The 71,318-nt window shown below is 42.6% G+C and overlaps 6 protein-coding genes and 2 long non-coding RNA genes across 10 annotated transcripts; 4 read left to right on the forward strand and 4 right to left on the reverse strand.

The window, feature by feature from the left end:
- The first annotated feature begins 13,797 nt into the window (after nt 1–13,797).
- LOC144714531 (uncharacterized) lies at nt 13,798–18,521 on the forward strand. Its single transcript, XM_078589283.1, has 2 exons — nt 13,798–13,874; nt 17,911–18,521. Exon 2 carries the CDS (start codon nt 17,938–17,940, stop codon nt 18,301–18,303), a length of 366 nt encoding a protein of 121 aa, XP_078445409.1. The 5' UTR covers nt 13,798–13,874; nt 17,911–17,937; the 3' UTR covers nt 18,304–18,521.
- Nucleotides 18,522–19,413: 892 nt separating this feature from the next.
- On the reverse strand, nt 19,414–20,500 carry LOC144714533 (uncharacterized). The gene is made up of 2 exons (XR_013584376.1): nt 19,772–20,500; nt 19,414–19,610 (listed from the first exon to the last, which is right to left on the reverse strand). It is a non-coding gene; the product is annotated as an uncharacterized LOC144714533 (long non-coding RNA).
- Nucleotides 20,501–31,700: 11,200 nt separating this feature from the next.
- On the forward strand, nt 31,701–32,965 carry LOC144714372 (uncharacterized). The gene is made up of 2 exons (XR_013584339.1): nt 31,701–31,830; nt 32,751–32,965. It is a non-coding gene; the product is annotated as an uncharacterized LOC144714372 (long non-coding RNA).
- A 6,998-nt stretch (nt 32,966–39,963) lies between these two features.
- On the reverse strand, nt 39,964–41,573 carry LOC144714170 (uncharacterized). 3 transcript variants are annotated; one of them, XM_078588865.1, is made up of 3 exons: nt 41,411–41,573; nt 41,257–41,284; nt 39,964–40,294 (listed from the first exon to the last, which is right to left on the reverse strand). In XM_078588865.1, the coding sequence occupies exons 1-3, from the start codon at nt 41,491–41,493 to the stop codon at nt 39,986–39,988; spliced, it is 420 nt and encodes a 139-aa protein (XP_078444991.1). In that variant the 5' UTR covers nt 41,494–41,573; the 3' UTR covers nt 39,964–39,985. The 3 variants fall into 3 exon arrangements, with proteins under 3 accessions (XP_078444991.1, XP_078444993.1, XP_078444992.1); XM_078588867.1 differs by having other exon boundaries at nt 39,964–40,313; XM_078588866.1 differs by having other exon boundaries at nt 39,964–40,343.
- A 261-nt stretch (nt 41,574–41,834) lies between these two features.
- Nucleotides 41,835–43,313, reverse strand: RHL2 (Spo11/DNA topoisomerase VI, subunit A protein). Its single transcript, XM_078588864.1, has one exon. It carries the CDS (start codon nt 43,241–43,243, stop codon nt 41,951–41,953), a length of 1,293 nt encoding a protein of 430 aa, XP_078444990.1. The 5' UTR covers nt 43,244–43,313; the 3' UTR covers nt 41,835–41,950.
- A 117-nt stretch (nt 43,314–43,430) lies between these two features.
- On the forward strand, nt 43,431–46,299 carry LOC144714167 (Pentatricopeptide repeat (PPR) superfamily protein). The gene is made up of 2 exons (XM_078588863.1): nt 43,431–45,768; nt 46,160–46,299. Exon 1 carries the CDS (start codon nt 43,636–43,638, stop codon nt 45,745–45,747), a length of 2,112 nt encoding a protein of 703 aa, XP_078444989.1. The 5' UTR covers nt 43,431–43,635; the 3' UTR covers nt 45,748–45,768; nt 46,160–46,299.
- Nucleotides 46,300–50,782: 4,483 nt separating this feature from the next.
- LOC144714627 (Tetratricopeptide repeat (TPR)-like superfamily protein) lies at nt 50,783–53,015 on the reverse strand. The gene is made up of 3 exons (XM_078589413.1): nt 52,743–53,015; nt 52,515–52,599; nt 50,783–52,271 (listed from the first exon to the last, which is right to left on the reverse strand). The coding sequence occupies exons 1-3, from the start codon at nt 52,853–52,855 to the stop codon at nt 51,270–51,272; spliced, it is 1,200 nt and encodes a 399-aa protein (XP_078445539.1). The 5' UTR covers nt 52,856–53,015; the 3' UTR covers nt 50,783–51,269.
- Nucleotides 53,016–60,033: 7,018 nt separating this feature from the next.
- LOC144714220 (putative mitochondrial protein AtMg00860) lies at nt 60,034–60,528 on the forward strand. Its single transcript, XM_078588917.1, has one exon. The coding sequence runs from the start codon at nt 60,034–60,036 to the stop codon at nt 60,526–60,528; it is 495 nt and encodes a 164-aa protein (XP_078445043.1).
- Nucleotides 60,529–71,318: the final 10,790 nt, after the last annotated feature.

Below are 71,318 nucleotides of genomic sequence, written 5' to 3' on the forward strand. Positions count from 1 at the left end.
AACGTTCCACACTCATAGTGCTGGGCCTTTCTCGTTAGTCCGGATGGTTGGGAAGATTGCCTACGCTGCAAGTATTTCCCCTAACTGGGGAATATGCCCCACCATCAACATGTCCAACCTTGAGTCGTACCAAACCTTGCCACCTCTTTTCTCCAGCAAAATGTCCCCTTTTGGCCCTAGTAGTGCAAATTCCATTGTGAGTGAGTTTGACAGTCCACCTTCCCCAGTTTTCACCCCACTTAAGCATGAGAGCATAGATGAGGTACTGGAGGAGATAATTAACATTGTAGGGAAAGACAGCACGAGACAATTGTTCCCTATTCGATGGGAGGGTCACCCACCCTCATGAAGCACTCATGGATACTCAAGATGAGCTCCAACATCTCATTCGGCGTGAGCTATCCCCTCAACACAATACAGTTGGTCTCAAGCTCGACACTGTCGAGCTTTCCCCATGCTGAGAGGATGATGGGGGACCATCCAGCTTCGAAGACCCCATCAAACCAGTTCATCGAGCAATGGCTCACTCACGAGACCCAGCCTTCGGAGTACCCGGCCTTATCAATGTGCCACAACGCTTTGATGTTATCTTTCCATATATTTTCGGAGAGCGATTGAGAAAGAACAAGAACGAGAGACAATTTGGAGAGAGACGGGAAATAAGAGGGTGAATGAGGAGATCTGGAAAGAGAGACGATTAAGAGTGATAATGGTGAAAGAGAGCGAGATTGAGAAATAACTAGAAAATGGGAAAAGAGACGATCGAGAGAGAGAATGGGAAAAGAGAGGGCGAACAAGAGCGAGATCTAGAAAGAGTGAAGACTGAGATAGATAATCGGGAAAGAGAGAGTGATTGAGAAAGAACTAGAAAGAGAGATGATTTTGAGAGAGATGGGAAATAAGAGGGTGATTGAGAGGGAGATCTATAAAGAGAGACAATTGAGAGACCTAACCAGGAAAGAGAGAGTGATTGAGACAGAGAACGGTCTGTCAAAAGAGAAAGAATGGCCTGATAGAGAGAAGGAACGATGGAGACGGCAGCAGGAAGGCCTCCCCTCAGCGGCAGCGGCGGCAACTTCTGGCGGCGGCTGCTGAGGAAAAACCAATGGGGAAAATCTTCTCAAAGGAAATCTTTCTTCAAATCAAATTCACCGTCGAAAATGATGAAAGTTTTCGGATCTTATAGATCCATAGAGGGGAAGAAGAAAGTGGGAAATGTGGGGGTGTGGGGGGGTGGGGGAGAGGGTGGCAGCGGTTGCTACTCCAACGGCCACAAACGTGGTGTCGTTCATCGTGAAATCATGTCCATATCTTTCTCGCATTTTGATTTCTTTTCGTCTTCTTTGTTTAGTCATGTTTGCGTTTCTTTCTGTCTTGTCGGCATCTATCGTGGCGCATCCATGTTCGTATTATTATATGTTTGTGTCATCTCGTGTCATCAACATATCAGTTGTTTTTTTTGTGCTAAAGTGGGGGATGTTCTATGTATAAGATTCCCCCTTCCTTAGTAAGGGCACTTGTGCCCTTAAAAAGGGCACCCCTGCCCTTAGTAAGGGCCATCTTGCACCTATAAAAGGGGGCACGATGGCGCCCTAGATTTTCAGACCAGGAAATTATCACTTGGGAATCGTTTGTCCTTTCTTGGTCTCACGAAGAAGAGAAAGAGGGGAAGAGAGGGAGAAAGGGGAAGAACAGGGAAGAGAAGAGAGTTAGGAGAGAGGAGGGTATCTCTGTCTACTTTTTTTCCCATCAGCGGCTTCTCCAACTGCTGCTATGGATTCGCACGCTTCGTAGCACCTGCTCATCATAGGTGTTCATCTTCAATGGTATGTGGCACTGCAATCGTACCGGGAAGGGTCGAAGCGTCGATTCATGATACACTATAAGGAGCAGGGTGTGGTGTCAACATAAGGCCAAGCTTGGCAGCAATATCTTCGGCAACTAAATTGATCCAGCTCCCACTATCTATAATCAACTTGCACATGCGTCCACCAATCTTTACGTATATGTAAAAGATCAACGTGCATTTCACAAGTTTTCCGGGGTTGGGGGCTGACTGTGTACGTGGAGGCGGTAAGATGACTGCCGGAGTAGGAGTTTGTGATGACGTAACTAACGGTGTGCGATCCTAGGACACTCGTTGTGTAGGCACAGAAATCGACGGAGTCCTAGCTGGTGATGTTTCTGGTGCGATTGGGGTATGCATTGGTGCTTTAGGGACGTCATGAGGTAGTGGTCTCCTAAGTGCCAAAGTTCACTACCGGTGAAATGGACGCAGGAATCGTGGGGGTAATCTGGATGTACACTAATGCTTCTTCATAGGCTTCATCTTCGGAGCGCTCGCTTGGATAGACATCTACCTCTACGTCATCCTCGGGCGGTGGATCTATCGGATTCCCACTAACATCCATAAAAAATAGGGATGGACAGTCAGACCGTCGGTGACCAAATCCCTTATACTTAAAACACTATAGTTGGTCGCGGTTTGTTGTTGGAGCTCAAGCGGTTGAGACAATGGACGAAGTAGCTGGGACTACGGTAATTGTCATCGGTGGAGGAGCGGTGCTCCTAGTGGGAGGGGGAGCTCCTCTTGGTAATCCAGTGGTCAAGGATGGCCGAGTAGTCAGAGCTGTGGCGACGAACGGAGTACGGGTTGTCGGGGCTGTCACCGAAGGTGTATTCTCGATGGAGAACTCATTGCTCTCCACTATACTATATGCATGATCTATTGATAACTTGCAAATTAACACCATTACCTGATGAATTTTACATTATATTTATGTGTTTTAATGACTATATTTGCATGTTCTCATATAAAAATAAAGATAAATGACTTATACTTTGATTTTATTATTATTTCTAAACTTTTATCATTTTTTACATGGAATTTAACCTCATTTCAGTGAAGAAATATTTTTTACAGGGCTTTAAATACTTGGAATTTTCCCATATTTTTTTATAATTTTTTGACCAATATTTAGCCACAAAATGATTTTTTTATCATTTATTTAGCATTTATATATATATCAAGGGGCATCCACGTCATTTGCCCAAAATTTGGGCAAATACGTCGATGCATTTTTATATATATGTGAAAAAATAATAATAATAAATATACAGAAAAGTCGGCAAAAGCTAGATTTTATTTCTTAAAAAATAATAAAAATGTCGATTAGCCGCGTGCATTACATGCACACGACAATCGACATGCATGAAGTTTTGCACGTGGGTCAGTTAGGCGCTTGCATCTAATGCACGCACTAACCAACACATGTGTAACACCATATATATATATATGAGGTCGTTAAGCGCGTGCATTTAATGCATGCACTAACTGACATTTTTTTTGAAAAAAAAATAATAAAGTCTCGACGCTTTACGGCGTCGATTCGTCACGTGCATTAAATGCACGCGGAACTCAACGTCGTAAAATGTGACTAAAAGGGGGTAAGCTTACCTCTCTCTGTATTTGTTTTTTTAGGCGTTGACGAGACGACGTGGATCAATTTTTAGTCATTTAAAGGTTGTGATCAGCATCCAATGATTCTGCACCTTGGACGCGGACAACGAAGCCTTAGAATGTGATCCGAGGAAGTGGAAAATGAGAAAGAATATGGCAACCAATCAGAAAATGACATTTTCCTAACTTATTGGAGGAGAGATAAATTAAATCCAACAGCCTAGATTAATCTATAGTAAAATGACAATATCTTGAGATCTAGATGTCCGATTGGGCTGAAATTTTGAGGGTAGGTTCATCTTTTCTCCCTCTACAATCCAGACGGTTGGATCTTTAGATGGAGGTCTGGAAATGGGCGAAAATCACCTTTTGAAGCTCTCTCCAAGGATTTGGTCAAGAAGGACACAGGGGATGCTTTGGAAGTTGACAGTTCTTGATTCTGCACTCAAAGTTGTAAGTTTATTATTTATATTTCAATCTTCTTCTTGAACAATTCTAAAACGCCAAGGCATGGGCGAAATGTACATGCCCTATAAGTTGGTTTTGAATGAAATTAGCACTGCATTTTGATTCTGATTCAAGATCTGATTTTTGATCTTTAATTCTACATCAATTTAGAACATTTTTCCATCATTATATTTTTAATTTAGGGTTGGATTTCATCTTTTCCCCAAATTCTTCGCTTTCTCTCTCTAGGTTAATTTGTCTAGTTTCTCTCTCTAGATTTCAATTTTTATTATTTAGGAATTTAATTATAAAAGTTAAAAATAAAATTTGATTTGAAAATTCGTCCATCATGAAGTCCAATTTAAAAATCCCTTTCTTGATTATTTCATTCCCAATTTTAATTCATAAAAATTGTCTTAAAATTTTATAATAATTGGGAAATTAATAATCCGAATTAATCTGATCTTAAAATTGAAATATTTCTATCTTGAGCTTTCTGACTGAAATACTTAAAATCAAAATTAAGTCTTACTTAATTTTGATTAATGAAAAATACTATTAAGCATAATTAAGATTTATAAATTACAAAGTTAATTCATCTTTGATTTAATTCATTGAAATTGGATAAAAATTCTTATTTGTTGCGTCCCTATGGTTCGACCCCTTGCTTGCTCTATTTTCTATATTTAGTGATTAAGGGAAATTATAAATTTTATTGTATATTTACATGCATTTTTAGGCTTATCATCTACTAATGATGGATTCCGCTATAACACCTTGTCTCCTAGCTCTAGATGTAGTCCATGCGTGAAGAGTGCAATCTGAACATGGGGACTATCGACGAAGCGGCAGCGCATAGAGTATTCCTCAAAGCCCTCAATGTAATCACTAACCTTGCGCTTGCACTGCTTCAGATCCATCCACTTTAGCAGGAGACGTGTCATGTAGAGCTTAGGGATATACTTATCCTTAAACTTTCTTGACATGACTTCCCAAGTGATGGGTGGATCTCCTCGTCATCTCGTGGCATCCTTCTCATTCTTCTAGAATATCTTGGCCTGGCCTCCAATTTTGGCCTCGGCATGTGCAACGCAAAGATCGTCATCCATATCGTACCACTAGAAGTAACCTCTAAATTGGACTCCCAGTCCGTATTAGCCTTTGAATTCCGTGTGCCCTCATAGACGGGAACTTTGATTTGGACACTCTTTTGAATCATGACTCGATGGGCCTCCCGTCTACGATCTCTATCATAATCATTATAATGATAACGGGCTGGCGGATGACGACAAATATCCTATGGTCCATACGGATCTAAGGGTTCTAGGGTGGGAGCTAGGACAGGATGGGTCGGACGATATTCCTGTGGCGCAGGAGGTCCCGGTGGCACGTCGACTATCCTTGGGGTTGGTGGTGCCTACTGCGTATGTTGGCCAAGCTGGGTGGGGGCCGCATATGGGACGTAGGCTGCGGGAGCAGCCGACGGTGTGGCAAGTGGCGCCGAGGTAGCATAGGGCTCATGTGGCGCATAGGTTTGCAGCGGAACGTAGGTTGGCACCGGGGCATAGGTCGGTACCGGGCCATAAGTCGGATGTATCGTTGTCACGGGCGCACTAGGTGCCCCATAGTAACCCTGAGCACCATACAGAGGTGGCTGAGTCGGTGCTGGACCATATGGTGCTGGGTTTGCATGGGGCGCCGACGGATAATATGGCTCCTCTCCTGCCAGTGGGTGGCCATGCGTATATGATGGTACATAGTCGTCATGTGTCGGATACTGAGCTAGGGCTGGCTTGTAAGGTCGGCCCTGGTAATCATAACATGGTCCTTCTGGCCGACATTCGGCCATGGCCGATGCCTCCTGTCGTGGCGGGAATCGCTATTCCGGATAGTTATGTGGTTTTTCCTGATAGTAGTATGGTCTTTGTTGCGTCGCAGAGGACAATCTCTGTCGGTCAAAGGTTGATGTCATTGTTGCTGTCTGCATGGTGTTTGACATGGCTGATAGGGGTGTGTCGGTGGCTCGTACGGTTGAAGCAACACGTTGGGAGACGGCAGGAACTTTGAGCTATCTTTGGTTGGCGCTTTCTTGGGTTGCTGGATGACGTCGCCGGGTCATGACGGCGAGTTGTGAGTATTCGGCATCGGTGTTGGCGCTGTGAGCGTTGTTGTTTCCCCTAGGTCTTTGGACTGTGGCGGGGCCGTCGTCATTGGCAGCTCGCTAATGTGAGTAGGGTGCCTAGGTGAGGACTCCCTACGGGCGCGAATAGATAACTCAGCCTCCTTGACATCATGCGAAGCAGCCTAAGGAAGGGCTAAAATGAGATATTCCGTGAGGAGATCAGGGAATTCAGGATCAAATAGTGGATCCTCCTCGTATGATGCACCGCCCACGGCAGACCGTAATTGGTTGCATGTTTGAACCATCCTATGGCCAGTTATCTGGTTCTCTAGAGTTTCATATCTAAGATGATGCAATGACAAGTAATATGCAATGTATGAATGCGCGTGCAATGAATTTCAAGAAATGAATGCATGCAGGAACAAAATTTATATATATATATAGGAGCGACGGTGCTAAACACGAAGGTTAGCAAGATCGGCTCTGATGCCAATTTGATGTAACACGACGATTAAAATTGACACGTTGTGTTATGTCCATAAGATGGATTCTAAATGCAATGAAATGACATGAATTATCGTATATGGTTTGAGAGAAAAAAATTACGAGAAAATATGATGTTCGTCCAATGACTTGGGACATAGCTCAATTAGGCGACACATGACGGGTTTTCAAATCCCAAATGACCCGTGTGATCGGCTTGTTGGACCGACGTAGTGGGGAACGACCCTCGTTCAAGGATGTCGATGCCACAAATGTGAGCAAGCAAATCAGATATCAACAAAGGAAATCCCTAGCTGAAAGTACGGTGGCTAATCGTATAATCATGCTTGAAATTCACTCACGGCAATGAGAAATTTAGAATTAGGAACTGAAAGATGTAAATAAGGCTGGAGATTAAGAAGAGGGGAAGATGTAACCTGTAGGTTCAACTCGGGTCCTGAAGATTTAATTCCTGATATGCAACTGAACAACTGTCAAAGGAAGCTCCGTCGTAAGAGACAAATGGCGCCAACTACAGCTTCAACTCTGATGGAGGGAGTTTAACTTCTGATAAGTAGCTGAACAACCATCGTAGGAATCTCCGTCGTCATAAACAAATTCCAGATGGAGGTGGGGAACGGAGGTGACTTTTAACCAAGAAGTTTGATCAAGGCCAACACGGCACCATTGGCAAAGGGAACATCATCAATTACTAGCTAGAGTAGAATCAGATTTAATAACATAATGTGGGTGCCCGATTCTGAAAATTGTTGATTATAAATTTTTATGAATTTCAAAACATAGAGAATAATCAAGATTTAGGTTTTGGGTAAAAGAGAAATAAAAATATAGTTTAGTTTTTTTCAAAAGCCATAAGTTTCGATTTTGTGTGTCTAGTTTATCATAGATAAAATAAAAATGTTATTATGGTTAGAGTTGCAGGAATATTTTAAAAAAAGAGAGAAGTAGGCACGAAATTTTTTTTTTTTTTAAAGGAAAGGTAGTTGGTCGTGAGTGGTGTAAAAAGAAAGAAGTAGAGAAAAACTGTGATCTTTTTTCAGCTGCGGGAAAAGAAAAAACTGGCGATCCTTTTTCAGCTGTGGGAAAAGAAAAAACTGGCGATCTTGAACTCCTGGAAGAAAGTCTGGTGACCTTTTTTTTCTCAGCTGCGGGAAAAAGAAAATCTGGCGATCTTCAGCTCTTGGAAAAAGTTTGGCAATCTTGAGCTCCTGGGAAACACAACTCAGATTTCAGGGAAACGTGGAAGACCTTGTGCGGCGGCTCAGATCCATCTTGTGATCTTTGACGTTGATCTTTGACGTTGATCTTTGACATTGTCAACCCTGAAGATCTTGGGTGAAGGTTCTAAACGGCATTGGCATCATTGGTAAGAGTAACAGATTCTACGACCTCAGCATTCCTGGTAAGAACAAAACATTAAATTCATTGATATTTGAGTTTCTTTGGCGAAATTGAATGTTTGAAATTTGGAAATTAACAATTAGGTTTGGATTCTGAACGAATTTTTCATTCCTGCTGAAAAATTGAGATTAATCTTCTTTCTCATTTGCAGAATAAAAATTGTTGAACGAATTTTTCATTCCTGCTGAAAAATCGAGATTAATCTTCTTTCTCATTTGCAGAATAAAATTTTTTTGAACGAATTACCATTCCTGCTGAAAAATCGAGATTAATCTTCTTTCTCATTTGCAGAATAAAAATTGTTGAACGAATTTTAAATTCCTGCTGAAATCAATATTAGTTTCTCTTTTCATCTACAGAATTTAAACTCTGAACAATCTAGAATTACCTGCTGAAATTGTTGATTAAGATAGAAAGAGATCAAGATTTATCTCTCTTTCCATTTACTGATTTTAACACTCTGAACGAATTAGAATTACCTGCTGAAACCATTATTTGAAAGGAAAAGAGAATTGGATTTCTACTTTTTACTGTTGAATTTAAAATCTGAAAAGGGATCAGATTTTCAATTCTCTTCTTTTCAGAGTTCTGATATCTTAAGAAAGTAGTATTATCACAGTATCAATCTTATTCTTTAAGTTTTTTTTTTAAATAATAAGGACTTGAGAAATATTCATATAAAAAGATTATATTGGAATATTTTTTGCTCTTGAGCTAACCTTTCAGGTAAATCGAATACAAGTGTATCAATATTTCACAAGGTCTTTCAACACTTGTGAGAATAGAGACAATATTTTGAGTAAATGAGTTTTTCGAAGCTGAGGACTTGAGTGGTCCATTGGAAGTAGAAGTGAAGGCAAGGATACCATCAAAACGGCTGAGGGGGCTCAAGGTTATTCTTGTTTTTCAATTTCTAGATAGGAGGTATCCGTGTATCCCTATTACCAGGCTATTTTAGCTTGGGCGGCTATAAACTTGGTTAGGGACATATTAAAACTCTGGCTGGATACCCCGGGACAGGATTAAGGGATTAGCCCTAACCTGTATAAAAATTCTGGGTGTCCACTTCTTCTCTCTTTATAATTAGGTAATAGGTATAGATATCAGGAAAATAATAATACAAGAAGAAAAATAGGAACAGGGAGTGGTCTAATTCATCCCCCCTCTTAGACCATTGTAGGATATTAATCCAACAGATTCCTCCCAGTTGATTGGGTCCACGGCCATACGGTGGACGTGTGCTAACGCAATTCACCAAATGGAGGCAGCCGATCCACGATTTGTAGCAAGGAAATGCTAAATTCAGTTCCCCAAATACTTGAGTGTCATCAGGAAGATCAATGGCAGCGCAAGGAGGGAGGGGGGTAATGAGGGATGACTAGGGGGCGACGCTGGTAAAGAAGATTCACGATCAGGACTGTTCCCAGTGTTTTGCCGGATGAACCTGATTTTTAAAACAATAGTGATGTGGATTAAATAAATGGCGATGAGAAGACTCGGATTCCCAACTCGATTATGCTGATGAAGTCATCGGTGAAGAAAAGATGATTTACCACAGAGTCTTCACGTAGATAGGCTGGGTAGATTGGTCATCGTCTGATGATTGTGAAGGAAGCAATCCTCTCCGAATTTGATGTAGAAGGAGCAGTCCACCAATGTCGTTCTGGCAGGAGATAAAGAATCGTTCTTTACCCATGCACATGCTCTTCTTCTTCTTCTTCTTCTTCTTCTTCTTCTTCTTCTTCTTCTTATTCTGATTCTGATTCAGATACACACCTTATTCTTTTGCAACAAGGTAGAATGAAGAACAACCAAAATAACTGCCACTAAGAAAAAAATGAGATCTGGATTTCACAATTCAATAAGCCTTAAGCCTCCCACGTCCACCCTTCCTCCTCATTACAGAGAGGAAGTGGCAGTTGTGGGAGGCCCAATTGGGCTCCCTTTTTAAGGGGAAAGCCTATTGGGCTTCCCCTTTAAAAGCATCTTTTAGGGGGAGAAGAAGCGCAATATGGATTTCCTCCCCCTAAAGAAGATAGCTGAATCGCAATTAAAAAAAATGAAAACACATGCACGACGCCGGTACTCTCGCAGGAGGGGCCTCCGATAATCCAAAAACAATGAAACGAAATCAACACAAAGACGCCTCAGCACGCTCCAAGACGATGCAAATGTTGCTTCAAGATTGATAGTGGAAGTGTTGGTTCATCACATCGGCTCGGCTCTGCATAGAGGCTAGCGACGAGTCTGGACGCGATCAGCTGGATGGTCCTCCATCAACGTGACTCTCCTACGACGTCTGATAACATGATAATTGCACAGATTTTTCCATACATTTTAGATGTTTTTTGGTATTATTAATTTATAATATATCATGTTATTATTTAAATTAATCAAATATTTTTGCATTAGCAAGAAATCCCAACTTTTGCACATTATGATTATTTTTCACTAACTTCATTGAATTCTATGAAGTCAATCAGTTTGACTAATGATAACTATTTTATAGTTCCAAATGTGCAGAAATTTACAGGAATTAGACGATACAGTTCATAGGAAATTGGAGAATTTTTAAGAGTTTAGTGATTATCCAAATGGGCTGAAATGATGAAACAGTGTTTTGGTCTTTTAAAAGAGAAATCAGAGTGGCTTGATCTACGACCTGACCTACCTATTGGGCCTTCAAACACCTTACCAAAGAAACAAGCTGGAAGTTACAAGGCAAAGCTCTCAACCAATGGAGAAAAAGAGGCAAAATGGCAAGAAAAGAGAATAGAAAATGCCAATCGAGGTATTTTAGTAATTATTAAAATATATAAATACTCTTTTCCTTTATCATTTCCCTTCATTCTAGATGTGCTCTAGCAAGTGGCCAGCGAGCAGGACAAGGCATATTTCATGATCTAGGTTGTTCAACCTGCTTAATGTAAGTTTGTTGAAGTTATTATTCAGTCTCGTCCATTGTTCGCATTGAAATATGCCTGATCCTGTCAAAATATAATGATCCAGACTTGAGAGGAAGCATTGAGGGGTCACCAGGCTTGCATTGAGGTTTAAGAACCTAGGTTTCCATTTTCACATCATCATCCATCCATTTACCCTTAAAATTCATCATTTTCTCACTCTAAACACTCATTTTTCCCAAATTTATCTCTCTAGAATTTTGTCATTCTCTCTAGATATTCATACATATTGATAGTTCATCCTCTCAAAAAAATTATCCTTCATTTTCACCTTCAAATTCCATCTCAAATTTCTTCTACACTCTCTCTTCATTTTCTCTCTCTATCTCTTCATTTCAGTTATTTTCTCTCTAAAACCATTTATTTCTCTCTCTAAAATATATTCCAGTATTCCTCTAGATCCTGCTTCATTCTTCCTTTCAAATTTCAAAAACAAATCGTGTTTGAATTCCATCACTAAGTCCTAACCATATCGGGTCAAGCCCAATAGGGCTTAGCCCATTTGGCTAAGTCCTGACTTAGCTGAATTGAGCTAAAGCTTAGTGGGTTGACCCACTAAGGCCAGCTCTATATGGGTCACAAAAGGACCGCCGGCTCATCTGATCCGCCGCCGCTCCGCTGCCACCGCCGCTGGCGATCGCCAAAAGAGGTATTTTCCTTATTTTCTGTATTTCAAAATTCCGAAAAAATATTATAAACTCTAAAATTCATATAATCAATATTCAGTGTTTTTAACATCTTCTAAAATTCTTTAAAATATTTACCTCTCAGTTTTAATTTTTCTAGATTTTTGTGTTAATTAAATTCAAGAAAATTGAAAAATATATATTTCCTATTTCTAATGTTAACTAAAATTATAAAAATTATTCTATTATGTTTTTAGTATTTTGCTTTATATTTCTTCAATCTACATCATAGGAATTTATATAAATTGACTAAAAATCTATAATTATTCTCAGAAATTATATATTTTTGTTTTCAACTCTCTTCCTTCATTCCAAGCTTGAGAAAAATTCTGAAATTAAATTTCTGATTCTCTATGGATCTATTCCTCACTTGCCCTTTATTAATTATAGAGTATTTAAATTGCACATTTTCATAAAGTTTGTTGGTTAACTCTGAATCTGTGTGACGTATTTAAATAATACAACATAAAACCCATAAATTTTGACCTATCAAGGTCTGGGATCGGGAAAAAAATCTGTCTGACGTCTGCCTCCACCGTGACAAAACTACATAGTTTTTTGGCAGTGATCGATGCAGAACACAGGGGCACTGTGATTCTACGTCATCTACGGGGTAGCTGCAACCCCTTCACCAGCCTCTAGGCACACATGTACGTCCCCTAACAACACTCGTTCTGTGGTACTGCATTGCAACATCCTTTGTGTTGTGACCGGCTACAACAACAAGTTATTATTGCACTACGATAGCCACGTTGCTCCCCTCGCCGTCGAACCAGTTGCATGATGAAACTCCCAAGGTGCACACTGCTTGCATGGTTCTGACGTTTTGTACAATCCGTCCCAGTGCACATTGCTTTTTTGATGGCGTGCTCCAGCCAACTTGCTCGTCGACCGACTGCCCGTGCGCCACTTCTAGGTCAACCTGCCCATTTGCGCCATTTGGTATGGGTTCCAGAAATGCCCGCGCAGAGCCCTGTCGTCGCTGCTACGACCGCCCACTGTCGTCACCACTGTTGCTGCTAGTCGTCCATGCACACCATCCCAATGCACTACACCGCGCCTTGTCAGTCGCCATCAGCCTTTGCTTTGCACCCGTTGGTCAACTCCGCCTGACTGATGCACCCCAAGGCCGTGCCCTCCGAGCTTGGCTGGTTGCTCGAGCCGCGTTGATTCCACACGCCCCTCGCTTCCTCACCTCCGCTCCGACTACCGCTCTTGCACTGTGACACAACTGCCAATCGAGCGCAGCTTGTGTACCGCCAAAGACATCGACGACGAACGCCTCCACCAACGAGGTATGTCGTTCCCTTGCTCGTCAGTTATATTACTTTCTTCAATATATTTTGACTACACTCCACCGTGCTCGGGTTAAAAGTAGGTGAGAGATTACCGAGAAAACTACATCACGAGTGATTTCCTAGGTACGTGTTGAACCCGTCCGTTATGTGTGAGCACCAACAGAAGGATTCTGTTCGACACCATTGTCATCTTCGTCACTCCGACGAGGGTTAAAAGGTCACCGTCACCGATCGCCCACCCCTGTGCTCAGAGCTTGGGGAAATCCACGAGTCAGAGCTGGCTCGTACCTCCACCTAGGGTTCATCGCTTCACGTAATTACATCCTCTTACGGAATTATCCGTCGGACGACATCACTTACGACGTCTGACATCAGCTAGGTATCCGAGTATCGTCTCTATACCCTACCAGACGTACCGTCGGGTAGAGATCGCCCTCGGCCGGTGATTCTCGGTACAGCTGAAAGAATCACCAGCTGAGGGCGATCCAACGGCCGAGAATCACCGGCCGAGGGCGATCTCGACCCGACGGTACGTCGTTTTCTAAACCCCAACGGCCGAGGACGGAGACTGCGTCAAAAAATTTAAAGGGTTAAGAAAACGACCCAAGGACATCGGCCGTTGGATCGCCCTCGACCGGTGATTCTCGGCCGTTGGATCGCCCTCGGCCGGTGATTCTTTCAGCTGTACCGTCGGGTCGAGATCTAAATCTTGTCAATACAAACCTAAATATTGTCTTTTTCTTGTCACAATTGTTGTCTTTTTCTTCTATCATTCTCTTTTTCCTTTTCTTCTATCATTCTCTCCTGTCACAATTGTTGTCTTTTTCTTCTATCATTCTCTCTTTCCTTTTTCTGATAGGACCCAATATCTACTAAGTACTTGATTTTCTATAAAAAAACCCCCGCCCACCGCTGTACCGTCCAGATCGCCCCCTCCTCCGGCTCCTGCCCCTCCTCCGGCTCCCGCCGCCTCGTCTGCCCACCGCTGCCCAGGTGAGCATTTTAGACTTTCCGTTGAGTCCTCCATGCGATTTTTTTGAAGCCGCTGCGTTCTATTTCTTCTTCGTCTCTCTTCATCTCTTCTTGATTTCTTCTTCTTCTTCCCGTTCTCTTCGTTACATCTTCTTCTTATTCTTGTTCGTTTTCTTCGTCGTCTCTTCTTCATTTCTTTTTCCTCTTCCCGTTCTCTTCGTTTTAAAAAAGATGCAGACTTAGTGTATGAGTCCGCGCAGAATTCTCATCAGGTATCTGCGCAGAATTCTCATCAGGTATCCGCGCAGAATTCTCATCAGGTATCTGCGCGGAATTAAATATTGGTGGGATGATTGGGATGGATGGTGACGGCCCTTTCTATGGTGTTAAGAATGAGAATGAGATGGTGTCCAAAAACGACCTCCACGCAGATACCTGATGTGAATTCTCATCAGGTATCTGCGCGGACTACAAATAGTGTATGAGTCTGCGTCGCCCAGACAGCTAAGCGGAGCGCGTCAACGCCACCCGAGGCCCGGCGGGCCGGCGGGGCCCAGCGGTGTAGTTACCGTGGTTCACTAAGTCTGCATCTTTTTTCAAAAACTTGCATCTTTCTTGACGCGCTCCAGATAGCGACTGGAGAATTTGTTGCAGGCGAGGCCGAACAAATTCTAAGCTTCAGCGCCGGACCGGAGGCCCCACCACAAATTCGAATTTGTTCGGCCTCGCCTGCAACAAATTCTAAGCTGCACACGCCTGCGCGCCTGCACACGCCTGCGCGCGCAACAGCCGCCAAGAACGTAATTTTTGCCTGCACACGCCTGCTCTCGCGTTACGTTCAACCCCCATAAGTCCATAACGCCAAGCGAGAGCAGAGGACCCCACCCCAAACAATTAGAGAGAGAGTGTGTGTGTGTGTGTGTGTGTCTGCCTGTCTCTGAGTTTATGCCTTTAAGAGAGAGAGAGAGAGAGAGCAGTGACATCGCTCGTGCACACGCCGCCAGTGCTAGAAGTAGCACCGTGACGGTGACATCCCACCTCACCTCTTCCTTACTTTACTTTCCCCCCCCCCCCCCCCAAAACTCTCCCTCCTTCCCCCTGCAGAGCTAGAGAGAGCAGGAAGACAACAATAGAGCCGGTATTCTCCCCGAGATCCTCTCTCACTCCCTCCCTTCACTCCTTCCCATCCTATCCTGCATTCTCCTCCGACGTCCTCAGTCAAAGCACAAGAAGAAGAAGAAGAAGAAGAGGAAGAAGAAGAAGAGTTGCTTCACGAAGGTATCGTCTCGGACCTCAATTCCCTTGCTGCTCTCTCCTCTTCTTGCTCGGGTTTAGAGGGGGAATTGGCCTCCACAAGGCCCCAGCCGCGTCCGCCTTGGACAATCGGAACGACTTCCTTCTTCTACGGCAGTTGAACCGCCCCTCCGGCGACGGTTGACCTAGCATAGATTGATTCCGTTCAGTCGTAGACGTCCTCGTCGCTCCGACGAGGTTCAAGAGGCCACCGTTGCTGTCACTCGGCGACTCCCGTCCAAGCTTGGAGCTCGACGTCTCCCTCGAGTCAAAGCCTACGCATGTGATGCATAGGGCATTCATCACTCCATAGTTACATACCCGTTAGGGTATCCGTCGGACGATGACACTGGCGTAATCCGATACATGTCCCTTACTGGCACCGAACAATCATATTCGGTGTCGACCGAATGGTGTCCCCGATGACGTCCTACATCAAGGAGTCAAGACCAAAGTCCGTCTGATCCGGCTGAACTCACCTAGTGATGGAGAGAGGGAAGTGGAGTGTTGTGTAGTAGGGTCATTGGTAGCGACTTGGGTAGTCAGAACAGAGGGCATCTTCCACGAGAAGACAAAAACCCGATCGTACAGCGTGGCCATAGTTGTTCGTAACAAGGGACTGGACTCCAGACCAAGCTACAGAGCATTCCCATGGTGCGGTTGACCTAGAGGTAAGCAAAGAAACACTACTATATTCTGCAAGGAGGAGGGACAAAGAAAACCCTATGACAGCGAAACATGAAAATTTATTTATTTCCTTCTCAAAAGTCTCTTCCCAAAAAAGTCCCGGAGCATTGAACCGCCCCTTCGGCGACGGTTGACCTAGCAAAGAACTCGGCGTCCGCCGGTCAACCGTCGCCGGAGGGGCGGTTCAACCGCCGTAGAAGAAGGAAGTCGTTCCAGACCAGTCGTTGAGGAAATAACAAAGCAACCACCGTAGAAGAAGAGGTTAGCTCCTAGTGCGTTGAGGGACACATCAGACGGGGAACTCTCAGCTCAGCTACCAGACAACGGCGTGGGGGTCAGCTACTCTCCTGAGCAGTTTGCTGATTGCTGATTGCTTACTGGGTTCAAGCCAAACCTTGGCGCCGGCCTACCATTGTCGAGCAGCAGCCAAACCTTGGCGACGGTACCCACCATCGACCTTTTGCCCCATGTTTGTTGTTTTGCCAAATCTTGCGGATACTCGATGGGTCCTTCCAAATCAGACCAGTGACGGTCGTTGCAACGCCCCTATGACGTGGTCACAACCGCTCGCAACGTTGAACACCTCCCGCTGTGTTGCTCCTGGTCATTTGACGACGCTCGCGACATTCTGTCTGGTCAGCCCTGATCACGAGTACCCCAACCGCTGCCACAGGACGGATCCGCCACAGGACCAGATCGGACGGACGGATCGGTTTTATTCTGCTGCTGTGGTTTTATTTCGGCGAGAATCTCACCCAGGTATGCTTGAACTACTCGCAGGAGTCGGGCGAGCCGACCTCGACGCCAATCGTATCAAAGTTGGAGGAGATCTCCAAGATGGTGAGATTCTCCATCTCCACTAAACTAGAGGTACGTCCGACCTCGACGCCAATCGCATCAAAGTTGGAGGAGATTGGCGTCGAGGTCGGACGTACCTCTAGTTCAAGCATACCTGGGTGAGATTCTCGCCCAAATAAAACCACAGCAGCAGAATAAAACCGATCCGTCCGTCCGATCTTCCTTGTGATGAACGTGGAACCTAGAAAAAGAGAACGTGGAACCTAGAAAAATTCTCCTCTAAGGCCGGTCACGAGGAGAAGAAGAAGTACTGAGCGTCGTCGCCGATTGCTTCAGTCCTTGCTCAGGCGAATTGGCCTTGAGGTAATCATCTCCATCTCCCTCTTCTTCCTTCAATTTCGCTGCGTTCTCTCTGCTGGGCGACGCCGTCTGGGCGACGTCAGCAATTCGCGCCAGAAATTCGCGACGTCTGGGCGACGTCAGCAATTCGCGTCTGGGCGAAGTGTGGTTCCACGCCAAATTCTCTTCCCTTAGAGGAGAATTTTTCTAGGTTCCACGATTCTCTTTTTCTAGGTTCCACGTCAGCAATTCGCGCGCTCTGATTCGTCCATTAACGGGCCCGCGTCAGCAATCGCAACCAATCACAAGGCCTGAAATAGAAATAAATATATATATATAATAAACGGGGATAGATCTGACCGTCCGATCTTCCTTGTGATGATCGGACGGATGAGATCATATTCACCCTTTTTAAAATGGCCCGAAAAAACACGGGCTTTGGGCCAGCCTGGCTCGAAGCCCGGACTCAATTTTCTTTTATTTTCTTTTGCTTAATAAAGGGTGGCGCAATACATCCTTTGCCGTATCTCGATTCCCGTATGTTTGCCGGCATTACACTGCCGGCTGTGGGCCGGCTTTGGATGGCGTTGGATGGGCTCTGCATCCAAGGCCCTAACCAAAATCAATTTTATTCAACTTCAATTTCATTCTTTTTCTCTATTTCTTTCTTCTTTTTCTTTTATCTAACTTCCTTTTCTTCCCAGAAATAGTTCAGGTAAGAAAATAGAGAAAATGTCTTAGACATATTTCTTTAAACATTAGAAAATGTTTTAAATAGAGCATTAAAAAAGTAAGTCGACGACATAAATCGAAGACGGGACATAAATTGAAGAGAGCATAAGACGATGATTCGCTCTTCAGACGGGAATGGGTGTGCGAACTTTCTGTTTATTTCATTGTCTGAAGACTTGATCAACTATGCAAAGAAAATTTAGCGCAGCTCATCCCGTGCCGGAGGAAGGAAGAGATGGCGATGGAGAAGAAGGAGAAGGCAAAGCAGGGATACGTGCAAGTGAAGGTGGGGATTGCGGAGAGAGCGGGAGAGGAGCTTCCCCGCTTTTCCATTCCGCGCAGGTACCTTCGTAATCCATTTTTCAGAGACCTCCTCGAGGCGGACAAGGGCAAGTTCCGCTTCCGATCCCGCGGGCAGCTCCATCTTCGCTGGTCAGTTTCTGAATTCCTCAACGCCCGCTGGCTCATTGAGCAGGACGAGCACATCGCAGCCTACCTCAGCCAGCCTTCTTTCCGCTCTTCTCGTTGCCCTCGCCTCTCCTCCCTCTCATTCTTCTTCTCCCTCTTCACTCCCGGATGCGGATCGCCACGCCTCGACTGATCTTTTACCTTCTCACCATCAAGATCATTACGAGTTGCGTCGTTTGTTTTTGTCTATATTCTTCATACGTTTATGCCTGTTCTTTTAATCTTCTTTTGGGTTTTTTCAAAGAAAGATGTTTCTTTGGGTAGCGATCTTTCTATTTATTTTGATGTTAGATAATGATGAAATAGTTGATTCAGGCTTTCTTGATCAACCTATTTTACAGTGGACTTGCCTTTTTATTTTATCAGCTCGGTAATCAATGTAAGACCTTAATCTGAGATTTTGATTTCATGATCACAGTAATGTTCTTAAACCCCTCTTTGGTCTTTAATTTTTGCCTGTCGTATATCCAACTGTGAATTGGACGTAGAAAGTAATGCAGCACAGTGTTTAACGAGGTATCACTCCATTAATGAAAACAGAACCTCATTTACCAGGAAGAAAAGAAACCATTAGAACGTTTGGAAAAAAATCTGAGTTATTCTCTCATTCTGGTAATCAATAAAAGACCTTAATCAGAAAGTAATGAATTTGATTATTTGCCTTTTGTAGTTTACGGACAATGGTTTCTCTCTCTCTCTCTCTCTCTCTCTCTCTCTCTCTCTCTCTCTCTCTCTCTCTCTCTCTCTCTCTCTCTCTCTCTCTCTCTCTCTCTCTCTCTCTCTCTCTCTCTCTCTCTCTCTCTCTCTCCCTCTCTCTCTCTCTCTCTCTCTCTCTCTCTCTCTCTCTCTCTCTCTCTCTCTCTCTCTCTCACACACACACACACACACACACACACACACACACACACACACACACACACACACACACACACACACACACACACCCCCTTCCAATCTCTCTCCAATTGCTTTGCATGTTTATAGTTGTCAGGCTTTCTGTCAAGATTTTAAATTATTTTTCTATCCGTCTATAAGTATGTCCTCATTACTATTTGGACTGCAGTAGATTAAAAAAGCCAACGGCAGGTGTTGTTGGGAAGTGATGAATAACAACATCCTGCTTGAAAGATGGCACCCGAATTTAAAGTCGGTAAGCCCTTGAATCTAATTCAAACATTCCCCAAAACATTTGTAGATGTCATTCATTTTTTTTCTGAAGAAATGAGGGAAGATTACCTGTAACTGGTGTTCAACCCAAAGATATTGATTCAAATTATATTTCTCCTGCAAATGAACTTTTCAAAGTATATTCTTTACAGTCTCATTTTTTATGGTTGATGGCGGGAAATCTTACTGGCAGTAAAGGCTTCCTCCCAAAGTTATTGCTCTGCCCAGGATGGCGCAGTCTCGCGAAAATGTATCCCCCTTTTAGAACAATTCCTGAGAAGGAAACAATGATGAGAAAGGCCGCTGATACTAGCAATTACAGGGTTATCATAATCAGCAATTTATAGAGTGATACCAAAACAACAAAACAACCAAAACAACCAAAACAACAAACAAATTCAGAAGAATCAAAGAGGAAGATTGCACCGGCCCACCTCACCCAAGCCGTCCTCTTCGCCTCCGCCATGTCCCGACCTCGCCCCGCCACAGCTACTGTCGTCCCAGATCCAGTCGGCGAATAACCCCCAAAATGAACAATCACGCCCATTACATCCGACCTTTGATCTTCCACGATCATCGCCGTGATCGATGTGATCATCGCCATGTCCCGACCTCTGATTCTGGATTCTTCAGCACCCGGTACAGCCCCGTGCGCAGAGAATCGTCAACTAGGGCTCGGAATTTGGACGGCGAGCGCAAAACGAGAATCGAGCCACTGAATCCACCGCGCGTGGCCAAGATCCCGATCGAATTTGCCTTCTCCTTCTTCTCGATCGCCATCTCTTCCTTCCTCCGGCATGGCATCAGCTGCACCAGCGCCGAGCATCCGCTGCGCAGGCTATGGCTTCTGTCGCTCCCCTAAATAAGATATTACATTGAAAGGGTAAAATAAGATAATACCTTAGGGTTGATAAGATAATGCTCTTCAAAAAGATAATACCTTTAAAAAAATATAATACCTTAGGTCAAGGTATTATATTATTTAAGGTTTGTTTGGTGGGAACCACACTTAGCAATGGGATGTTGACTCTGAGTTTGATTTCCAGGAGTTTGGCGGTGGCTTCATTATCATCCCCATCATTTTTCCTTGTTCCTTGTTTCATTGTCGTATGCATTTTTGCCTTCTTAATTTTTTTCATTGTCCTTTTGCAACCATCTGAATCTTAAAAAGGCAACAACCGACATAAAAAGGGGGGGGGGGATTGGGTCCAGTTATAAAAGGACAAGGCAGCTGGACATAGAGAGAGTGGTTCCGTTCCATTTGTGCAACTCTGTTGGAATTGTCAGTTCTGTTTAGTTTTCCGAACAGACCAATATCAAATTCAGACAGATCATCGCACAAACCCTTGTGCAGTTCTATTGTTCGCTTTGTGCGAATTTTGTTCTACTTTGTTTGAATGTGCAAATTTTGTTCGACTGTGTGAATTTTGTTCTTTTTTTCACAAACATTGAAATGTGGCAAGATGATGTCTTCCCATTTGACATGATTCACAGTCAAAATCCTTAATTTTGACCCACGAGAGAGCTTGGCAAAGCTTTGTGAGACCAGCATGTCCAAGTAGGCGATGCCACTCTAGAGAGGTAGAGGAAAGAGATAGTTGACAGGTCAGGACTGTGGATGGTGCACTCAACACAAGCTCATGATGCCACCTTGAGTCTTACACCCCAAACCAATCTGTGCGCTGGTCCTCAAGTCCTGAAATACACAATGATAAGGCAAAAAGGTCACCAAACAAAGGAGAGCTTCAGTTAATGCGCTAATTGAGATGAGATTAACGGAGAAGCAAGAAATATATAGGACATTATGGAGTAGAAGCTTAGATGTCGCTGATGCAGTGCCTTTGCCCATAACCAAACAGGGGTGATGGGGGACCATCTGAATGATGCCAACACAAGATGAGTTCAACCGCATTGAGCTGCTCGCGCTGACGTTCACCATCCCAGTTTCAGATGTTCGACTTAAGTTTACTCATCAGTGTTGTATGCTATTTCTTAGTATTTTAATTTTGTTGAAAAATTGGATTGGGCCATTGTTTTGGGCCTCATCTTTGTCTTTGTAATGTATGTCAAGGGGGGCCATTGTCTCGTGACGGTTTTTGCCCTATTATCAGCCACTTGGCAGCCCTCCTCCCTATATAAGGGGATGGCATGCCTGAGTGATGGCACAATGTTGGATTTGAAATTTGAAAGTTAGTTTTTTAAGAGTGTCTTCTTTCTAGGGAGATTAGAGTAGTTCTTGATTAGATAAAAAGGAAAGACAGAGAATTAGATAAAGAAAATCTTTTAATTACAGAGACAAAGCGAAAGAGGGAATTAAAGACAGAGAAAGGGAGAATTTGATAGATAGAGAGTAAGGGAGAATAAAAGAGAGAGGGAGAGAGAATCGGAGATAGAAAAAGAGAAAATCAGAGAATGATAGGAAGAGATAATTAGGGAGAGAGAAAGATGGAATTAGGGACTGAGAGAAAACTAGAGACAGAGTTAGGGAATGAGAGAAAATTAGAGGGAGAGAAAGCGAGGAAAAGAGAGAATCAGATAATTAAAGAACGCGAAGGAGAGAATTAGAGAGAGAATCAGTAAATCAATTGTTTCAGTAATCAAATACTAACAAATACAATTGAACTAAAAAGAAGCAAAACAATCAAACATCATATTCACGAACTAAAGAAAGGTACATATTGAAAAATCAAGAGAGAAAATGAACCAAAGTTATACTTAAAAATGTACCAATTACTTGGAAAAAAATGTACCAAATACTTCAAAAAAAAACGATTCAAATTCCGCCTCCTATTTCCGACTCCACTTTGACCTTTGTCTAAATCCGGTGCTACAACTGCGAGTTTGGCGTAGAGCTGCCAAATTAGCCGAGAGAAAGTGCAATGATTTTGAGTTCGGGCATTGTCCGCGTGATGGAGTGACAACAGAGAATAGAGAGAAGAGCAGAAAATAGACTAGAGAGACAGAGAGAGACAGGATTAGGGTGTGTACAGGCCGTTGTCGAGACTCATCTCAATTAGCACATTATTCTCATCTCAATTAGCACATTAACTGAAGCTCTCCTTTGTTTGGTGACCTCTTTGCCTTATCATTGTGTATTTCAGGACTTGAGGACCAGCGCACAGATTGGTTTGGGGTGTAAGACTCGAGGTGGCATCACGAGCTCGTGTTGAGTGCACCATCCATAGTCCTGTCCTGTCTGCTATCTCTTTCCTCTACCTTTCTAGAGTGGCATCGCCTACTTGGACATGCTGGTCTCACAAAGCTCTGCCAAGCCCTATCGTGGGTTCCAATTAAGGATTTTGACTGTGAATCATGTCAAATGGGCAGACATCATCATACCACATTTCAACGTGTTGAATTCATTAGTTCAACACATTTTGATTTGGTGCATCGCGATATTTGGGGACCATCACGCCTTCCGTCCATACTTGGTTTTCAATATTGCATGGTGCTTATTGACGATTACTCTTGTGTGTCATGGGTATACATTTTGACTGACCACACCGATGCTCTTTCCATGATCCGCCAGTTTCTCCTAGAGGGCTTGACTCAATATTTATGCACTGTGAAGATTATTTGCACAGACATTGTAGTAGAAATTGTCCTCGCACCTCTCAACAAAATGGTGTAGCTGAGGCATAGTCACTTTCTCAACATGACTCAAACGATCCTGTATGAGATGAATGTGCCTCATGAGTTCTGGTCTGATGATAATCTGACCTCCACATTCCTCATCAATCGCCTTCGTTCCACACAACTTAGCAAAGATGTTCGTCTTCATCGACTTCATCCAAATCATGAACTATTTCCATTGTCGCCTCGAGTATTTGGGTGTGTGGCCTTTGCTCACGTCCACTCGGCCACCAAACCCAAACTTGCTCCTTGTGTGGCCAGAGGGATGTTTGTGGGCTACACTCGAACACAGAAGGGCTACTGGATCAACCCACCCTACAGTCATAGGTACATTGTCTCGGCCAATGTTAAATTTCATGAGTCGACACCATACTTTTCCACGGCATCTTCATCTTGGGAGAATCTGGGTTCGTGATTGATAATACCCAAAATTCGGTCTTTATTTCATGTTATTAGCACAATTTTATGCACTAAAAGAGCATAAAATGGGGTTGTTATCATATATTTACATGAAAATATTGTTTTTAGGTGATTTCTGATTTTTTCCTAATTTTCTGTTAATTTTATGAACTTTAAAAGATTTATTGGAGCTCGAAATAACTATTTTTGAATGAAAATGGCAATTTTAATATTTAATTTCGAGATTTATCAGCATGGGGATGAATCAATGAATTTTCTAGAATTTTCTAGAATTTTAATGAATTTTTGGGATTTTTCTGAGATTTATTTGAAGAGGAAATGTATTTATTCTAAGGAAAAAAAGTATATTTATAAGAGAAAAAAGTATTTATATCATTTTCGAACTTTGAAGGGCCTTTTTGCAAAGTTTCGTTGCAAAAAGACCCTCAAAACAGCTCTCGGTCATGACTGCAAGCGTAAAAATGTGATTTCAAAAGTTTCAGGGTTTTATTGCAATTGGTTTATTAATTGTTTTAGAAAAAAAAGCGGAGGAGAGAGAACGCGGGAAGGACATATACACAAATATTTCAGGGCAGCGTCCACCCGCAATTTCGCGTTTTATAAAGGGCTTCGCCGAAAAAAATGCCTAAGAGCTTCTCGCGCGTCGACGTGGCAAAATAATGGCCGTCAGATAAAGATCCAACGGTGCTTGCGCATACGTCAGCTACAGGAGGTAAGTTCACCGCCCGCGCGGCGCGTACAACGCGCACGCACGGGCGGTGACGTGGCGCCTGCAGATTCGTTTGCGCTAGTAGAAACGCAGGGCCACGTGCGTGCTCTATTTACGCAAGTAATGGTTTTATCTTTCTATTTCTACTTTTTCTCTTTTCGCCAGGGGGTACGTGGCACAGCGAGGAAGCACCCGCCTGAAGAAGTTGAAACGGCGCCGCCAATGAAATGGCGACATTGAGATCAAGCCAGTATTGATAGATATAAATTAATTACTAATTAGGGGTAAAATGGTAATTTATTCCATTTTACCTAGGTATAAAAGCCGAATTTCGAGAGGTGGGGGTCATTCTTGATGGTGCTCTATCACAACTACAAGACAGAGAGGAGCTCTAGCTTGGATCAACCTATCTAGTACCTTTTTCTTATTTGTATTTGAACTTTTAGTGTATTTTGGATGATGTTTTAGTGAAATTTCTTCTTCATTCTTCTTGATCTTGGTCTGAACTTCTAAATCGCTTGGCTTGAGTGGAATGTACAAGCCCTTACTAAGATTGAGAGGAGAGAATAAGAGATCTACCTAGCTATTCCAAGTGCACATTAAAAACTTTAAAAAAAAGACTTCAATTTCTAGGAGATTAAATTTCCCTTTTCACTATCAACCTTACAAAACTTACAAAACCAACCCAACTCAAATCAAAATTTCCTTCTCAATCTCTCTAATTGACCCCTTGGACCCTTTTCTTTGGATCAAAGAAGCCAATTTAGAGCTCCCTATTTCTTCTATTCATCTCATCTCTTCTACCCCCCTTTCTAAATTTCTCTTCTAATTAGGGTGATTTGATCCTCGTTGAAGATCAAATTCACTCTAATTAGGGTTAAACTACCAAGAGAACCATCAAATCGAATTCCTTACTAGCTTCCCTTGGACGACACTCGTACTTATCACTACACATCTTTAGTAGAGTTTTTATAAATTTTATTGCATAAGCCAAAATTTACAACGACAAGGGCTAAAAACTGCATAATTTCTACCCCTATTTTTGGCTTATCAGTGATGTCAAACGTCGTCAATTGCGTCGCCCGACGGTATTGAAATAATGCACTGATATCAAAATGATGCAGGACATCATCAATGGTGTCGTCTGACGGATAAGTTCTTAATGGGGTATGTGACTATGTTATGTAGTGATCTAGGCAGAATGTACATGTAGGCCCTGACTCTTGGGGATTTGTCGATCCCCAAGCTCTGGGTGGCGACCGATGATGGTGATAGTGACCTTCTGACACTCATTGAAGCGACGACAACAACTACGACGTTGAATAGAATATTTTTGTTGACGCTCGCATGTAACAGACGGGTTCAACCCATACCTAGGAAATCACTCAATTCATAGTTTTCTCGGTAAATCCTCTCGCCTAAACTAACACGAGCACAATGGAGTACAGTCGAAAGATATATCGGAAGATGTAATTTAACTAAGGAGCAAGGGAAACGATATACCTCGTCGGTGGTTTTGTTCATTATCAAAATCTTTGTCGGTGTAGGGGCGATGTGAGCAGTTGAGGCGAAAAGCGTGTTGAAGGCAGTCGCGGCATTGCTTGACAGGCGCTAAATACGTGGTAGGCTGAAATTGTCGGGCGTGATCATGAGGTAGACTGGCACCGATGGAGACAGTCACATGTCACGAGTGGTGGCAAGCGGCACAACTTGGACCAGTGGCAAACACTATGTGAGGGGCGCATTGGTTTCTAGTGACACAACACAAATGCTGGTAGTGTAGTCGTGATTATGGTACAATGGCGATGTGGGAAGTCTGACCAGCGTTGATGGAAGCAAAGATGCGGCGAGGCTAATGACGACTTGTCAACGATCATCACGACCTTGGTGATGCCTGGCTGCCTCATAGAGTGGTACGATTGTTCAAATGGCACTTGTCATGAAATTGCGCGATCTAACCAGAGGCTGCGATCGGTGGAAGTGCAGCACAAGATGGTTTGGAAGGGCTCATCAGCCACAGGAGCGTGTTGTAGAGAACAAGCACCATGATGAGTGTGCATAGGCCCGCAGCCGACAACTCATGATGGGCACAATCTGCTAGGTGTGGAGTCCACGGCGTTGTCCAGCCACACTGGAGTTGACCAGGCATTGATATGCGGTCGGCATTGTTGTCGACGGATGTAGTTGGGCGGTCAGAGCAGTGCAGTACGGCTTGGAGGGCTTGAGCGGCCATCGATTTGACCTAACAGGGTGGCCCTAAAATGGCCCAACGGCAAACTCTTTGATCTCGTGAATGGCACGTGGCTGAGAGCCACCATGAGCATGAGACAGCGGTGTTGTGGATGACGCAACGGGTGACAGCTCCTTGAACAGTCGGGGAGTGCAGTCTTAAACGTGACAGCTGATGACAATGCTTCACCTTGGCTCTTCCTCTTCTCCCCTTCTCCCTCCTTCCCCTATCTTCTCCTTCCTTTTCCTCTCCATCTCTTCTTCCATGTGAGATCTAAAAAGAACGAGTAACTTCCACAATTGCAAAAACAGATCTGGAACTGTTTGGTGCCCATAATGGCCTTATATAGGGCCATGATGGGCCCGTACAAAGGGTTCAACAAGGAGTCCAACAAGGGGTCATTATACAAAGGGTCCCCTATTAAAACACAATGAAAATAACATGACTCGATATGCAATCCATACAGTAAGAAAATGACATGACACAAGATAGGACCTATACAGACACAATGAGAACAAAACACACAAGCAAGATAAACTGAGCATGACAAATACGAATTTGATTAAATGTTTATCATAATGAACACATGCAAATGTGCTCTACTCTGGGTTTAAATCCGGGTATCTTCACGTGCACCTTGGCATGTTGGTCAGGCAGGACACGAACCGTCAGGGATGTCAATGACGACGATAGGGATTCCGAAGACATCTCTGGTGGAATGGGTTGGCGAGCTCCATCTGTTTGCCTCCCACTGTTCTTTGGGTGGCACCAACGGCGCGCCCTCCTGTGCCTGATCTGCCCCTTCCACTACCTTCCGTTCCCATGTCGGAACTCCTCCCGCCCTCCGCAACTACTATGCCCCTTTACCACCTCCCCCCCCCCCCCCCCCGCCCTTTCGACACTTGGTTCTTTGCCCTGCGAGCTTCCCGAGGAACAAATTTGTGCCCTCCTCGAGTCCCCCTACAGATGATCTTCATCTTCCAAAAGCGCTTCCAAAAGGTACAGAGTCTTGCACTCTTCACCCCTTCTCTAATGTGGTCTCGGGTGACAAACTCTCTCAGGCCTATCGCGCCTTTGCCATGGCTTTGGCTGTTGAGACTATCCCTCAAACTCATGCGGCTCCATTATTGCTTCCTGATGCCAAGCATCATCGATGATGTCGTCTGACGGATAAATCCCAAAGGGGAATGTAACAATGTGATGTAGGGATCCTAGGTGGATGTACGTGCACGCACTCCCGATTCGTGAGAATTCACCTAGCTCCGAGCTCCAAAGTGGATGACCATTGATAATGATGCTGACCTTCTAACCCTCGTTGAAGTCATGGTGATGACTAGAATGATGACGGCGTTGAATGGAGTAATTCCATTAGCGCTCGCACTTAACGGCCAGGGTCGACCCGTACCTGGAAATTTGCTCAATTTGTAATTTTTGATATTTAAACTCTCACCCAGGATAACCCAAGCGCGGTGGAGTGCATCTGAAAATATTATGAAAGAGATAATATAACTGGAAAGTAGAGGAATGAGATACCTCATTAGCGGTGCCGTCCGTCCACGATATTCTCATCAGTGCAGCATCTGGTGTTGGCAGATTTGATAGAGGTGTGCAGGAAATGAACACGGTGTAGCTCAACTGGTGGCAATGGCACGGATCTAGAGTGTGATGTCAGAGAGCAGAGGTGAGGGTTAGGAGGAGAGACGTGCAGCAGTGAAGGGCTCAAGCAATTGGCTGAGCTCGATCGGTGTGATCTTAAGATGGGTTGACGCGGTTGGAAGCAGGCGACATACGCGAGTGACAGCTGAATCAGAGTGATGCACAGCTTCCGGAAGTGCTAATTTCTCGCAACGACGTCCGCACGGTGGACCGTAGTAGCGGCGGTGCAGGCTTCACGTGATGGCAACACGGCGAGACATGTGGCGACGATAGAACAAGGCATCTGTAGTAGAGATGCACAGTAGGGAGTGCAATTGTGGTGTCATAGACATCCCAAGGGGCGTTGCACTAGGCATGCATTGGTAGTTGACCTGTCAAGGGTCGATGCAATGCGGGGTTTGTAGTCATCGCGGCCAGGCGCGGCAGTCATCACACACGTCGTGGTCAACAATTGCCCCGGCGAATGGCATCTAGGGAATGGTTCACAAGGGCGTTGCACTAGGCTTCACATATGTTTGTGTGACTCCCGCTCGCACATCGCGACAATGGCTGTCTTCCCCCCAATGACGACTGCCAGTTCTGCAACATGACGACCCGTGAGGAGTTACTAATCCCACAACATGACGACCCGTGGTAGTTAGTGTGTTATCAAGCCTTCAACGTCAATCATTACTAATCCCACAACATTGAATGTCTAATTTCCTTTAAATATCAATTCATCAAGAGAACCTAAAAACATTACTCAAAGCTTTAAATATAGGAATTACATATTTAAGTATCCATATCCCCCTGAAATGTTAGTGCACGCAAGACAAACTCTATCACGATGCTCATTCCCATGCATGACAATCATCATTCCATTCCATGACCCTCCTAGTGCCCATCATTGACTGACTTGGTCATGGTCTATGATTGTTGTCATCCCTTCTAATGATATCTTCAAACCTTTCGACCTAGGTCCTCACTCAATTCCACAAAGATTGTCATCCAAGTTCATGACTTTAAAATTGTGCTATCATTATTTTTCTATCAACCATTTACTGAATCTTTGGCAACCTATTTGTTATATGAGTATACTACAATTAATGTTTGACTAAATATAGATCTGGAATATGTAAATGGTGATTTTCTAGTGTAATCTATTCTACTATGTACATGATAGTTTTGGTATTCTTTATGAGGTTGAATAGAGTAAAATTGGAAATTCAATAACAATAAATAAATAAAAAATACACAAAACATTTTTTCAAAATTAAAATTTTACGTTATGTTTGTTCTTGTGGGAAATATTCCAATCTATGATGTGAAATTACAACATACATCACAAGACTAATTTTAGAATATGTGTTACTGTATAAAAATATTTTATTAATAAGCCCTTTCCGATCAGAACATACCCGCATGATAAAAAATATAACGTACTATATTGAGTGACATTGCAACTAGGTATGAACATTAAAGTAAATAAAAAATCATTTATTTGAACAAATGTATGGGGGCAAATTAGGCGTGCAGATTTAGAATAGAATAAGACTAAAAATGGAAATTAAGATAAATCTGAAACCTCTTAATTTTAGTGTGAAATAAAGAATAATATATATAGATGAGTAGTAACACAGTATAGGAATGCAACACTTAAACTCTATGCTAGATTTTAGACCCTGAGTCTGCAGTAAACCACACACCATGTATTGGGAACTCAAACAAAATTCAAATTAAAATAAGGAATAAGAATACATAATTTTACGATTGTTAAAAGCAGAACAGTTTCTTTACAGCAACAATCATGGCAATGGGACAAGGGGGGAAGATATTCTTCCTATCAAGCCTTTTATGGCAACAGAACAAATGGGAACCAGGAATCACCCCAACCTGTTTTCATGTGTCGCTACAAAGTGGAATGAGATGCAATCACATATTATTCAAATTTGATATTTAATGAAATAAATGACTTAAAGTTTTTATTTCTCCTCTCACTTTTTCTCTCTGTCGATGGCTCTGAGTAACCCCCACCGCATGCCTGTTATTGTTTCTAGTTGTGCTCTTTCTATTTTTACGACCCTGTAATGGCTTTTAATGTTTCCCATCAACTGTGGCCATGGTAGTCTTCGCCCTATATATTATCTTGATTTGTTGGTGGACTTCTCCTTGTTCCCACCTCTACCTCTGTCTTATTCTTGCACTTCTGCCTACAGATGAGAATTTAATATTTTTACACTGGGTTAATGTCCATACAGAATAAGATTTTAGGTATGAAATTTTATCACTGTCAATCAGATGAGAATTTAAATCCAAAAGTTTATGCGTCAAACAAGACCCTTTCCCCGTGTCTAAGTTATGGAGTATGAGCTCAATTGGTTGTTAGTTTGTGATGTATAAACCATACTTATTACGTATTTCAGATAATATGTGAATTCATGCAGAGAAAAGGCATTCAGTATTCAGTTATTATTTCGTAACTAGTTTTTCACGTGCTCCAAATTTCTCTTTGTCGATGCACCGCTAATTTACAGTGGTCCAGTTTCTTATCTACGGCTGATGGAAATACCGAAATATATACATTGGTTTGAGATTATCTCTGATGGTTTCATTTAGTGTAGGTCCAGTCAAGATGAAGAATTGGGTTCCACAAATAAAAAACCTCTTAGTGTGAATTGTAGTTACTATTAAGACTAAGAAAAATATCGTCTGATTGGTCTCTGTTTATAAAAATTGACCCCACTTAATAGTTTCAGAATAGATGCATGAACATATCAGTCGACGGACGGAAGGCCCGCTGCTGCACGACGATTATGCACACGATCGTGGCGATCGATGAAGGGGTACGACACCACAGAATCGATCTGTTCTTGGCGCAATCAACCGTCTGTTGATCCGATCGCAGATAAGCATCTGATATAGGAGAAGGACAAACAAGGCTAAGCAGCGGACAGGAGGACGAATGAAGGCGGATTTTAGTTAAAAAAAAACATACGATCTGTTTGCAAGTTGCAACACAATGTCGGATATCGATCGATTTCGTGTAAATAATCATCTGCTCTGAGAGTTGCACGAAACCGAGACTGAACGAGCATGTCCTGATCATTGAGACTGATTTACAGTTCTTACATAGAATTGAGAGATCAACCCAGGAAGATTCGTCTCAGTAGCTGTGCGCCGATGATCTGGTGAAGCAAGAGAACAAGAAAGCAAAGAGGCGCGCAGGCCACCGCGAGATCGAAGAGAAGGCCGGTGGCGGGGCTCTTGGTCGATGATCCAGCAGACGGTGAAGAAATCGGCGAGGGGACAAGGAATAACGAGTCCGCCGTAGAAGGTGTAGTCGTACTGGAACCCGGGGGGCTTCAACTCGACGAGAGACTGGAACAGAGGATGAGACAGGTGCGTGATGGGAATCCAGAACTTCTCTAGCGCCATCTCTTCCTTCTTCTTCTCTAGTGCAGAGAAGAAACACGCCGAAGTACGAATGAAGAGTTGTTCCAGTTATACTTCCGGATCGTCCGGGACGAGGACGATGGACGAGACGGGACGAATTTCGTCCCGGCCGACGTCCATCATTTCTCCCGGGACGAAGGACGGGACGGTTTTTCGTCTGGGACCGTTCCTTCTTACCTCTCGTGGATGAAGTTTCGGACCGTCCCAAGTCTCCGGGACGAATTTTCGTCCCATCCGGACGAAAATAGAGAGACGTATATGTAAATGAATAATGACTTTTCACGATCTTTCTATCGGTGTTTCGGGCTGGCCTAAACTAGGGTTGTCCTTCGAAAGGAATTCGGCGGGAAGCCATCGGGTTGCCTTCATCCTCCATCTCTTCTCCGTCGCGACGTTGTTCCACCGCCTGCTAGGTACCTATCTATCTATCTATCTATCTACCTATCTATCGATCTTTCTATCTTTCTATCTTTCTATCGATCTATTTAGCTATCTAACTATCTAACTGATGAAATAGTTATCTGTCGGTCATTCTGCGTAGCTATCTATCTACCTATCTATCTATGTACCTATCTACCTATCTTTCTACCGATCTTTTTAACAATGGTTAGTTGATAATCTTAGTCTTTGTCTAATTGTGTTTTTTGATCGTCTGATCATGGGTTTTCGAACCAGGATTGAGTTATTTATCTTTTTTTTTGTGGTGTTCTATTGTGATGGGTTTCTGGCTGGGTTTGTGTCAATTGTTTTGTTTTTTATAAAGAGTGTTATTATTATGATGGCTTGAGTTTGTTGATTCTTTTTGTCAGATCGTTTAACAATGGTTAGTTGATTATCCCAATAGTCTTTGTTTAATTGTGTTTCTTGCTCATCTGATCATGGGTTTTCGAACCAGGCTTGAGTTAATTATTGTTTAAAAATTTATTTTTCTTCTATTTTACTGTGACGGGCTTCTGGGTGGGTTTGTGTTAATTGTTTTTTCCTGGAAGAGTGTTATTACTATGATGCCTTGAGTTTATTGATTGCTGTAGTCAGGTTTTTTATCGACGGTTAGTTGATTATCCCAGTAATCGTTGATCATGGGTTTTCGAACGACGCTTGAGTTAATTACCGTTTCAAACATTTTTTGTGATTGGTTTTTGAGTGGGCGTTTTGTTAACTGTTTTCTTAATGAATGTTGTTATTAAAATTGCTTCAGTTTATTATATATTTTACTGAAAGAATGTTATTATTATGACGGGTTGAGTTTGTTAATTATTATTGCATGCTTGTTTATTGAGTGTTTATTTACTGTTCTATGTTTATTGAGTTTTTCGGTGCTTACTACCTTCAGGTTTATTTACTCAACACCGACTACTTTTGCGTGAGGGCGATGGATGGGTGCACGAAGTCTGCCTCAAGATTCGGTCCCAGCTCCTGAAAAACACTCACATTTTCTGTTTCGCCTACGCTGTTACTGAACCCTTTTCTTTGAACATTTAATTTGTTTTAATGTGGAAACTCCAAATATATGGATACAAGTCATCAAGGGTGGGCAATAATTATGCATCTCTTGTTACCAGACCCTCAAGCCAACTCACTGGGAAGTTGATGGCGCAGAATTAAATAAATTAATAATTAAGGAAGAAGCCAACAAAAAATACTCCTATTAAGCATGGATCATGGTGATGCTTTTTGTAAAAAATTCATGGGTTCAAGATGGAAATCTCCAAGACAGAGTTGGTTTTTATTAGGATAGAAAATAAACTAAAAATAAATGTATTTTCAATGAATGTAGTTTGAATATTTTAAATAATTTGAAGGTCATTCTCACAAAAAATAGGAAAAATAAATAAATATAATCGTCCAATTCGGACGTCCACCGTCCGAGTACCCCAGACGAACGGACTTTCCGTCCGATGGGACGATATTTCGTCTCGTCCGGGGTACCTCGGACGATTTTGCGTCCAAAATTTCATCCTGTCCGCGTCCCGGAAGTATAGTTCCAGTTGCGGAAGAAGGGTCGAGTTTATAGGGGAAGCAGATGGAGATCTGCTGTTTGCACCAATTGCGGGATTCCGGCTGATGCGAAAGAATTTGAACGGGTTAATGTTTCTGTTTTCTGTTTGTCTTTCGATGATTCCAGAGATTCTTTGAGTTCTGAAAGTGTTAAGTTTGAACGAGTCATTTGAACGAGAGAGAGAAATGGACAGCGAGAGAAAAGAGAAAAAGATGGAGAGAGAGAGAGAGAAGAAGAGGTAGGGAGAGAGAGAGTGCGAGTGAGAGAAAGGGAGAGAGGGAGAGAAAGAAATAGGAAGATAGAGAGGGAGAGTGCGAGTGACTGAGTGAGAAAAATGAGAGAGAGAGAGGGGGGGGAGAGTACAAGTGAGAGAAAGGGGGAGAGAGAGAAAGAGGAAGAGAGAGATGGAGAGTGCAAGTGAGAAAAAAGGAGAGATAGAGAGAGAAAGAGGTAGAAAGAGAGGGAGAGAGAGAGATAGAGTGGTAGTCCATGTTGACAACAATCATCATGGTCATTAGGGATCGATGATTTAATCTAACCATTCGAATGTTCGATCGGATAGAGCATTTGAACCATCTAATCTGAACCTCAATCAGACCCGCAATGGATCTGACCCATGCTCGATCTTCGCATGGGGTTCGGATCATATTTTTCGATCAGGCCTAATGTTTTGATCGAATTATGTGATTTAAATTGTTTCCAACAAGCATTACCGATTGGAGCGGATTGAATTCTTTGAATTAATTACAAATTATGTTTTATACATAATAAATGAACAGACAGAGAGAAAGAGAAAGTGAACCAACAAGAGAGAGAGCACATGAGATCAAAAGAACATGAGACAGAGAACAAGAGATTGAGAGCGCGAGAGAGAACGAGAATGGTGTGCGATGTGCAGTGCGTTTCCCCTATACACTCTGCGAAGTGCGGTGTGACATTCACACCGCACCACATATTCACATAGTTCACAATTGATCACACGAAAGGACCATCTCTACTTCTACCTATCATTGATGTTATGCTATTCTCGTATCTTTCTCTATTCTTTCTTTTTCAACATGGTATCAGAACAACTACTCTTAGATCCTCATCAGGTTTGTGAGTATGATGAAGTGATCATGCAATGACCTCGCTATTGTAGAACAATGTCCACTAAGGATCTAGTTTATTAGTCGGCACCAACCCACATTCAACCCATAGGCCTCAAGCTGACCCCTCTCAATTATCTTCTCTGGTATCACCAAGTGATAGAAATAATATATGCACAATAACTAGGGCGACACCTGACTCATGCGAGACTATTAGCAGCAAAAATTTGTTCTGATCCTGAGCACTCATGCTGGAAGCAATATGTGGTTGTTATGGGACTGATCATATCATCAATGGCAGATGAGGTTCTTCCTATCATTCAGTACTATGAAACAACTCACTCAGCTTGGATTAGACTAAGTCACAAACTGTCTCCCACTTCAGAATTAAGGGTAATGGGGTTGACCAATCGACTCCACAACCTACAACAAGGTATGTGCAATATTGATGAATTTCTCTAGGATATTTGGAATACTAGAACGTCACTAGGGTCCATTGGATACTCAATGAATAAATGCACCTTGAATTTTGTTCTTCTTCAAGGTCTTGGATCAAAATATTAAGTCTTCTGCAACAATGTCAACACAACGTGTCACACTTATATTTTAAAACTGTTATTGCAATGCTACGATCTAAAGAGAACATGCTACTATTTGTAGCATGTGACCCCAAACGAGTGGGGCATGCTTTTATGACATAATCCCACCACTGTGTGATGCGACACTACATCAGTCTCTCAAAGAGGATTACATTATCATAGGTCTCGATAACTTTTGTCACATGAACTAGACACATGAGTGCAATGAATGAACAGTCTAATAAGGTAGAGCTATTCAATGTTGGTGGCTTGTTTGGACTAGTGGAAGAATCAACAACAAGAAATTCTTCCGCAAGAAACACATAAAAGCCTTTCGTAGTCAAGAAAGATTCTCTGGTCAAATGAACCCTTGGTTCTAGAAACAATGCTTGATTTGAGGATGTGAAGCTCAAATTCTAGAGATAAAGGCAGAGAATGTGAAGCTCAAATTCTAAGAGGATATGCTGGCATATATTCAAGTGTTTTTAGACAAGGGGGTATGCAGGACGAAAAAAATGATAAAAACATGAAGGATTGGCAATAGACACAACAATATCCACATATTTCACATTCATTATTTGAAATAGAAGCAACACATTACACCCACCTCGCTTAAGTAATCAATGATAGTTAAATAGCATGAACTATATGGATCTTTATGTTAACCTTTCTGGAAGGATGATGTCTGTTATGGAATTATTTACAGCCTAAAATCCAATCACACATTCCACATACATTTCAAATTTTATTAATACAGTTCATATACATTATTAGGCACATGCAATACTTATATTGGTGCAAGGATAAAGAAAGTATAATGGGATCATAATAAGATGATTACTTATCTTTAAATAGGTATCCAAGATATTCACATTATGGAAACTTTGAGAAGGACATCAAAATATCCAAATAGAATGACAATATCAGCTTCTGTTCATTTGACGGGATGGTAGATCTCGTCACCAGTAGTATCACGTATACCAAGAATAGATAGTGTGTGATGTTTAAATAAACATAAATATCAGGATAGTTCTATACTTAATTGTATACCAGACTGATTCATGACATGATTTTTTATTTGGCCTGAAAGGCTGATTCGTGACATGATTTGTGTCTCACATTAACTTTTTATTGAAATGTTCATTATTATTCGTTTGTGATGATTATAATGAACTGGGAGAATATATTATGTGATTAGTGGATTATATAAGATCATAATGTCTTGGTCACTTCTCTTCAAACATAATGTCAAAACATTCATGTTTGTAAGATATAAAAAAAGGATGATTTGACTTGTTAATACTTGTATGAAGACGCTACTGAATAGTGGGCTCTTTGCAGAAATAGATTACTGAAAAGGACAATAGATATCCAGGATATTAATTATCATATTTTTGTAGATATTGGGGATCAGAGTACCAAATCTGAAAGAGAGAATGGATAAGGCAGAAATTAAGAGATTACAAATAAATTTTAACTTTTCTATTATCACTACTACAAATTCAAACCAAATTGACAATAAAAATAATATCTCAAGATATATGACATCACAACATTATTCTCCATAATTCCTTTATTCTGATTTATCTATTCGCTCTTTCAGATTTGATTAGTGGGTCCTGGATATCTATGAAATATGATAATTAATATATAAGATAAAAAATCACTATGATCTTACTAAAAAGGATTAAACGGAAAGGGAGAGAAGAAGATTGATTAGGATTAACTTTTGATAGTAACTTATTAATAGGAATAACAAAAAATTAATTTATGATTCAATAAATTATATAAATATATTTAAAATTCTGTTAGAAAATATTTTTGTTTGAGCTCCTCCATAGATCCATGTTTGTGCATGAAGTTGGATATTCTGGTGGCACTCATACCTTTCATAAATTTTATAGACATATAAAGAATAAGTAACTTGTGTTAAGTATATGAAACTATAACATGATTCTTTAAAAGCAAGGAAAGAGATAAAGAGATACATTTTTATGAATAAGACATTTTCTCTCATCCTGCTGAATTATTTTCTATTTGTACCTGAATGATTTTACTCGACAGCAAGAGACAACAAAAGCATTCCTAAAGTTATATACCAGATCATTTGACCTCATACCCTGTAAACAAGTCCACATGGTTTTGACCAATTTCATTTATGTTGACTATCAACTATAATCAAAAATATGGCAAGACATTAATTAATTGGTAACTGAAATAAGGCAAAGTTATCCTGATAATATGGTCAATGTAATATTTATATGAACACACTGACTCCGCAATTTTATGCCCCCTTCTCACGCAAGAAAACAAAGAAATTTTAGATATAGTGTCTTAATGATCTCACAAAAACTAGAAAATCATCATTATCACTTATTTCTTGATTTTAAATTTTGCATATTTATTGATGTTACATTACCTGATTCACTAGATAGATATTAGAAAGTGTCATTATAAAAAAAAAATTCTAAAATCGCCCATATCATTATATATTTGAAATTTATAGTAAAATAAATCATAAATTGTATTAGGTCAAAATGTGCACAGAATATATCATTATACTTTAAGGAGAGAGAACGAGAGAGAAAAATGAACTTGAGTTCCACCTTGGCTCCAATAATAACTTGAAAACACAGCTCAAGTTTTATCTCAAGGTGCCTCTTACTCCTCAATATGAAGTATTTGGATATTTTTATTATATGGTTATTTTACAATTTTTGGTGAAGTTGGCATGAGATTTTATTGAGAGTCAATTCATTGTCTTGTTCCAAAAAATTCAGGATAGTAATGTAAATTCATTTTTTACAAACCATTACTATTAGGTTTTTATCAAATAAAAAAATGCACAAATATTTACAAGATAAAGGAAAGAGTTGAGAAATTCAGGATCTTTCCTTTCTCTCTCTTGATATAATCATGATTCATGATTCAAAATATACATTTTGTATTTCATAGTGAGTTATATTTTATGTCTAAATGTCAAGGAAATATGATGTAAAAGGGCATGCAGAATTGAATTATTATCCAGATTTATACCTTCAAGTAAAATTTTGGGATGAGAAAACAATGTGAACACTCAAATGAGATGGGTTTTAGCCAAAATATTCATCCCAAATTAAGTAAGCTCCCTCACATGTAATGAATGTCAAAAATCAAAGCACAGCATATTTTGGCTGGATCCGTGGCCTTATGATCATCTGTTGTTGCCATATTGGCTTAGATGTGGATGTTTTGTCCTGAAGGTGGATTGAATCCATGCCAATCCCACTGTTTCTAAAATCTTTTTTGGATGTCCTGAACCAATTTATTCAGATTTCTTATCCTGAAAAATGAATTCCCCAACCTATTTACATCCTTCCACTGAAATTTTCATTGATTTTAATCATTATGTTTGGTACTCTTATGTGCCTTCATCCTTAAATGCTAGTTGTGTTCAACGAATCGAAACAGACATATCTTACTAATATGCTTAAAAATAAATTTCAATTCTTATTTTTTTTAAACATTGTAATATAATTTCTGGATCTACCAAAAGGTCTGAATCTAAATTCAAAATTGACTTCAACTCTGTATCCTACGAGATTAAAGTACAACAACATCCTATGAGAAAATCATCATTCATCCTACTTTAGTATTTGGATTCACAACTTCATCCATCAATCCCAGAGCCAATCAGGATGATAAGCATTCAGTATGAGCCTCAAAGATTGCTCTTTTCCTCAAACTCAGGTCCTTTGATGCGAGCACCAAATTCAATATCCTTTGGCTCCTCAATTGATTCCAAGAAATTATAATGCCAATTATATATCTTCTCTCTACCTCTCTTCTCCTCTGCACTCTTTATTTCTCTCTGCATTTTCTCTGAAATCCCTTAGAGTTCTCTCTCTCTGTCTATTTCTCTCTGCATTTTCTCTTAAATCCTTTCTAGTTCTCTCTCTCTCCATCTATATCACTCTGCACTTTCTCTTAAATTCCTTCTAGGTCTCTCTCTCTCTCTCTGCACCTTCTCTTAAAACCCTTCCAGTTCTCTCTTTCTATCTATTTCTCTCTGCACTTTCTCTTAAATCCCTTCCAGTTATCTCTCTCTCTATCTATTTCTCTCTGCACTTTCTCTTAAATCCCTTCTAGTTCTCTCTCTCTCTCCATCTATTTCTCTCTGTACTCTCTTAAATCCCTTCTAGTTCTCTCTCTATCCTTATCCATTTCTCTCTGCACTTTCTCTTAAATCCCTTCTAGTTCTCTCTATCTATCCCTCTATTTCTCTCTGCACTTTCTCTTAAATCCCTTCTTGTTCTCTCTCTCTCTCCATCTATTTCTCTCTGTACTCTCTTAAATCCCTTCTAGTTCTCTCTCTATCCTTATCCATCTCTCTGCCCTTTCTCTTAAATCCCTTCTAGTTCTCTCTCTCTCTATCCCTATCTAATTCTCTCTGCACTTCCTCTTAAATCCCTTCCAGTTCTCTCTCTCTCTCTCCAGCTATTTCTCTCAGCACTTCCTCTTAAATCCCTCCTAGTTCTCCGCACTCACTTTCTCCCCTTCTGCACCCCCTTTATCTCCGCATCTCTCAATCTCCTATGCATTCTCTCTCTGCACTCTCACTTCCTCCTATTTACTCGGTCTTTATTTCTCTCCCCATTTACTCTCTCTCTCTCTCTCTCTCAACCTATCTCTGCACTCTCTTTTCTCTCTCTCTTTCTTCTCCTCTGCATTTTCTCTTAAACCCCTTCTAGTTATCTCTCTCTCTCCATCCATCCCAGATGATAGTGCACTGATCTTAATGGTTACATATTCATCTCTCTATCTCTACAACCAAAAACGACACCCAAAAAAAAAAGAAAAAAAAGGAAAACTTCCAGACAAGATGAGGCGGTAAGAAGACGCAAAAAAAAAAAAACAAGTATAATTAAGACTTGGTACGGCGGCGGTGGGGGGGCTGCGGGCCGGGACAAGGGCGGAGGCCCATCTGCTTGGGCACCTCCACCAAGAACCCTTCCAACGACCCCGTCGAGCTAAGGAAGAACGCCGGCCGCCTCTTCTCTTCCTTCACCGGCCCCCCGCCCGCCGGCTTAGCCGAACTCGCCATCGCCCCCGCCACGGCCCTGAAGAGAGAGAACAACACACCCCCTTTGCAAATCCCTCTCCTCGTCTTCTTCTTCGTCTTCGTCATCGGCGTCGTCGTCGTCGTCGTCGTCCCTTCCATGGCAGTAGCGATCTTCGTAGGTGGAAGTAGACTGGAGATCAGTGGGTGTTATATATAGAGTCTGGTAGAGAGAGAAAGAGAGAATCTTTAGAGATGGAGAGAGAAAGAGAGCATCTTTGGAGATGGCGGCTGGCAGGGCCCCCCGACAGCTCGAACATTCCATCCCAATCAAATCTCGACCCACTAGTAATGACCGGGTCTACTCACGTCTAGAGAGAGAAAAAGAGGAGACGGAGGAAGACGGATTGATAGATGGATAGCTAGGAATAGAGAGAGAAATATAGATGGATAGATGGGAATAGAGAGAAAGATAGATAGACAGATGGGTAGGTATGGAGAGAGAAAGAAACAAACATAGATCGACGGATAGGTAGGTAGATAGATAGGAATGGAGAGAGAGAAAAAGATAGGTAGATATGAAGACCGATAGATTGGAATGGAGAGAGAAAGAAAATAGATATATCGTAGATAGGAATGGAGAGAGACAAAAAAAGAAAGACATGTAGATAGATAAAAATAATATGGAGAGATAGATAGACGTTTAGATAGATAAATATAGTATGGAGAGATAGATAGGTAGATAGATAGATAGAGAGAGAGAGAGAGATAGAGTGAGAGAGAGAGAGAGAGAAAGATAGATATATAGATAAATAGATAGATAGACAGATAGATATATATAGATAGATATAGATAGATAGATAGATAGATAGAGCAAGAGAGAGATGGATAGAGCGAGAGAGAGAGAGAGAGAGAAAGATAGAGAGAGAAAGAATGAGAGAGATGGAAAGAGAGTGGAAGGGAGAATATTTAGAAAATCACGAAGAGAGAGTGGACAGCAACCGAGGTTCCCGAGGGGGAAACCGGCGGTTTACGGCTTTTGAGGGGGAGAGTTACGGATTTGACTAGAAAAGGAAGCATGGTGCGCCAGCGCATAAGTTCCCTGGAATGAACCGAATGACGATCTATCGACGTACCCGTTGCATATTCTTGAGCAACTTATCGCTGCAGCAATGATGACAATGACAAAAGCAAGCAAAGGAATCAATCGTCGGGATGATCCAAATGTTAGCCAAATAGCAGAATATTCCTTTCATAATAACTATTTTCTAGAAAAGTTTGTAAGCTCACCCATAAAATCCGCTGTCCGGCTTCTCCAGCCTATTCGAAGAGCGCCCCATCTTCTGTCTCGTTCTTTGAATTGCTTCCAGCATCTAATCACACATCCATTTCAATAAATAAGGAAACATGGGTTATCTTATACAGTAGCATTTCCTGCCTGCCCAAGAACAGCGGATCTATATGGGCTGAGAGAAACATGAATTTCATCTCAAAGTGTAATAAACCTAGTTTTAAAAAATCAGTCATTCTTACGAGTTTAATTTAAAAAATGTTCATCAAAGGAAAGTATACTTTAGTGCCAGATTTCATGGAGAGCGTGATACACCAAAGCGACTGAAGTGACTCAACCGGCAGGGTTAAAATAATTACATCAATAGAAAAGCTCGAAAGTGGGCGATTCGTTTTATACCGTGGAGAATTAAAAAACCACAGATCAAGTAAATAATTATTTTCCTCTTCTTTTTAGGCACTCATTGCAGCGTGAAGCTCCAGCACACGAATTTGGCCAAAGGGAAACAACTATTAAAGAAACTTCACCCATTTGATACATCAAATCCAGTCTTTCTCCTGCAACTTGAGCGGTAGATAAACTTCGGTCAGATACTGAAAACCAAATGAACTCAGTGCCTGGATCTCAGCCTTCTGCTTTGTTCGAACCATCAACTCCAATTCCCTCACCCAACCATCACTCTTCTTAACGAATTCCTCCTCCAGCAAATCCTTCCCCGTCTTCAAATCCTGATCAGTCATGGGCAATCGGCACTGATCTGGAATCTTATACTTGTCAAGATCACTGGGTCTGATCCCAAGCCATTTGATATCCGGCGTAGTAAGATTCGAACTGTCATAAGACATGTTCTTCGATCCACACATGTAAACAGATAGAATCTTTAATCCGTAGGGATCACTGTCCACCAACGCTAGAACAGGCAGCCGAAGATCCGTCTTCATCTTCTTCAAGAACAGCCTCGTCGCGACGTCAGGCTGCCCCTTGGCAGTGACGATTATGCAAGGAAATCTATGGTAGAATCGATCTTCAGCCAATCTCATGAAAGCAGCATCCTTTTCAACCAGTAGAATGAAGAGGGCATCGCTCTCCATGTCTCCAACATGATCAATATTGGGAGGAATCGCCTTACCACCAACGCCCATCTTCGTACAGTCGATCCGATCGCCCTGCTCGGTGAATATCAGCCGTCCGACCACCACCCCCTTCTCGGATGCGACGACGTTGAGCGAAGAACGCGTGCAACCGAGCATACAAGAAACGTCATCGAGAACGGCGTCCGACTGCGTCTGATCTTGAAACAGTTTCACGTCGGTGTAGAAGAGATCACGCTTGGTGACATGGATGTTCTTCGTGCAGAGCTGGTGGATCAGGGAGAGGAGTCGGACGGTGATCGTCGTCTTGCGGACTGTGGACAGATTGGAAAAGGATCGGACCGAGGATTTGTCGCGAAGGACGATCCGATCGAGCTCAGGGACGTAGATCTGGTTGGAAGACGATCGGGAGGGGACGAAGAAGGAGAATCCGCGGCCGTCGAGGATCGATCTGGCGGTGGCGAGGACGGATTCCTCGATCGAGGATCGAACGGCGGTGGGATCTCGATCGGAGACTTCGCGGCAGGTGGAAGAGAGCCCGAGATCGGCTAGGGTTGGGATCTTCGTCGATGTTCCTGAAGATTGCTCGGCGGCGTAGAGCTGCCGGAGCGTGGCGAGGATGATGGAATCTTCCTTCAGACGATCTTTGAAGAGGATCGCCGGAGATTCGGAATCTCCGCCGCGGACCTTGCCCTTCCCGGCGGCGCTCGAACTCCCCCGGCGGCGCTTCCTCTCCGCCATTGACGAGCTCCGCAAGAAGATCGAAATCTCTCCGGCTTTCCCTATTCCCGCGGTTCTAAGGGACCAACGAACAGTCATCCTTTGGTGATTACGTATTGGACGGCTTGGATGACGCCACGTCTTTTTGTTCTTAATATCTGTTCCCGCCTTTTTATTAACTCCCTGCGCGGGAGGAAAGAGGAATTGGATGGACTTAATGGACGGCTTAGATGATGCCACGTGGACTCATCCCCTCGATTATATTTTCCCGCCATGAATTAGGATTTCGGAGTCCACAAAATTGACGGTTCAGATACACGATGAATTCAAATGGAAGGATGCGATGAATTAGTCAAGAACGGACGGACAGGATGGTACCACGTCGCGTATGATGGAGGTATATATAATTTAGAATGCCGGGAATTTTGAATTTGATGAAGGCGACTCTCCCTCTCTGCCATGGAGTCGGAGCAGTCTCCGCCATAGCCGCGAGCTTCGCGACCTCCGCGGTCGTTGTCGCAGGATCGGAATTCAGATCGGCGTTCGCTAAAATCCTCGCCAGCTTCAGCCATGGCTGCTCCTTCGATTACGGCGCCTTGGGTCATCTCTTCCAGGTTTGCGCCGATCATCGCCTTTATTTCAAGGGAAGACTGCTCCATGGCCGCCTTATCCTCCTCTCCGTCGTTCCTGGAAACTTCCTGGGATCCAAGATCATGTCCTTTTACTCCAAATGCGGGCGGATCGACGAGGCGCGCAAAGTATTCGATCGAATTCCCTGCAAAAATGTATTCTCCTTCAATGCAATGCTCATCGCCTACTCAATCCATGACCAGCACTTCAAATCAGTCAATCTCTTCGCGGATTTTGTGAATTCCAATCCGGATCTCGCCATTGACGCGTACTCGATCTCTGCTGTCTTGAAGTGTCTCTCGTCTTTATCCTCGTCTTCGAGAATTTCGCATTTGCTTGGGCAGGGAGTTCATGGTTTTGTGCTGAGGCGTGGGATTTATGCCGACCTTTTCGTGAGCAATGGTCTGGTGACACTCTATGCGAAATTAGGCTATTTAGATTTGGCTCGAAAGGTGTTCGATCGGATGGTTGACAGAGATATCGTCTCGTGGAATGCAATGATCTCTGCCTACGACCAGGGTGGACGCTACGAAGAATGTATCAAGCTGTTTCAACAACTGGAAGGCCCGGCCGGTGGTGATCTGAGGCCAGATTGTGTCACGGCGGTCAGTGTTATTCATGCCTGTTCTCAGGTGAAGGATCTCAGCTACGGAGCCCGCGTTCACCGCTCCCTGGCGATCCATGGCGTCGAAATTGATACCCAACTCCGGAATTCTCTCTTGGGCTTGTACGCGAGATGCGGGAGACTGGAATTCGCCGGGAAGCTTTTCGAAGAAATGATTGAGAAGGATGAAGTCACCTACGGAACAATGATCAATGGTTACATGAGCTACGGCTTCGTCGACAAGGGAATGAACATCTTCCATCAGATCTCCAACCCCCTTCTGACGAACTGGAATGCAGTGATTTCCGGCCTGGTTCAGAACAACCGCCACGTCGAAGTTCTTCAGATCTTCCGGGAGCTTCAATCCTCAGGTTTACGGCCAAATTCTGTCACCCTCTCAAGCATTCTCCCCACCATCTCCTCCTTATCGAACCTCTTGGCTGGAAGGCAGATCCATGGCTACTCCATCAAGAAACACTGTGATCAGAACGTCTATGTGATGTCTGGGCTGATCGACATGTACGCCAAGGCCGGATTTGTAGCCTGTTCTTGCAGAATCTTTCGGCATTCCTCATCAAGAAGTGTGATCTTGTGGACTGCCATTATATCAGCCTATGCAGCTCAAGGAGATGCAGACAAAGCCTTGTCTCTATTCCAGGAGATGCTCTCAGAGAGGACACTGCCGGATGCTGTGACCTTCACGACGGTGCTCTCGGCCTGCGCCCACGCCGGCGCAGTCTCCCGGGCTCGTCGGATTTTTGATTCTATGATGGATGAGTATGGAATTGAGCCATCCATGGAGCAGTATGCGTGCATGGCAGGCGTGCTCAGCCGGGCTGGGATGCTTGATGAAGCCTTGAGGCTAACACAGAAGATGCCCCACGAGCCGAATGCAAAAGTCTGGGGTGCTCTTCTCAGTGGGGCTTCAATCCATCGCAAGGTTGGGCCAGGAGAGTATGCCTTTGAAAGACTGCTGGAGATTGAGCCTGAGAACATAGGAAATTATATTGTCATGGCGAATTTATACACACAGGCTGGGAATGTGGAGGGTGCTGAGGGGGTCAGAGAGAAGATGAGGAAGATGGGTCTGGGGAGGAAGATTCCTGGCTGTAGCTGGGTTGAGATGGCTGATGGTTTGCACCCATTTGTTGCTCAAGATATGTCCAACGCGAAGTCCAAAGAGCTCTCGGTGATGCTCGATGGTTTAACCGAGTTGATGAGGGAACGTTATTATATTACTGGACAAGAGTTGCAGGATGAAGACATTTACGAAGTTTCTAAAAAAAGATGAAGATCACATGGTTGAGAAAAGGTTAGTGAGCATTTGGCAACTCCTGTAGATAAATATTGTTTTCCTTTTCTACAGCCTTAGAATTATATCTATGATGGAGATTATAACTGGATTCAATATCCTTTCTGTTATCCTATCTGATCAAGCTAGTTGGGAGCGAGTGTTGGCTGTTATTTAATCCCTTGACATAATTTATTTTAGTTCAACTTTAGCTTCTTCAGTCTATAAGATCTTTGGCTCAGAAACATAACCCTGTTGGCTATTTTTTTTCTCAAAAACATTATTTTGCTTTAATAAGGCGGACGTACAATATGAAAGATTTGACTCAAATATTAACATATTGATATGCTTTCCTTTCTACTCCTTTCCTTCTAATACCCAACTTTTTGCGCTATTTTGATTGTCAATCCAGGAAACATGTTTTATTGGGACCATGAGAGGACTGTCTGTAGTGATGAATATGGTTGGGAGACGATGATGGACTGATAATCGTTGTCCCCAATTTTTGTCATATGTTTTTGGTATGAAACAAATTACAAGACGATGATGATAAGATGAAATTTTTTTCATCATGATGATATAATAGTAAGTGCTTGAATCTAACATGGTATCAGAGCCAGGTAGGTTGTTCAAATCCCAGAAGCAATACACCGCACGCTCGGGCCCACATAAATAGTGCAAGGTAGGTGCTATTGGAGAGTGTTGAAGTACACCATCATCCTTAAAGATGAAAATCAATGCCCTTGCTATCAACTAGGGAACGCCATGTCCGGGACGTGACAGAGCGGATGACGAATCGTGACGGAAGGTGACGTGATGAAACTTTCATCACGTCACCATCCTGTCACGCATCCCAGCATATGCAAGAAAAACCGTCACGTTCCCGTCACCATCCCTCCATAGGGCGTCCCGTCACGTCCCCGTCACCGTGACGGCGTCACCGTCACTGATGACATGAATAAAACCCTACTTGAATGGAGGGGCATATCTCCAATTATTTATAGGTGGCGTCAGTTTGTGTGCGCAAAAAAAAAACAGGGACTTCCAGGAAATCGAAATGGCCACGTCACATGGTGATATCAGCTGTCGGAAAGATTAAAAGTAATGATTTTTATATGTATTTCTGTTCGTTTTAACTTTTCAAAAATTCCGCCATGGCCATCACCTGTGACGCCCATTCGGTCACGTCACGCGTCCTGGGCACCCCGTCACCGTCACGTCATGTTTCCGTCATGGTGACATGTGACGTGATGGATGATGCATGCCGATCCCTATTATCAACTATAGCTTTTAGTATAGTTGGTAAGCGCTTGAATCCAAAAGTATCCATCTTCATGCTCCCCAACGAATCCAAACCCTACTGGTAAATGTGGTATGCTATCTGCTTGGCTAGTGAATTGGAGTAAAGCTAAATCAATGAATGGATGCACTTAAGTATTGATAAGTTTGGTGCATCATATTAAATGGCTATTGTTTGCGTGGGAGAGGGGTTTTCTTCAATAATTTGGAGCACCTGCTACTGTAGACCTGAGGTAATTACTGTCACTTTATTTTCCAAACAGCGTAAAGCATAAGATAACAAAGTTAATAATTTTGTCGGCCTCTCAACCTCAAATAACTCAAATCATTTGTAATCTCCGAAGTTGGACACACAAGACTTGCAACCCTTGATCAATGAAGTCCTTTCAAACTACTATGAGTTGATGTGAGTCACAAATACCTCTTGGATGCTCAATCTTAAATCATCCTCTCAAACAAAACTTGTAAATGTTTTATTTAGAGAGGAGATGATACAAGAGTAATAGCATATCTCTAAACTGCACGTAAATCATTCGACTTCAGCAAATGATATGCACTACAACCAGATACAATCAGATACAACCAGCTAATAATCATCATCTATTCTGGCACATGTGTAGTTTTACAGTAGGACCATCTTCATCAGCATCATAAGTTTAAGGCCTTGATGGTCAAATTAATAAAGAAGTTATCAAGATGGAAACTCTCGCTACTATCCCCTAGTGGCCATATCCAACTAGTCATTGCATATGTTGGTGGTCATATCATTGCATATTTTGATGGTTCACTCTGTCTCCTACAATATGACATGTAATTGTGCAAACATTCTCTGGAGTGGCCAACTATGGGTTGCACAATGCCCTCATGGTAAAAAGGATTATTGACTGATGAATGAACCGCGTCTAGGGATCAAGCACCCAAAAGACGTCTGACACGAGGACTAAAAAAATTCCATGAGGGTCATTAGCATTAATGTGCTTTACTAGGGCATTGGCTCGGCATTTTTTCAATGATCTTCAAACAAGTGGGACAACTCAAGATAGGTGCCTAGTATGGCACTTATCATGCAAATACCCGCTTAGCCAGTCACGTCAACTTCACACATCACTGCCCTGCATTAACACAGCGGCTAAGCAACCAAAGAGTTACACTAGGATATTTTGGGCACTACATAGTCTTTGGTCAGTACTACAACAAGATTTTGAACTCATGGATCTAGTGCTAGAGATAGACCATCCCATATGGGCCCTCAAACTAGACAACAATTTTTCATATTATTCCTTTTGGAATAATTTTCAGTATCAACCCCTTTGTTATATTTGGGTCAGACTCATTTGGCATCGTGTAATCCCCACTAGGGTTTCAAGGGCTTGTGGGGGAGTTATGCATAAAGGGCTCCTATAGAAAATCAGATAACTAGAATTGTTCATGAACCCAGCTCCCAATGGCAATGTTGTCTGAATTCTCAATGGGAAAAACCATGGAACACTTGTTCTTCCATTATGGATTCAATACAAAATGTTGGCAGAAGTTTTACTCCAACTGGTTCCCTACATTTTGGTATGTTATTCCCATGAAACGGGAAGAATTTTATAAGTGAACATTTAAGTCATCACAATGTTCTACAACAAGGCCCTGTCTTCATATCATTTTAGCTTACTTTCTTTGAGAGATTCATAAATAAAGAAATACTTAACATTTTAATAGACATCCCTTGATTGCTATTGCATTATGTGAGATCCAATTAAATCCTTTTTTGGTACCCATTATAATGATAATATCATAAATAATAGGTAAAATATTAATTTGGATATTCAATCTAATATTCAAGTTGTAAAAGATGAAGAATATTTTAGGAACTTTTGAATTTATCTACATTTTATGTTTCATAAATTTATTTTTTCTTAATTTCACGATACACAGCATATGCTAATCATGCATGGGAAACTACAACAATACAAGGTGACCTAATTTACTCAATGTTGAAAGGAACATCTGCAGCATCATCCTAGAATCTGACCCACAAGTGTTAGCGGATAGGTTTTGTGTCAGTAAAAAACCGCATTGGCACCTATAAGATATCAAGTAGATGACATCAAATTTGTGAGGAGAAACAAATGAGAAAATCATCATGCTGGTCATGGACGATTGGGCATCAAACTTGCAAGGAGAACCCATCAAAGTTCCTGATCTCACGCTATGTTTACATCTTGCTGAGATCTAACAAAAAAAAACATATCGTTACCACAAACTAGAGCAACTCAGCATGCCAGACATTCAACTATGGTGCACCCTCATCCCTAAAAGGCTGAGCCAATGGTAAATTTCATGAACTTGAAGCATGGAGGGTAGGTCATGAGGCTTCACCTGATTCGAGCAGCACTATAAAATGGAGGCATTAATTGAAGATCCATGATGATGGTGTAGTCAGTGAAAATAATTACAGTATATTCTGCCCTCAAGGGACGGGTATCACTCATCAGTGGTATATGGGGAGGTTCACCTGCTTCAGAATCTATGTCATCTACTTCAGAGCGTTTGTTAATGATAAATATTATGTTTTATGTTCTCTACGTGGATACTAAAAGTATGACCCCAGAATGGTTTCTCTGTAATTATCGCTCTCATCAACACATCAGCTCCAGGTCCTCTCAACCTCACAAGATAATTGGACTAATTCATAATTTACTCTTGGTCACTTCATTGCATATGTGATGCAGCCGCCATTCATGAGTGTCACTAATATAACGTGCGAGTATTTTGGATCAGCTTCTATGAATCTATGCTATTTATTTTTCTTTGGCTATCTTATCATCATTTTATCAAGCTTACCATCTTGAAATGATACATTCAGAGGTTAGTTTTTTTTAAAAAATTAGATCAACAAAAGATTTAAGCATTGCTTTCAGATAATTAGATCTCAGTCAAAATATATCCTTTTGTGAAATCATGAGCAAACATATTTTGTTATCACCATTTTACTGGTTCATTACTAGAATAAAATCATCAAGGCTTTGGGCTGAAGCTGTGACAATATAAAGTATTTTTGCAAAATAGAGGGTCTTATTTTCCATTTTAATACAATCTTATGCATCTGATTATCCCAAAATCCATTTTAATGATTATTATTTAAACTTAAGAGTTAGTATTTTTTTAAAACTTCAGTTTTTTAAAAAAGATATCACTAAAGACCTTCAACGAAATCTCTATGAAAATCCCAGATTGTTGTAATGGGAAAATCCCAAAGTGATTGTGGTCATTATTACTCCTTACGTTCATCTTGGACCTAATGTGAATAAATATGGAAGTAAAATCAAATTACTTTTTAAAAAATATTGATCTTTATGTAGTTTTTTTAAGTCAACCTCATGAATCTGACTATATGTTCACACAATACTTCCTAATTCATAACAGTTCAAATACAAAACAATTTATATATGTTTCAAAAATTGCTTAAATATATTAGTAAAATATCTCAAACCTATCATTATGGTCTTTGTAAAAAATGCTCCAGATTGCCCATGACATGGCCAGTACGAATGTGATTTTAAGCATATTGGACTCCATTGGATATATAGAGAGTTAGCGGGAAAGAAAGAGAGATAAAGGGGGGTCGATAGTTGGAGAGAGATTGTTGAAGGGATAGGATGATAGAAATAGAAAAACATAGAGAGATTCAACAAGACTCTCTTAAAAATAAAGGACACCTAATTTTGCTCTGTGCTCTTCCCAGAAAGAAAGTTAAGTCCCATCTTCAACTTTATTTGAACGAAAATCGTCCACACAATATCTTTCACTAATATTTACAAATCAGCAATGGTATCGTATTACAGCTTCTCTAGAAAAGAGAAAATCAACAAACCAAGCTAGTGAGACTCCAATATGACTGCCAGCGTAAGAATAATATTTTGACTATTGTGATTACTGAAACGCTCTCCAGCGCCAGTGGGCCGACCTTTGATTCCAGTAAATAATCACTCTGACATTACGAATTAATCATCCAAAAATCTCATCATTGATTGACTCCACTGTTGACTACTCTTGGACGATTTGCAGAACAGGCAAAGATATAGCTGTGAAGAAGCTGTAATCTTTTCAAGAGAGACAGACCTATGGACTATCATTTGACAGAAAATTCTGTCATTAAAATCAGAAGACTGATTCAGTTCCCTTTGAAATCCAATTTAATTTCGATATCCTGGTTCTCCAAGTGAAAGATAGTTTCAAAGATCATTTAAGCTTTCGTTGTTAGTAAGAGGTGGATTTTGATATTCTGCTTGTCTTAACCGCCATCTCTTCTTCTTGAGCTGCTTGCCTGCCTCAATCTCCTGTGGACCCAGAAGCTTAGAAGACTTCATCTCCTCCTGCAGAGAACCAGCTATTTCTAATTTACAGGCCTTCCTAAGATTACCAGCCAAACCACGAATAACATAGACTGATGGGTGCACCCGTGCCATCTTCATCTTTCCGAGAACTCCAATCGCATCACTGGGCCGACCGGCACGGCCCAACCCATCCATGACAGCAGAATACGTCAGTAAATCCGGTTCTATCCCACTATCCACCATCTCCTTCAAATAAACCAAGCAGAGATCCAGCTTCCCAAATCTCCTCAGAGAGTTTATCATTGTATTATAAGTCACATAATCAGGAACAAGGCCAGATTCCTTCATCTCCTTGAATTCAGATAACATCCTCTCAAGCTGGCCCTGCTTACCCAATATCGCTAAGACTGTGTTGAATGTCACAGAGTCAATATTCTTTGAACTGTTCTTCATAGTTTCAAATGTTCTTAGAGCAGCGAGAAAGTGACCTACTTTGGCCAGAATGAAGATGATTTTGTTTATAACTGAGGGCTCCCTGCCAGACGTTATCTCCATCACCTCCTGGGAAAACCTAAGTATTAGCCTTTGATCAGAAACCCTTTGGAAGGATTTGCCTAGGTAGGCATAGGAAGATGAATCAGGCGGGGAGTTTGAAAGAAGCAAAGTCTTGAATATCTCAAAGCAGTGTTCAAAGCCATCGTTTTTGGCCGCTATAGCTAGTAAGCGGTTGAGTCTTTGAGTTATATCTGATCTGTGGAGTGTCTGGATATACCTCTGGCATGCTTCTCCAACAGGTTGAAGCCCATCTGTGATTGAAATGAAGAGTTTTTCTTCATCAATCCTGGATGAGTCTGAGTGAATAAGTCGATTCCTACATTGGAAAAGAGTGAAGTTGGGATTCTGCAGCAGAGAAAAGGGAGAAGGTGATGTGAGGAAGAATCTAATGCATTAAAAAATCTAATCTTAAACAACACATAATTGCGTTTTTACAGGTCAGAGACTCATAAGAAATGTGAAAACCCCAGTTTGTTCACGGATATCAGACCCTTATTCTGTAAGAAAAATAATGAATTTCAGGAACCCAGTTCGTTCATGGAGATCAGACATTACTTTCAAAGAAAATTCGAAAAATTCATTATCTACCTTTGCTGGATTATATTGCTGATTCCGGGTCATGATCTGCGGTGGTTTCGACCTAGCACAAGAATCTGGGTGATCTTCCCGAGACCTAAACCCAGAAAGGAATAAAAGTGATTTGAAGAAAACAACGCATGGACAAAATACATAAATACTCGAAAACCCTGTCATCAATCTTTTAATGCATTAAGAATGTGCCATCAGATGTGGAAAGATAGTGGAAGTTAAACTCACCTTCTAGATATGAGGCGGCCCATCGAACAGACGCCCTCAATCTTCCATCGTGGATCGCCGGAAGCGCTTTGTAAAGCATGGGCAGTCAGCCGCGGTGTACCCATCAACTTCATACCGCTAAAATCATCTCTGCAAGCATTACTACTCCTTGCAACTCTGGGTAAGACGGCAGGAGCTGCTGTTATGTCATCTACCGCAACCCCCCAAGCCTTGCTCGCTCGTCTTCTATTCGCTGTAATACCAAAACTGAAGGAAGACGAAGGGAGGAAGGTGATACTTATGAGAGAATAACTTGTATTTTGAAAAGGAGACGTTTTTAAAGGGCCGGCAACTGAAAGTCTGTAAATCCGGACAGACCCGGATAAACAAAGAAGTATGCACCGTAAATAATCTCTTGTTGCTGCTTATGATGCAGTTTTTTTATGATATTTCATTTTTAATCCTCTTTGCAGAACACCCTGTTCTACGGTGTCATGCGGCCCATAACCGAAGTATGGATGCACCTAGGCTTTGGAAATTGTGTGATGTCAAGCAGCCTTCACCAGCACGGCAGAATTCTAGTGTTTATTTGGCCATGAGGAAAACAAGGGTAGGTGCGCCTTGGCAACTAGACGTGGTCATTCTGTTCTTTTGGTGCGAATTTGTGCTAATTGTTTGTTCTGTTGGTTTTCCGAACAGAAAAAAGTAAATTCGTTTGTGTGCGGTCTTTTGTTCGCTTTATGAGAATTTTGTTTTAGTTTTGTGTGAATGTGCGAATGTGCAAATTTTGTTCGTTTTTTTTTTTTTAAAGAATGGAACAAAGAACAAGGCCCTGTGTGGTTCTTTTGTGCAAATTTTTTGTTAGTCTCAAACGAACAGAACAGAACAACCATGTCTATTGGCAACATGCCAAGCAGAGCAGTATATATTTATTAGGTTTGTGGCCTTACACCTCACCTTGGCAAGAAAATCCCCTACACTTTCTTGCTGTGTTGCCTCCTCCAATCCCGGGTAGAGTTGTCACTCCACCTGGGATTGGACAACTGATATCCTATATCCTGCACAAGGTACTGCCCTGGCACACCAACATCAAGCACGAGATTCCATAAAGTAGGATTTCATTAACCAATTCCAAAATCAACTATATAATTTAACTAAACTTCAGATATAGGTATATGTGTGTTGACCCATCCAATATCTGTCTGAGATATCTGCTATCTGACAACTGATATCCTATATCCTGATGAAATTAAGACGATTTCAGATACCGGATATTGAATCAAACAAATACCAAATGTCCACATGATACTGGATTGGGATAGATGTCGTAGAGATCAGGATGTGCCGGATGCCTGTTATGGACATCAAATATCAAAATACACAACAAAAGTTGGTATCCAATATCTGATATCCAGATATTAGTTTAAAAACAAAGGACCCATTGTTCCATAAGGAAAAAATAAAAATAGAGAGTAGTATTTTTTTCAAACGAAAACATATTTTAAAGAAAATTAAGATCTATGAATCATGTGCTAATCAAGTCATCCAGTAGCCGTATTTGGTAAGCACAGATACGAGACTTCCCATTTCTGATATCTGGTACAGCATCCATCCTTATATTTCCATCAATTTGAGCTCAGGATGGGCAAACACTAAGGTATATTCTAATCTTTTCAATGAAAAAAACAACCCAGAGACACACAAAATGGACGTCTTTACTTCCAAACTTCTCAATAGTTGACAATGACATTACAAGTTATATTTTCACTATCATAATCTTCTTTCTTGACGATAGATTCCCATAAAACATTTTACAAATTAAATTTGGTTAATAGTGTGATGGCGCAGCGCCAGTAGCAGCACCAGAAATGTCTTTGGAGACGTCATCATCGTCCCCGGCAGCTCTGGCAGTAACCCCGGACACATCTTCGGAGGCGTCACCGTCACCCCCGACACTGCCAGCCGTACGTGTTCAGCCCGTTCGGCAAGCCAAGGCGACGGTACGCACGCAAGGATTCAAGTATTCTGAGTAACGAACCCTTTATCTTCGTCTTTACATCTTCATTTACCCGCTGTTTTCAGTCTCGTATTTCGTCGTTTGTGTTTTCTTACGCACTGTGATCACATGTACGGAGGGAGGTTCAACCCTATAAGGATCTCCCCTCCCCCCTCCCTGTGTTCGTTTTGTTCTCCTAGTCTCCCTTTCTGTTTACTCCTTTGGTCCTAGGTCATAGGATGTCCTTCTATTGTGTCTTTGAGTTATTTTTGGTCTAAGCAGGTCACCCCACTTCCTCCCTATATAAGGGAAGAGGGTTGCCCTAAACAGAGGTATCGATGAATTTTGAGTGAAGTTGTTGTTTTCAAAGTTGGTTTCTTCACGATGAGTTAGGGTTACAACCAGGAAGAGGAAGGGGAAGAAGAAGGAGGTGAGGAAGGAGCAGAGGAAGAAGTGAGAAGAAGAGAAGTAGGTTGGAGAAGAAGAAAGGGAGTGGAAGCCACTCTTACCCGGAGGGGCCTGTAGCCGCCGCCCGCACCCGACGAGCTTGGGGCCACCAACGCCGACGTGAGCCCGCCAGGTACTCGGACCGCCTCGCAACCCAGCCCAACTGGTTGCACCACGGGTCGCCACCGCTGAGGCGGCCGTTGCTCCTGCCAAGATACCCAACCTCGCAACCCATCCAAGCCAGAGACGACCCCCTCCCACACCTACCGGGGCTCTGCCGGAACGCCGACGTCTCGGCCGTTCCCCCTCTGCTCGGAGCACCTGATGTGCTCGCCCCTGGACGCGTTACTCCCTGCCGCCACGTGACGTGCGGAACCGCACGACGAGACTACCGATCATGGAACGTGACACGGCCTGCGCCCAGCCGCGCAGCTGATCCGCCCAAGCCCCGCGGCACGCGCCCGGGCATCTGTTCCCACACCGACACTCGTCGGCCTGCTGTTCTAAATTTCAGCGATGGCGCATCCGAACCGCCGCGAGCTTCCGCCGCGCCGGACAGCCCGCCCCATCCACGCCGTTCGGTTCGCCGCTCTCCGTGTGGTACATCCCCGCCGCGCCGCGGTCTCCCACAACACCGAGCCTTCCGCGCTTTTGCGCCTCTTCACGCGTGCACCAACCCGTCCCAGGACGACGGCCCTCGGTCCCACCGTATTGACCCGCGGTTGCATCTGCACCGTGGCGGTCATCCACCCGGGTTGACTGTTGCCCTCGCCCTCCGGTCCCCTGACGCCCCACGGCTCCTGATTGAGTCGGGCTTCGCCCGCGCTAGCCGCAACGCCCTAGCACGAAACCGCGCCAGCCGCGCTGCTTGTCCCGCTGTACTCCACACCGTCCGGCGCAACCACCGCACCTCGACCGTGAGCCTCGCCGTCAACCACGGGCCGTCAGCTCTCTTCTCTGCTTGTGGCCGAGTTATTACGTCCCAGACGCCCCAAGGTACGCTGCCCTGTCCCGTCCTTTATTTCTTGCAGTGCGCTCTCGTTTGCCTCCACTGCGCTCGGGTTAGACGTAGGTAAGCGGGTGAGTTTGAGTGAAAAAGCATCATTGTTGTGCGTCTTTCCTGGTTTGGGAACGAGTCGGTTCGCCCCCCACGTGCGAGCAACCTCCGGCGGGAGTCATCCCGTTCGGCGCCGTAGCAACCTCGTCCATCTAGACGAGGGTCAGGAGGTCCATCCATCCGTCCTTGGGCGACCCCATCGATCCCAAGGCATCGGCTTCCCATTGTTAGTCGGCAGCTGCGCGTACGACATCCCCGACCAAGCATTTCATCGTAGGTCTACCCATAGGACACCTGTACCGGACGCCCACCCTTGAGTGGGCGTCGTGCACTAACACTTACGACACCGAGTACGAACCCCTCGGTGATGGCCGGACTACGTCCTCGACGTTGTCCTGCATCAAATTGGTACCAGAGCAGGCTGTGGTTGCTCACTGCGCATCACTAGCTGCATCCGCATCGGATCGCATTTCATCGTTTTCCAAAACGCGTATAGGTTCCCCTAGGGATGGCCATAGAAACGCGATCGAGCCGGAGAGCACAACGGGAAGGTTCTACCTCCAAGCGACGGTCAGAACCGTCGCCTGACGAGAGAGGCAATGCTACTGCCCTCTTTGAGCATCGTCCCGCGACACCGGTAGCCGGCCCGATACCGCCGCCTATCGAAGCCGCGCGGACCGCACCCGCCGTTACGGGTGCTCCCGAGTCATTCCGGCCACGAGACCCAACTAACTCGTATCGTGAGTTACGGATCTCCCCACACGGCTCACCGCCATCACGCGGCGAGTCCCCTACTATTGATTACGACGAAGAGACGGCCGTTGGCCGTCGACCGCATGGGAAGGCACCCATTGACGAGGTCCTACCCCAGAGCACCACTACACGAGGACGAGGCACAGGACGCGGACGAGGAGGAGTTTACTGCCAGTTTCGACCCCGGGAGGACCCGTATGACGACCAAGGGGCGTACTTTCGCGCCATGGCCGCCAGGATGGAGCGCATGGAGCGGATGCTCGAGCGCCCTTGATCCCTCGTACATGGACCCGGACCAGCATTCCCCGCTCGATGACGACGACACAACCCGCCGTGGATCGACCGACACGCGCCACGACGGAGGAGCCCCTACGACGAAGTTGAAGATGTGTATGAGGCGTACGACCGACGTTACGACGACGTCCCATACCCCGGATGTCTAGAGCGAGACCTGTTGCACGACCCGTATGACGCTCGCGCCAGGGATAGACCACTTCCACGGGACGACTACGCCCGCGAGTACGAGGTCGACCGACCGGCCCGACCGGACCACTATGTCCGACGCCAAGATCGCGACCTGGAAGCCGACCACCCGGCACGCCGAGACAAACCCGTCCGGCCCCGCGATCATCAACAGGTAGAGGACATACCTGCTCGCCATGACGACCTCTACCGGCCACCACATCGTCGGCATGAGAGGGACGACGATGTCCCCCATCACCCGCCACGCGTGACGCCTGAGGGCCGCGCCCCTCACGATGGTAGTCCCAGCTATTGGGACGACCGTGACCGCGAGCTGACCCCGCCTCGACGACGTGTCGACCCGCGTCATGAGGACTACCCGGTGCCCGATCGGCACTCAGACGACGAAGAGCGACGACGGGTGGAGCACCGCGCCCACATCCAGAGGAGCGTACGTGCCGACGTCCCCGTCTTCGAGGGTTCCCGGAAACCCAAGGAGTTCATCGACTGGGAGTCGAACATGAACTCCTACTTTCGATGGTATCGCATGGACAACGACCTCTGCGTTGAGTACGCGGAGACGAGACTTGGCGGGCAAGCCAAGATATTCTAGGAGAACGAGCGCGTCGCCGCCGAGCGACGAGGACGACCCATCACATCCTGGGTTGACATGGCACAGAAGCTAAGGAGCAAGTACGTTCCTCGACAGTACCAGATGTCGCTGTTCCTCACCTGGCTCGACCTTAAGCAAGGTCGACTCTCCGTGATGGAATATATCAGGGCGTTCGAGGAATACCGTATGCATTGCCGATTCATGGAGGACCTGCGAGTCATTATCGGACTGTTTTCCCACGGGCTCCGACCAGCCCTGCGCAACGAGGTTCTCAAGTGCAACCCAGCTGAGGTGGACGAGGCGTATCACCTAGTCGAGCACATGGATCCTCCGAGTGACGATGCGACACCACCTAGCGCGACCACTGCGCCCCGAGCCACACTGGTTCGACCCGTCCCTACTCGGACTACCCCACCCACGATCATACAAGCTACTCCGGCTACTAGGGGGCAAGGAACCGCCCCCGCCACTTCCGCGGGTTCTACCCCACCAGCTCGGGTCGTCACAAACGACACTCCGACCCGTAGCATCACCGTCAGCCAAGCACACCTAACGTGCATCAAGTGCCAAGGAAGAGGGCACATGGCAAGTCAGTGCCCATCGTCAGCGCTGTTGGTCGACATGGGAGACGTCAACCCCGGCTATACGGAAGACCTGGATGAACCATTGGATGATCACTATCATGGAGACGAGGAGTTCGCCATCGAGTATGAGGAACTCGACGGACAGATCGGGTACATCCATATTACCGTTCCACGCACGTCTCCGTCACCGGCGCCACGAGCCATGGACAGTCCGTTGGCCAACATAGTCGACGATCAGCCTAGTGCTAGCAGAGTGCGGGTTCCACCTTGACCCGCCCCACCTGTTCGGAACGCTCCAGTAGAGCCCCGACCAGACCCTATGGCAGACGTGTCGCTCCGCACCTCGATCTTTTACACTTATGTCAAGATCCACGACAAGGTGTGTAAACTGATCATCGATAGCGGGAGTTGCATCAATGCCATATTCGACGCCATGGTTACCCGACTCGGGCTAACCCCGATACCCCATCCGACTCCCTACTACGTGTCGTGGATAGACACTTCATCGCTACCGGTGAAGAGCCAGTGCCGCGTACCGTTGAAGGTGAGCGCCTACGACGAGAGAGTCCTCTGTGACGTACTTCCCATGAAGGTGGGAAGCATCATCTTGGGTCGTCCCTAGCTATATGACCACGACGTCACTCTAGCCGAAAGGACGAACACGTGTTCGTTCTTATACCAGGGACGACGGGTCACTTGGCACCCGTACACGACGAAACCGGTGATCAAGCCGGTCCCGACCAAGCCCATAGGGCTCATGGTTGTTTGAGGCCCCTTGTTCGCTCGAGACTTGGGCCACGAGGGCGACGACACACCTCTATGCCTCACCGTCACCCTCGGCGTCTCCGTCGATCCACCCGTAGAGCCCCGAGCCCTTGAGGTCGAGGCCATTTTATCAGAGTTTGGTGATGTGTTCCCCAAGGAGCTACCCGGCGAACTACCGCCGATGCGTAGCATCCAGCACGCGATTGATCTCGTGCCCGGCGCCTCGTTGCCGAATTTGCCACACTATCGCATGGAGCCGCAGAGATACGAGGAGCTATTATGACAGGTCCGCGAGCTACTCGCGAAGGGCCTCATCCAGGAGAGCCTCAGTCCTTGCGCCGTACCAGCGCTACTAGCTCCAAAGAAAGACGGCACATGGCGCATGTGCTGCGACAGCCGCGCCATCAACAAGATAACGGTACGATATCGTTTTCCCATTCCTCGCGTCCATGACCTCTTTGACATGATGGCTGGTGCCACTATCTTCTCCAAGATAGATTTACAGTGGTTACCACCAGGTTCCGATTCATCCCAGAGACGAATGGAAGACCGCCTTTAAGATAAAGGACGGGTTATACGAGTGGAGAGTCATGCCCTTCGGCCTCTCCAACACGCCGAGTACCTTTCAGCGCCTCATGAACGAGGTATTGCGCGCCTTTATCGGGAGATTCGTCGTCATCTACTTTGATGACATCCTCATCTATAGCCAGTCGAGGGAGGAGCACCTCGACCATCTTCGACAGGTCTGCACCGTCCTTCGGCGCGAGCAGTTATACGCGCACCCTAAGAAGTGTAGCTTCCTCACGTCGGAAGTTTCCTTCCTCGGGTTCATCGTATCTGCCCAGGGCGTTGCTGCGGACCCAGACAAAGTCCGGGCCATCACATTGTGGCTGTCACCGGCCAGCCTCCACAATGTACGGAGCTTCATCGGCCTCACCACTTTCTACCGACGCTTCGTACAGAACTCCATTTCTGTCACAGCTCCTATCACCGACTGTCTCAAGGTGGAGCCGTTCACTTGGACCTGTGCCGCCGAGCGAGCTTTCCAGCACGTGAAGCTCTTGATGACGCAGGCGCCTGTCCTCCGCCTACCCGACTTCGGGAAGGTGTTCGAGGTTACTAAAATATAGACTGTTGATATTGAGGAAATCTATCACCTATTAAATAATAAATTAAGTTTATGCCTTTTCCAAGGCTTTTTCATAACCTACAATTTACATTTATAACTGCATAGTAAACAACCTCATTTGTTCCATAAGTGATGTCATTGTATGCCTGTTATCATGATATTCACACTTCTGTCATCCATGTCATGACATTCTCTTTAAAAGATATTCTTTTTATACTATAATAACTTTATACTTGGATATTTGATATTTCTAAGGTCAAGAATATTTAGTCTAATTATGTTATTGGGGTTTAATGTAGCATGATTAAAACAAGGAAAATAAGGAAGAAGAATGAGGAAAAAAATGTAACTCTTTCAAGCATTTTGTCGAACGGGTAATCGAAGCCTATGGATGGCACTGATAAGCCAAAAATAGGGGTAAAATTATGTGGTTTTTAGCCCTTGTCATTGTAAATTTTAGCTTATACAATAAAATTTATAAAAACCTCACTTAAGATGCACATGATGAATGAAGGTATCGTCCAAGGGAGGCTAGTAAGGAGTTCAATTCGATGATTTTCTATAATTAAGACCACTTAATCTTCAATGAGGAGCAATTTAACCTAATTGGAAAGAATATTGAGAAAGGGAGGTAGAGTAGATGAGAAGAGTAGAAGAATTTAGGGGACTCTAAGTTGAATTAGTTGACCCAAAGAAGAGAATCAAGGAATTCACTTTAGAGGGAATTAAGAAGAAGGTTTTTACTTGGTTTGTTTGTCTTGCAGATTAACTAAGTCAGAACTGATTACAACACTATTTGATAAAAGATAAAAGAAACTAAAGTTTTAATGCCCTAGAATTCAAAGTTAAATTTTTTTAGAGTTTTTTTTTCTTTGGGAGTGCAGTTGAATGCCTAGTTAAATCCCTCAATTTTTCCTCTCAATCCTAATCAGGGCTTGTACATGCCGCTCAAGCCAAGCGATTTAGAAGTTCAGATCAAAATCAAGAAGAAGAAACAAGAAATTGAACTAATTTCATTCAAAATGCAACAAAATTCAAATACAATGAAGGGAAATGTACCAAACAAGTTGATCCATGTTGGACTCCTCTCTGTCTTGCAGCTGTGATAGAGAACCATCAAGAATGACCCCTCCCTCTCGAAATTTGGCTTTTATACCTAGGTAAAATGGAATAAATTACCATTTTACCCCTAATTAGTAATTAAATTTTATCTATCAATGCAGGCTTGATCTCAATGATCCAACCATACAAATAGAAAAAGGGGATCAAAATGAGCAAATCCATAAAAAAATCATTTAAAACGGACTTCTGGATCAAAAGTTATGATTAAATGAATTTAAACCAATATTAGCCATTGGATTTAAACTCATTTATTCATATTTATATTTTTTTGCGCGCGCTGAGGTGTCCTCCATTGATTGGCCGACGAATCTTCAACTCCTCCAAGCGGGCACATCCTTGGCGCGCCACGTACCCCCCTGGGAAAAAATAAAAACAAAAAGAGTTATCAAACGACGCATTTGGAATCCGTTTCGATACACACGTACATGTGCATTTCTTCATCTCTCTGTCCACTTATACTTCACCACGTCACTGCCCATACACGCGCATTGTATGCGCTGTGTGGGCGGTGACTTTACCTCCCAGCGCTGGCTCTCATTACACGCCGTCGGATTATCATCCGACGGCTACGATGAGGCCACGTCAATCGGACGGAGACTTCCGTGCAATTTCGTTAGAAGACCCTTCTGAATTTCTGGAATCACTGTATGACGCCGCCCACAAGTAATTGCGCATATACCCTTCGCGCACTCTCTCTCCTCTGCTTTTTTTCCTAAAACATTAAAACAATTAATAAAACATTTGCAATAAAACCCTGAAACTTTTTAAATCACATCTTTACGCCTGCAGTCACGACCGAGAGCTGTTTTGAGGGTCTTTTTGTAACGAAACTTTGCGAAGAGGCCCTTCAAAGTTTGAAAATGATGTAAATACTTTTTTTATCTTATAAATATACCTTTTTTCCTTAGAATAAATACATTTCCTCTTCAAATAAATCTCAGAAAAATCCTAAAAATTCGTAAAAAATTCTAGAAAATTGTAGAACATCTAGAAAATTCATTGATTTATCCCAAAACTGATAAATCTCAAAATTAAATATTAAACTTGCCATTTTCATTAAAAAATAGTTATTTTGAGCTCCAATAAATCCTTTAAAATTCATAGAATTAACAGAAAATTAGGGAAAAATCAGAAATCACTTAAAACAATATTTTCATGTAAATATATGATAACAACCCCATTTTAAGCTCTTTAAATGCATAAAATTGTGCTAATAACATGAAATAAAGACCGAATTTAGGGTGTTATCAGGCACAAAATTATGGAACAAGCATTATGTTCATAAAATAATAGGTATCTATGGCTTGTACTGGAATCCTCAAAATGTAATGTCAGTTGTGCACAACAGCCAAGTCCAATGTTGATGAACCGAGGCAGCCGACCGCAACAACAGTCATGTATGGCACTCGGCCACAACAATAGCATTGCATGGCACTCCACAGTGATGGTATTAACATGAGACACATGGCCTTGATAAATTACATTTGTCTGGATATTCATTCCATTTCATTGACCCTTTGGGTTTTCATCAAATTTATAAAAAAGTTGCATTTGATATTAAATATTATAGTTTGGATGAATGTGATCTTGGTGCATGTGGATTTTCCCTGATGTATAGAAGAATATCTATCAATATATTTAACTGAGATATTTTTTGAAATTTCATCAAGGTGCATAAACTTAATACAATTAAGTCAAGGTACATATCTAATTAAATTTATGTGATTTGTTAATCTAAAAGGTTCAAAATATGATTTGAAAATATTTCCATGGATATTTTGTTCCAAATTAATATCTGACCTGAAAGATATCACCATTTAAAGCTCAAAAATCCATGAAATGTCACAATCCAGGTTCTGTTTATGTTATTGGAAATCAAAGGGAAAAAGTTATTTATAAATCTATTATTATGGGTTCAAATGAGATGCCACGTGGTTTTTGATTTACCAGAATAAAATATAATCAAAATATTATAACATCTCCTTTGCATTTTCAAATAAAAATAAAGTAAAATAAAAATTTTATCTGTGAAAAGTATAATTTCAAACCTGATACTAACTATAATGCAGAAAAATTAAATAACATATTTTTCATTCATGACAAAATAAAATTATCTATCTAATAATTCAGTTGTCACAAAACAATCATATTTTCTCTTATTTTATCAGTCAAAAAAATAAAATCAAATATTTTATTGGTTTAGGAAGCATAATAATAACTTCATTTATGTTCTAGTTTTATAATTTCTGAAATATAAATCACATTTTCTAATTTACAAGTCATAATATAATGTTAATTCACCATTTGACTATTTTGTAGTCTCTATTGTGTGAAAGTACCCTCCATAGTCTCTATTTTCATTGGTTTGCAACGTACTAATACATTTTCAATAATTAATATTTGTTGAGAATACTTTCTGAGTTAGAAAAAACTATCTCCATGTGTAAGGTCCTCAAAGTATGCGACATTCCTGCACATAGGACTGCGTGCTAACTATGGGGACATGTTCGTGTATAGGGTTTGACGGTCCCAGTCCAATCCAGTTTTTGGCATGGACCTAAACCTTACCTGAAGTTTTGTCCGGTTTTGATCCGGTCTTAATCGGTTCCCGTCCAGTCATATTGACAAGTCAAAGTCAAAATCAAAGTCAACGATGAAAAATTGGCAAGAACTTTTCCTAAAATAATATGGCATTACAAGATAATTTAGAATGTCCATCATGGAAAGTGAAAAACACGATTTAGATGTTGCTTCCTAGCTGTCTTCAGTTCAATCTCTGGACAAACTCCAACATAACATTGCTTTGGCACCATCTCGCTGCTACAACCTAAAAGAAGCATAAACATACATCATAATTAAACAACACAAAATTGGAAAAGACAATCTAAATTTCGAATGATAGTAATACCATAAATGATCACAAAAACTTTTAGTCTTCATCATCATCCTTTGAAATTTCCTCCACTTCACCATCATTCTCTTTGTTCTCCTCATCGGCTTTACAAGCCCAACATTTTAAATTCATCAATTTGGATATAGATTCTGCAGATAGCCGTCCTCTTTTGAAAGTGAAAATTCCTCTTCCTGCTGAAAAGAGACACTCTAATGGCTCACTCAAAGCACAAATAGGGAGGAACTCCATTACGAAAACTGCAAGCCGTGGATATTCTGCAGACCCAACTTCAGACAACCATTTGAGTGGGTCATCATCAGGACCAAAGCAAAGCTTTTTCAAGTATTTATCTAATTCATCTCCAGTGGATCTTTGAATTGGACTTGTAGATAAATACTTGTAGTTGTTTTATTAGCCATGGATATTTTGCATTGGTCATCACGAGGACCAATGCAAGGCTCTTTAAAGTATTTATCTAATTCAATGCAACCATTAATTTTGAGCGCTTTGGAAGTATAGATGGTTGTTATTTAACATCCACACTTTATTAAGAAATTGTACAATAGTGTAGATGATGAAAAAAATTTCATCATTGGGAATAAACTCAAGCTTCTTTCGTGGGTCTAACATTGTCACAACGGGGAACATAGGCTTTAACTTCAAGTGATGTTGATAATATACCATTGCACCATATGCAATTTTGAGCTACCTTGTTTGTTCCTTGCTTGGTGACCTTGAGAGTTCAGGATGCATATCGTCCAGCACATGAATAGCAGAGTCTAATTGATCTAACAGAAGTCGATGCTCCTTCAAAACAGTAGATGTTGTAATGGTTTGTGATTGTGAAAAGATGTTAGTAGCATCACGAAGGCCTTCTAGTTCATCAGAAAATCTTTTCAAAAGATCCCACTCTTCAGCCATGATTGAATAGCTAACTTTTTGTGTTTAGATAATCACTTGCCATCTTGTCTAACACAATTCTCTTCTCGTAAGCTGCTTCAATCATTTCATATGTAGAGTTCCGCCTAGTGGGCACATCTTCAATGAGCAAGTTTTGATTTTCCATGCCCAAATTATGGCATAGAGTACGATAGTGGTGAACTCTCTGTGGTGACGCTCTAGCTGCAATGACAAGTCTTCGAAGTCTATATAGATTTTCTTTACATGAAAGTTGAGTATTATTAAGGAGGATATTTTGGTCATCAATGTCTTCACAAAGAGAGCTTCTTTCCCCTGTAATGTGAGTCAAATTATGTGCTAAATGTTTTTCAAAAGAAGGATTTATATCAGAAAAAGTTAAGAACCTTAAATACCTAGCTCCTTCAGGCCTCTTGGAACAGCCAAATTTAGAACATGTGCCATGCATGGTGCATGATATTGGTTGATGAAGTCTGAACCAGATCCCTTCATGAACCTTTCTAAAGTTTTGGCCATGGTTTTATCATTACCGGCATTGTCAGTTGTGATAGCGAGCACCTAGGAAAAAAAGGAAAAATATTTCATAAATGTAATTACTACATGATAAGAATTAATGATGACATACCTTGTTTGTGAGATTATAATCCTTCAACACATTGTGCACTACCTCTGCCAAGTAAGCACCTTGATGAGAATCAACTATTTGGTGAACACGTAGATCTCATTCATGAAGTATCCATGTTGTATCAATCCAATGAACAGTGATTCCAAGTATAGCTACACGGTTTGAGGTTGTCCAAGTCTCCATTGCGAGTGACACTTTTTCTATTGGCTTGAGTACCTCTTTCAGATTCGACTTTTCCTGCTTAAATTTTTCAGCTGTTGTGCATGATACAGTCTTGGAACTTGGAATATATGCATCATCGTTTTTTGCACAGAAGGTTAAAACACTCTTAAATTTTGGATGGTCAATAAGTGAGAATGGTAGATCCACACTCACAACAAGGTCCAACAAAAGTGCTTTGGCTTCACCGGGAGATCTGCCTGAACACTTTGTAGTTTTTCGTCAAATAACCTGATATAGGTTTCACAGTAGTAGAGGCTTTAAGTCATTGTATTCCTTGATATGCCATGCTTTTAGGTGCTTCTTTAACTTTGATGTGATCCCTGTCATATCCCTGGTTACTATTCTATTTGTTATGTTACAAAGTTTGCATTTGTAGTTATTGTCACTACTTTTAACATAGTACTACAAGACAGGGGATGACTGGACTTGGAACTTAAAGAGAAAGTAGCAGAAAAACTAATCAAGACGGTGGCGCCGGGGCGGGATAGGGAGGCATGCATGCGGAGCGGTGGTGGGAGGGGGTGGCAGACGAGCAGAGGGTGGTGGAGGCGTCGAGCATGCGGAGTGGCAGTGGTGAGCATACACTCAATTTCAGTGGGGTTGGGGAGACCAGGAGAGTACAATAATGAGGAGACCACTCAGTTTCGATGACGAGTGTGCATGAGTGGGAGAAGGGGGGTGAGAGGCAACGCTCAAAGCATGGGGAGTAGGGTTCACCAAGAAAAACATTATTAATAAATACTTAATATATACCGGTACCGGTGCGGCTTGACCTTTAGACCAAATCCAGACCGATCGGCTGGTCCCCCCAGAAACGGCAGACCGCCAGTCCCGATTCGATCCGGTCTGACCGGTCCTCAATCCAAAATGTCAAAGCCTATTCGTGTATCGGACTCATGATTGGAGATTGTATTCTTAAGTGCGACACCACGAACACGCACTTGGGGTGGTGACGCCCGACCTTGATCTTTAAAGCCATCGCCCTTATGGTGTGCGTGCAAGTCAGCGCTCAATCGCGGCTGATCAGGTGAGGCCTACGTATGATGGGTGCGTGAGCTACCGAGAGAGCGGGCATGTGCATAACGTGCAAGATGGGTGGCAAATGCGTAGGCACAATGCACTGGAATGTGTGGGGGTGCACGTGTAGGCATTAAGTGTTGCGTGCACGCAGGTGGCGTGGCCTCGCGTGCACACCATGCACGTTGTGTGTCTGTGAGGCGCGAGGCAGGAGACATTTCACTAGGAGACTAACGCATTGGCACACATAGCACGTCAAGATGGATGTGGGCGTGTGGTGCCCCTGTGGGTAGTGTTGGGAGCGTTATGCCCAATTTGAGGGGCCGAGCATGGTGGCATTTGTGCTAACCATGTGCGATAGGTGTCAGCGCGGGTTCTGGTGGCGTGTGGAGCATCAAGGCTGGGATGGGCTGGCAAATGGTCGAGTGCCATGGTCACAGGTGCGCTGCGCCTGGCCCGGCGGCACTTGTGTAGCGCCGGGCCGACGGGCGCACATGTAGAGTGGCGGGCCACAAGGCGCATGGTGCCTCATCTCATTACTTTGGTGTCTTCCCTCATCTTTCTCCATTTAATGTCCATGACTACAATGTAATCCTTTATGATATGAATGCAATGACCCTATTCCTGTACGGGGTTGCGTCCCTACCTTCTCTTCTAACCCCTTCTAAACATTCTTCAGCTATTGCAAAGACTTCCACTTCAACAAAGCAAGGCTGCTCAATGTTCCTGCTCCAAGCACTAAGGCTAGCACGCGTCAGGTTCGAGAATTGTTCCTAGCTCAGGATTTGACTCTGTGACACCATGACGCACTTGTTAAGTTCAGTTGAAATTCATCCCATTGAACATATTTAAAATTGAAGAACATACTGATGAATCTTTCCCCATGATTGAACAGATTAATGCATTACAAAGACAAGATGCAGAGCACGCTCAAATGGAATGCAAGATCTAATTTTGCCAAGAAATTTTCCCAGCAATAACATTCAAAAAAAATTCTAAACTATTATATACCTTTTTACTTTAATCCTAACAACAACAATGAAAACAATAACTCAACTTTAATGGATTTTATCAAGGAAAGGCAAGAAGAGAGAAAGAACATGCATGAAGAAAGGAAGATGTTGATGTAAACCTTAGAAGAACACAAGAGAGAGAGATTGAAATGCTCAAGCGAGGACAAGGCACACAAGTACCATAACCTACCCTCGGAATGAAAGATATGTGTACAGAACAATCTGGTGTTAAGTTGGGAGAAGTCCCACTTCATGGTGGAGGAGAGAATTATCCTAGGGCACCATATCAGCAAGGATGGACTAAGGGTGGACAGGGCCAAGGTAAAGGTCATCAAGAACCTCCCCCTGTCCACAACCCTAAAACAGCTTAGGGGATTTCTAGGGCATGTTGGCTTCTACAGAAGATTTATTAAGGATTTTGCTAAAATCTCTAAACCTTTAACTAATTTACTTTCTAAAGATACATTGGTTGTTTTTAACAAAAATGATAAAGCATCCTTCTTGTAGATTAAAGGGGCCTTAATTCAAGCACCAATTTTACAAGCTCCAGACTGGAGTAAACTTTTTGAAATCATGTGTGATGCCTCTAACAGTGCAGTGGGAGCTATTCTAGGCTAAAGAATTGACAATAAACCAGTTGCCATATACTACACAAGCAAAACTTTAAGAGGAGCACAGGTAAACTACTCAACAACCAAAAATGAATTGCTTGCTATTATTTTTGCCTTAGAGAAATTTCATTCTTATCTTTTAGGTAGTAAAATAATTGTTTTTTGGACCATGCTGCTTTAATGTTTTTACTAAAAAAAAAATAAACCAATACTTGAATAATACGATGGATTTTACTTTTACAAGAAATTGATTTGGAAATCAAGGATAAACGTGGAATAGACAATATAGTAGCAGATCATCTTTCTACATTATCTACAGAATTATCCATGCCTATACATGATGAATCTCCTGATGAATACATATTAGAAATTCAAGGTAAAAAACTTCCATGGCATGCTCATATTGTAAATTTTTTTGTCACAGGGTTATTGCCTAATGATTGAGATGTTAATGATATTAATTACTATTACTATGATGAACCCAAACTTTTTAAAATAGTTGTTGACCATGTGTTTAGAAGATGTGTACCCCAGAAAGAACAATGGAGTATTTTAGATGCTTGTCATTCTTCTTTATGTGGTGGACATTATGCCCCAAAATTAACTACATTTAAATTTTTAAATTATGGATTCTTTTGGCCAAGCTTATTCTCTGATACTTTTAAGTTATGATCTAGTTGTTTAAAGTATCAAGTTGTAGTAAATATTAAAAATAAAGATAGAATACCACTACAGCCCATAATTGAAGTGGAAATATTTGAGCTATGGGGGATTGACTTTATGGGACCATTCCCAAATTCAGATGGACATGAGTACATATTGATGGGAGTAGATTATCTATCCAGATGGGTTGAAGAAATCCCCACTAGGTCAAATGATCATAAATTAGCTCTTAAATTCATTCAACAACACATATTTTGCTGGTTTGGTTGTCCTAGAGCAATTATTAGCGATGGAGGAAGCCATTTCAATAATTCTCAATTCAGGACCATATTAAAGAAATATGGGGTTCAACATAGAATCACAACCCCATATCATCCACAAGCCAATGGTCAAATTGAGAATTCAAATACGGAGATTAAGAGAATTATTAAAAAAATTATTCGGCCTGATGGGAAGGATTGGTCAAGTAAGCTCTATGATGCTCTATGGGCATATAGAACTGCTTACAAAACACCCTTAGGGATGTCTCCTTTATAGGGTTATTTTCGGTAAGGCTTGTCACCTTCCAGTGGAAATAGAACATAGAGCTTATTGGGCTATAAAAAAACTTAATCTCTCTTTAGATGCAGTAGGAAAATAATCTTTATTGTAGATGCACGAACTCCAGGAGCTAATGAATGAAGCTTATGAAAACTCAAGAGTCTATAAAGCCAGGATGAAGCATTTTCATGACAAGAACATTAGCCGCAAACATTTTCACAAACATCAAAAGGTATGGCCTTATAATTCTAAGTTGAAGCTTTTTCTAGGAATGTTAAAATCAAGATGGGATGGACCGTTTAAAACTACTGACATATATGAAAATGGAGCAATCTTGATTTATGATCCAAATCTGCCACCACCTACAACAACACTGTTGGAAAATCCAATTGCACCTATTTAACAGGATTCACCAACTTAGGACTTGGATTCTATATATTTTACCTTCGCAACTAAACTAATTCTTTGATTGCATTTTACCTTCGCAAATAATGGGAACTAACCTAATTCTTTGATTGCATTTTACCTTCGCAAATAATGGGAACTAACCTAATTCTTTTATTGCATTTTACCTTCGCAAATAATGGGCACTAGCCTAATTCACCAGCTTTTCATTTTTTTTGTTTTGCTTTCAGCTTTTAATTTCCAGGAATAAACAAGAATAAGCACAATTCTTACACGTGACAAAGAGCTGTTGGCTCAACATTAGTAAGTTTTGAAAAATCAAGGATCACGTCTACGCAGTTTTGCAATTCTGAACTTCTGAATTATGTTTATGTTCATATCTATTCATTGAGGACATTGCATATTTTAGTGGGGGAAGAACATTTCATGCTTTTAGAATTGCAACAGTTTTTTTGGATCATTATGTCACAATCTAAGTGTTGAGGGGGTCTTTGTCTCATAAATTCCATTTACAAATCGAAACCCACCTTTAGGAGATCTTCTTCATCCATTAATTTGAATTACATGTGTGATGGAGCACGCCCAAGCATCATCGACAACGCGTCATCGGAGCCATCTTCGTCGACATCAACATCAACGTCGGTCAGTGTCCAGCCTGACCGGCACGCCAAAGCGTCTGTGAAGACGCCCGGGTTCAAATACACGTCCGTGTTCGTATCTTCTTGGTTTCATTATTTTTTCTCAGCCATCTTGATTTCTGTT

The sequence above is a fragment of the Wolffia australiana genome, chromosome 17 (genome assembly GCF_029677425.1).
Source record: "Wolffia australiana isolate 7733 chromosome 17, ASM2967742v1".
In the NCBI taxonomy this organism is placed as follows: Eukaryota; Viridiplantae; Streptophyta; class Magnoliopsida; order Alismatales; family Araceae; genus Wolffia; species Wolffia australiana.

Bases quoted from the DNA above. Each gene is read 5' to 3' on its own strand.
- LOC144714531 (XM_078589283.1), top strand. From the start codon at position 17,938: ATGGCGATGGAGAAGAAGGAGAAGGCAAAGCAGGGATACGTGCAAGTG.
- LOC144714170 (XM_078588865.1), bottom strand. From the start codon at position 41,493: ATGCTGGAAGCAATTCAAAGAACGAGACAGAAGATGGGGCGCTCTTCG. The intron at 41,285-41,410 runs GTGAGCTTACAA...TCATTGCTGCAG, and splicing joins CCGGACAGCGGATTTTATGG to CGATAAGTTGCTCAAGAATA. The intron at 40,295-41,256 runs GTACGTCGATAG...CCACCTACGAAG, and splicing joins TGCTCAAGAATATGCAACGG to ATCGCTACTGCCATGGAAGG.
- RHL2 (XM_078588864.1), bottom strand. From the start codon at position 43,243: ATGGCGGAGAGGAAGCGCCGCCGGGGGAGTTCGAGCGCCGCCGGGAAG.
- LOC144714167 (XM_078588863.1), top strand. From the start codon at position 43,636: ATGCCGGGAATTTTGAATTTGATGAAGGCGACTCTCCCTCTCTGCCAT.
- LOC144714627 (XM_078589413.1), bottom strand. From the start codon at position 52,855: ATGAAGTTGATGGGTACACCGCGGCTGACTGCCCATGCTTTACAAAGC. The intron at 52,600-52,742 runs GTGAGTTTAACT...TTCTGGGTTTAG, and splicing joins GGCCGCCTCATATCTAGAAG to GTCTCGGGAAGATCACCCAG. The intron at 52,272-52,514 runs GTAGATAATGAA...TCTCTGCTGCAG, and splicing joins AGCAATATAATCCAGCAAAG to AATCCCAACTTCACTCTTTT.
- LOC144714220 (XM_078588917.1), top strand. From the start codon at position 60,034: ATGAACGAGGTATTGCGCGCCTTTATCGGGAGATTCGTCGTCATCTAC.